We start from the raw sequence: 72,089 nt of genomic DNA on the forward strand, positions 1-72,089 counted from the left end.
AGTGCCATAAAGAGATTGACTTTTTTGTCATTCTCATGGTAGTTATCTTCTGATGCATTTTCTTCATCTGTTGTATCATCCTCAATACTATATAGGTTGTTCTAGTTCGGTAGCCTCTCCTTCCTTTCTGGTAGACATTTCTTTCTCTATCTTTGCCAGCAGATTTGCCGAACTCTCTTGACTCATCTCCACCCGTTTCTTTGTAGGGACATTTTGCAGCAAAGTATCCGACCTTACCACAATTGAAACATTTGATTGGTAGCTTTCCTTTATAGTTGTCGGGTCCTCTTTTGAGATTTCTAACAAAGTTTTCTACCTCTACATCAGAGTCTTCACTGGATTCTTTATGAGTAGCTACTTCTTTGCCCTTTTTGGTGGCGTTGAATGTTGCCTCTTTCCTTAAGGAAGTATCACCAGTTGTTCTTATTTCATAGGCTGTCAGTGAGCCAAATATCTCATCCATTGTGAAGGTCTTCATATCCTTGGCTTCTTCTATGACAGAGATCTTAGTATCATACTTGGGTGTGAGAGATCTAAGTACCTTCTTGACAAGAATCTCATCTACAATTTCTTCTCCAAGTCCTCTGATGGTGTTCACAATTTCATCAAATCTATGAAGGTAGTTTGTAATCTTTTCTTCATCCTTCATCTTAATGCCTTCAAGTTGGCCTTAGTGATTGCATCTTGGCCTCTTTGACTTTTGCATCTCCTTCAAATAACCTCTATAATTTATCCCAAGTTTCCTTGGCTGATGCACAGTGCATGACTTTGACAAACTCATTATCAGACAACCCGCTTAAGATAGCATGTTTTACCTTTTCATTATTATCATACTCCTTCTTGGCATCCAGATCAGTGGGAGGAACACTAGGAGCAACATACCCATCCTTGACAGACATCCACACATAAAAACCAAGGGAGGAAATATAGGTCTCCATTCTTCTGCTCTATAAGGCATAGTTGGATCCATCAAACATAGGGGCTTTTGAGGAAGAAGACTCATTCCTAGCCATTGTGTTCTAAATCCAAAATCTACCCAAGGTTTAGAAATAACTGGGAACCTAGGCTTCTGATACCAATTATTGAACACAAAATACCACTGAGGGAGGGGTAAATCAGCGGTTCCTAAATATTTTGACTCTTAAAGCAACTTCTAAATACCGGTTATTATCTCAAGCACTAAACTATCAAATTGGTTAAGCAAAAAGAGGAAACTAAAGAGAACAATCACACAAATGCAACCCAAAACACCAGATATACGAGGAAAAACCAATATGGGAAAAACCTCGGTGAGAAATGCTACTGGAGTCTACTGCTCCAATCTAGCCTCACAAGTAAAACACTAGATTACAAAGATTTAGGGCACCAACCCAAGGAGTACCAACCTTTGCACCAAGCTCCAACTTGGTGATGTATATATTGAAATACAATTTAGATGCAATAATGGATTCTTGTTGCAAATGAATTTTGAACCTCTTGATCAAAAAGCTTACTGTCAGTTGACAGTCTTTTCTTCTCCACTGGATCTCACACTACCGGTTGTAAGATCTCTCTCTAATTATTGACCTCTCTCTCTCACTCTCTCTCTCACACACACTCACTCTCTCTCTCTCTCTCTCTCTCTCTCTCACACACACACACACACACACACACACACACACACACACACACAGTCTCACAACTTATTGTGTCACACTTGGGTGTTGTCTTGCTCTTTCACACCTCACCGGTTTTCTTGCTTACTCACTATGCAACTTTCTTCGAATAACTCCTGAGGAAAGATGATCCTTCCCTTCACTTAAGCTATCCTTTTTCCCTTTTTCCTCTTCTGCCTCTACTACAAGCATCACCTTGCTCTGTTTTGAGCTCATGTATTTATCTTCATGGTTTCCAGCCAAGAATGCATTCAAACACTCCTATGTTAGGTTTTTCTTTTCAAACTCGATCCGGATTCCCTCTGATATGATCTTCTTTTCAGAGATATGATCTTTATGAGAACGTTCAATCACCAACTGAACTTCACATTCCAATGTGCATTTTCTAAATTTGGAGTTTTGCATCACACTTTTCTTCTTTCCTCTATCACTCACCATTAATGGGTTTGTTGTTTCCTTCATCTAGTAGGTACAAAGATCAAATCTTCTTGCAAGATCAATGCGATTTTTTTTCCAGCTTGCCTTCCTCGAGCCACAATCTTCTAGCATCCTCTGTGACTTGTGGGTTCCTCATAAAGATCGACCTGCCTACAGATTTGTTACCTCGGTGCACACTCCATCGACCTGTGTGGTACCTCCACTTGGCATCCAACTATCATGCTTGTCGACATCCACCTTTACTTGAATTCCTATGTTTGTTTGACATACTTTGTTGACCCGAGTTGATTACCAGTTTGGTTTATGATACCGGTTTGACCATCAACCTCTTCTTTATTATGTTCACCAGTTGTTGTGTCGTCATAATACACAAAAAACCTTCATCCTAGTTTATACCTTATCGGTAAGCCTTCTTTACCGGTACATGACCTAAGGCATGTGTATCAGTAACCTTCATTCTGTCGGCTCACTCTCATGTGTATTTATATTATACAAATCACCACTTCTCACTTACCAGTTGACATCAATGATAACTTAATGCCAAATGCCAACAACATGTAGAATGTAATGATTGGAAAAACTAAAGAAACCATATTTCTTGAACTCAAAATATATAATAAATATTAACATTATTTTACATGATATTATTGATACATAAAAAGAAAATTAACCAATAAAAAACCTAATCGATAATAGCAATCCTATAATATAATGGTATAAGAAAGCATTAATGCACTATTTAAGTTTAATTATAGTCTGAATAAAAAATGAATATGAGTTTGTTGTAGAAAAAATGTTGGCATTCTAATACTATTTTGTATGACCAATAAATAGTATGGTTCTCATTGTTGGCAACATCATCTCCTTAGTTAGAACAGTCCATCGGCAGTGAGTAGACCGACAAGCAATGAGTAGACCGGCAACTAGTGAGTAGATCAGCACAGTCCATCGACAGTGAGTAGACTGGTAAACAGTAAGAAGATCAGGTAGCGGTGAGTAGATTGACACAGAAGAGGTTCACCGGCTAAGAAAAGAACATACCAGTATACAAGAAGAAATCAGCTAGACAGGTTTTGACCGGTACACCGTAAGAGTTGGTAACCGACAGACTAGTAGCGTTCAATTACAACTAGAAAAATTGAGAGTCTTCTCTCAGTCAACCAGTAGACTTATCGACATGTTCGACTATGTTGACAGAGATTCTTGCATGATTTCAAAGGCATAATTTAAGGCCTGAAAACAAAATTTTGAAAGGTATGTTTTGGAGGGAAAGTTAGCGATAGACTAAAAGAATCTATAAATACACATATCTCATTCTTGAGATGGTTGTTGTTAAGGTGATTGAAGATTATGTGAAATAGGACACAGGGGGAGTTTAAGAGATTGCATAGCCGAATGATAGAAGACTAGTAGAGTGGAGTTTTATAGAGGACTGGATGTGTGATATTCAAGGATCAACAAATTGGCATAACGCAGAATTGATAGTGCATTCAAGAGATCAAAGTTGTGTAGAACAGACACAACCGATGCCGATCTAGTGTGATTCTTCAGTGTGTTCTCACCAGACTAATGAGTAGCAGTTTTAGTAGATCATTTATCTATTGCTTTCTAACAACTGCAACATAAATCCCTTAACTAGGTAGACTTTAACAGGTCCCATTGAAAAACAAAATCCCTTAACCGGGTGACATCTTGATTGATGTTCTAATTCCTTTAACCAAGCTACCTTTAACAGGGTAAAGGCACTAACTGGCCTTGTTCAAAATCCCTTAATCGGGTGGCACCTAACAGTGTCTTTGTAATCTCCTAACATGGATGGCTCTTAACTGGCCGTACTCCAAAAGAGTACAAATTTTATGAGTTCCTACTCACACCGTGGTTTTCTCCCTATTGGGTTTCCATGAGATAAATCTATGTGTCTTTGTGTATCTTTTCATGTATGCTTAATCTTCTACAGTAAATGTTTACATTGGTGAATTGTTAATTAGTTCAAACTTAAAGTAAAAGTTTCAATTAGCTAAAACCAGTAATGGACTAATTCACCCCTCCCCTCTTAGTACCGGTTGAGACTAACAAAAAATGCAATATTTAATCTTAAACATAAAATAAAGAGAGTGTCTTTATGAAACTATTTATGAAACTAATAAAATAAAGAGGAAATGAAGTTTTTAAGCCCTAATGGAAGATGTAAAGATTCTATGTCAACAACTAGAATTACTTAGTGTGCATTTCACTCTCGAGTTAGAAAGAATTGAATAGTTATATCTCTTCTAGATCCTAAAACTATGAAGATAATCAAATAATCTATCACAAAATTTCCTTAAAAATCATATTTATTTTACAATAGATTTTCAATGTTTAAATTCTGCTAAGCAACCATTGTTAAATCAAATCATGCAAATTGTTTCACTTTAAATAATTAATTAATAATTTCTCATAAAAATGAATTAACATGATTAATATGATGAAGTTGGAATTAGAGGTACATTATCTATATAAATGATGAGGGAAAAAATATCATCATATTTAATGTCACTCTTTGCATTTATGTTATTCTCTACATGTCTGTTTACATTGGTGTGATCTCTTTTTATGCGTTCTTGCAATTTATTACATATTCTCATTTATATGAGAGATCTTATTTGAACTAAGACAATTAAAATAATATATTACTATACTTCTATGAGCCATCTCAATTATAATCAAAAGTATTTATGCTAAGTTCTCTCCTTCCTTCATATAAGCCCTTACTCATCATGGTTTCATGGCTCTATGATTTTCACTAAGGATTAAATATCTTATTATCTTTTATATGCTTGATAATTTAGATTCCACATAGGGGTGCATATGCTTATTATAGCACTCTACAATAAGCCACTAATGGACACACTACCTAGTTGCGCTAAATAAGTGTTCAACCCAACCCTAACACGAATGGATATGGTGGCCTTGCATTTAAAGGAAATGATTAATTCAAGTCATTGAACTATAAAGATAAATAATTCACATCTACACACTTCAATTATTGCTAGAGAAGGAACTTAGTATTGTATCTAGCCTTCCTACAGATATTTACATGAGCGAAGATTAGTTTTTTTAATATATTTTTTAATTTTAATAGGTTGATCAAATCATAATTCCCTAACAACTACATTATATGACAACCCAAGAATGGTACTAATTAATAGTATCATTTTCCAAAATTTTAGAAAAGGTGGCATACAATATGGAGTGTTAATTAAAGTTGTAACACAAAGTTTCACAAATTATCAAGACAAATTTGAAGAACAAGTTTGCAGCCATGAATTAGTACTAGGAAAGTGAATTTTTCTTTGGATTCAACATAGATATAGTGGATAATTTTAAGTGGTTGCATTGATAGAGAGACATTTTTTTTTAGTTTCATGATAACAAGAGTATAAAATCCTTTCTCTTTTAATACTAAATTATATCTAGATAAATAAATAAAATTTCTATTTGCATTTTCATACATGTCATTGATTTAATATTTTCAACTCTAAACACTCTAAACCCTTAATTAATTAGTATAGGTTAACTACTCTTATGTGCTTGAAATATTAGATTGATTGACTTAAATTTTAAGTTTCTTCTTCCAATTAAAAAATAAAATAAAAAATCCTTTGGTTTATTTGAAGTCAATCTAATAAATTTAAGCACATAAGAATAGTTAATCTAGACTAATTAATTAAGGTTTAAGAGAGTTAAGAATTGGAAATGTTAAACTATTGAAATGTATGAAATAAATAAAAAATAAATATTATTTTATTTGTTTGAGATAAATTTCAGATGATATTTTTTTATTGGAAATATGAATTTATATTCATAAAAAATAAAATACAAAGGACATGTCTTTTAAAATATCTTGAAAGAGCAATGAAATTGACTACAACTAAACATGAAATTTACAACAAGGACCATAACAACTAGAAATCATTAAGTAAAACCATATAAGTGTAGATTTCATATTACAATAATAATGAAATCATTTCTCTCCAAGGTATCAAGTACATGCTCCTTAGAAATGAGATTCGTAGTTGTGAGAAGAGAATTATAGTGATCCTTAGCACAACTTTTATCTAGGACTAAAATTGATAAAATTGAGTCTTGGGCTCAAGGTTCTAGCTGATTTTCTTTTACAAGGATTTAGAAAAAGAGGATCTTGTTGTACAAAAATACAAGTAAATAAACCATGCATAATACCCTGTGCATGAGGGATGGCATTAGAAAAAATAGCTTTGCATCTTAGAAGCTAAATATATAGTAGAATACATTGTAAAAAGATTTGATAACAAATTCTAAGAGTAGTGCAGTCCTAACAAAGCTAATCTCCAATTTAGTTTCCTATTAAATACAGTAGGTAAACAAGTTTGGATTTTTTGCCAAATTTGTTGAGCATCTTTACAAAACTAAAAGGAATGATTAATTGTCTCCAACTTATGGCAAAATAAACATTTGTTGGAGTGGGTAGGGAGAAAGGATAGACATTCTCCCATGAAAACTTTATAATGGATGATTTTCCACACAACAAATTGTGCTTTAGCTTCAAATTTGGATTTTCAAATAGCAAGGCTCAAGCTGAACCACTTAGACTCAAACAATTTCACTCACCATTTCATATTTAATCTTGGTTGTAATTGAATTGGAGGAAGGAGTTTATGGTAGATTATCTTAGGAGGAATTTTTTTTAAGTGATATCCTGGTAGCCACCTCCAATCATTAAAAACTTTGCAATCAATAGGAGTAAAAAAGTTTCAATTGAAGATCTACAAGAAAAATTTCTTGAACTTTGTCAATAGTATTGATCAAAGTATTAGACAATTTTGTTGGCCATTTGGAGGAATTGATTATGTGTTGCATTGATGTTTTGTCATTTATGTCAACACTAGTTGTTTTGGATGCTTTGCTGACACTCTTCTGGTCCTGGTAGGTTGTGTGGTTTCTGGTTGGTTTAGATCTAGCATGATCTGGTATGCTCCAGTATGTTTGGGTTATGAAATTAGCTTACTCATGTTCATATTCAATCAGTTGGTTTTTTTTTTTGGTGATCAGATGCTATCCTGTTTGCTTGGAAGCTTAGTTTATGGTTCCGAAAAGGGTTTCACTGGCATAGCTTTGATGAAGATCTTTGATGATAAGCATAAGTGGTGTTGGTGTAGCTTCTGGTAGATATTTAGGATGCTAATGGTGATCATGTTCCAGACTTGGTAGATTGGGACTGTTGCTTTGGTGTGTGTGGACCTATATTGGGTCTTAGTGTATCTAGGTTATGGATCGGCTTAATGTAACGTGTGGATTGGACCTCTAGATGTGTTTTTGGGATGTCTTATGGGTTGGATATTGTTTATTTGGTCTAAGACCAACATGTTTTGTAATTATGTAATTCATTTATTGTCTCATGGCCGACCTGATTGTTTATGGTTGAGGGCTTGTATATATATGATGTAAGATCTCATTGTCGATGATATCAGGATATAGGAAAGGCATATGGATATATAATGTGGAAATAATGTAATATCATTCAAGCAAAGGATTTGATCGATCATTGGAGATAGAGTTGGGTTTATGTAAGAGGATTTAGCCCTCCGGTATTGAGATTAACCAGAACTGTATTCAGGCATAGGAAATATTATCTTTGCAGTTCATTCATTCTTCTGAATTGTAGTCTGAATTTCTATGTATTCAGTTAGACTCCTATGATGAGTAGTGCGCTCTAGGCTGTTGTCCTTCCTACAAGTGTAAGCCCCTCAATTTTAATTCACATACTTACTGCAGAAGTATTATTTGATTGTGGGTAGGCTTCCCATCGTGGTTTTTCCCTTTACCAGGTTTTCCATGTACAAATCTTGGTGTCATATGGATGCTATTTATTCTCTAATTATTGTTTATGCTTAATTAGTTTATCTATTATTCTGTTATTTGGTTTAAGCATTTTGGTTCCGGTATTAAAGTTTTAAATTTCTTAAGGTTATGGTAATTTGAGACAAGTGATTCACCCCCCAACTCAGTTGTCTTCTGGTTATTTGAATTGTCTAACAATTGGTATCAGAGCTCTAGTCCTCTCTACAGAAAGCTTAACCGCTTGAGGAAGATCCTATGGCGACTAACAGTTCAAGTTCATCTATTTCATCTTGAGCTATCTTTCAGAGAGATATTCCTAGGCTTGGTGGAACAAATTATGTAGTATGGAAGATTCAGATGGAGACTCATCTGAGATGTCTAGGTAAGAAGATTTTGGGAGATCACACATAATGGTGTTACACCTTATAACTCGGCATCTGGCAATCATCGTTCAACAAACTTGCATAAGGATCTTGAGAATGATTGTAGAGAAAGAGAAGCCCTCTTATGTGCACTTTCTAATCAGCAAATAATGGGATTAACTGACAAATCATCTGCAATGGCTATATGCATGGGATAAGTTGGAAACTCTTAATGAAGGTGACCCTACTGTGAATATTGCTAAACTTGATGGTTACCGGGTTAGATATGAAAACCTAAAGATGGAAGAAGATGAAAGGATTATTGCATTCATGGAAAGGGTAAATGAGATTGTTATAGGAATTCAATGTTGTGGTGGAACTCTGAGTGAAGATGAAATTGTTTCTAAAGTTCTGAGAGCCCTACCAGCGGCTTACAAGATGAAGGCTACTACAATTAATGAATTGAGAACAATGGCTAATACTTTTGTCAATAGAGATACCTTGGTTGGGAAATTATCTACTTTTGAGCTTGAATAATTTGGACCTTTTGGAGTTGTGAAGTTTGAACCTACTTTTCATGCATCTGCATCATCAACTAGTAAGCAAGATTGGAAATATTTATATGCAAGGAATTGGATGATATTGTGAGAGTTTGCCAAGATCTAGAGGCATTGGAAAACACAAATAATAGATACAAAATAGATGATAGGAATAAAATGTATTCTATCAAGATGCAAAATATGATCAACTGGATCATTACAAGATGTTCAATGAATTTCCATACAAATAATGTAGGTGAGCCTCCTTATATAGGCAAGGCTTATGGATATGTGAGCACACAAACATGACATGTGGCTCAATAAGAAACAAGGGTAGGTAGTAAATAGGTGTGGGTAGGTGGGAGAAACAATAAAATATTCCACATGAGGTGGATCACCCACCAAAGGTGGGATTATCACTCCACAATAAGTGGATATGATAGAGTAGTAACAAGATAAACACCATAATTATTTACACCAACACCCCCCCTAAGTGCAACTTAGGGGAATGCACTAAAGTCTACAATGCAACTTGTCGAGCTCTGTGAAATTGTACATGTACCTACAAACACAATGCACTCAATATATCATTACAAGCATGGTTAGTGAATTTAAATCAAAGAAAGATAAAACCATAACTAAGCGATCTATTGCCTCCTAGTAAATGCGAGTATGAATTTTTCTCTCAAATCTTGTTATGCAAATTCCAGTGACTTGACTACACTTAGATGGAGGATTTGAATGATGAAGATGCATGATCTAGCAAGAATAACATGATTAAGCTACATGATTCTAGAAAATAGGCTAGAATGAAGATGAGATTAAGCTAAAATTGAGCATGATAACATTGCTAAAATGATAAGCTATAAGCTAGATGCCTATAGTAACAATGCATAAGATGAGATGATATGGGATGATCAAATGATATGAATTGGGACCATTGTTGCTCAAAATGGGGTCTATTTATAGGATTTCCCAAGGTTAGGGGTGAGGTGGCAGGAATCAACGGTCAAGATTGATTTGAAGATATCAATCGTTAAATTGGAAGAGGTTGGCAAAGGGGTTAGACTAAAGGGAACATCTGTCATCTCTATGGTGACAAGTGTCAAGAGGCTTCTAGAAGAGGTTGGATGAAAGGGAACACTTAGTGACAAGTGTCACAAAGGTTCTAGAATAGGTTGGATGAAAGGGAACATGTGGGTAGGTATAATGGATTAGGTTTAGGAATGGTTAGGTTAGGTGGTTAAATGTTAGGAGAATTTGAATTTAGAAATTCAATTAATAGGAAAAGGCTAATTAATTTTAACAACTCATAATTGATTTGTTTTAATTAATTAAATGATTATAAGAAATGATTTTGATGGAAGGAATTAATTAATCAAAGGAGATTAGTGAGATGAACCTATTTAATAAATTCTTAGATTTATTAATAAGTAGATGAAAGTGGAGGATTTAATCAAATTTTTGATGAATTCAATTAAATTGGGGAGGGAGATTAATTAAATAATTTCTTATTCAATTAATTATCTTCAGACCATTTTTAGGTGTATACATTTTTCCCCTCTTTGAAGCGAGGTGTGATGACGCATTGATTCAAAGAATAAATTCCCTTTTTTTTATGATGATATTGATATGTAGGATGCCCCAGCTCTTGATTGCTAAATCTCGGTATGATTATGCCCCCTCGGGAGATCAATTAAGTTTGCGAGATTGATATCCTGATAGATTTGATTTGATTTATTGAACTGTGGTTTGATGAAAATGTGAGTTCTTCTATTAGCTTGATTTCTTAGATTGGTAAGATTGAAAACACGTGATCGATTTGATTGATAAGATCGAGATTCAGTTTGGTTTCAGGAAGGATACATCCTGTATAAGAGAAAGATGATCATAGCGTCTGATTTTAGGATGGATTCATCTTGTATAAGACATGATCAAAACATCTAGTTTCAGGAAGGATACATCATGTATAAGACATGAATTAGAATCAGATTGTCTGGTTTCAGGAAGGATTCATCCTGTATAAGACAGCAATGATCAAAGTGTTTGGTTTTAGGAAGGATTCATCCTGTATAAGACATGATCAAAACGTCTAGTTTCAGGAAGGATACATCTTGTATAAGACATGATTGAATCGATTAGATTTAATTGATTTGATTTGATTTGATAAGGTTGATTAGATAAAGAACTGACAGTTTGTTGATATCAAGTTGCAGAAATTTTTGGATATGTTGATTGTTTATTCTGTTGAGAGAGATAGCATAAGATTTTTGTTGGGTCGACAATATCTGAAGATATGAGTCATTATTCTAAATGCGTATACACTTGTGATGGTACTTTGATGATTCCTATGATAGATTTAATCTTGGATAAAATGAGCTTGTAGGATCCCATGCAAGAATGAAATGCAAGCTAAAATGCAAAGAGATGCAAACTATGACCGGACAAGTCACTGGATTATTTTGTATTTTTTTTTGTCATCATTGAGCTTTTTGAAATGTGGGAAGTAAGTGCAAAAATTGATGGTATAATTAAACCATGATGACCTGAGCATTACTTTCCTAGATTTTGATATAGCAAGTTAGCACAAGCATCGAGGTATAATTGAACCGAGATGACCTGAGTGTTGCTTGCATAAAACAGGCAGTATTTATCATTTCTATATGCAAATTGGTAATGTCTTCAATGATACTCCGATGATCATGTCCCGAGATAAATTTGCACATATTAATGATTAATTTTCAAACAGCAGACAAGAAAAATATATTGTTCCTTCATTGTTCCTCTGGTTAAAGACATCTTGGAGTCACTCAGAAATCATGATAATGAAAAGCAATATAGAAAAATTGAACAATCATGTTAAATTCATTATCCAAAAAGATATTATCCACTGAAAAGTGTGTGATGTGCTTAGACTGACGTGTGATAGCTTCATGGTTAACAATGTGATTTCATGTTTAACGTTGGATGTGTCTCAGTATTTTCGCTTGATAGGTGTTGTCTAACTATTGTTCTACCTGTTTGATTAAGCTCAGAATGATCAGAAAGTTTTGCCCCCATCTAGGTGTAGGATTTTGCCCCAAGCTTAGAAACAAAGTTGCTATGATATATTCAATGATCCAAACCATGTCAAGAAGCCACCTGGGATGTCTGCGTATGTACAAAGGCTTGATCATGATCAACGCTAATGGAAAATGAATGCAAGCAAAAAAAATGCATGAACTAATAGATAGAAGAGCCAGCGGACAGATAGCGCCTATTTGCCAGGTTTTCACTGTCTATTTTTATTGCACTTTTTCTGATATTTGATTTTTTTCTTTCTTTTTTTTTTATTTTTTATTTTATTTTTTTATTTTTCTGATTTTTTAGACATAGAACCTCTTCAGATGCATGTTATTGATGGGTTCCTCGAGCTAATCTTCATCCTATGTTGATAACTGATATGCTCCTGATCCAAATACTATTGTGACCACAAATGGACCTAACCAGTTTGGTTCAAATTTTCATTTCTTTTCTCGATCTGCTTGATTGCGTGGATTTTCTTTGAGTACCAGGTCTCCAATTTGAAATGCTCTTGGTTTGGACCTGTGATTGTAGCTCCTGCTCATTCTTTGTTGATATACCTTTAGATGATCAAAGGCATTTTGTCTTCGTTCATGGATCAGTTCTAACTCTTGATGTCTAGATATTCTTTGTTCTTCATTTGGGATGAGACCTTTTAGTGATACACGTAGAGAGGGTATCTCTACTTCGATTGGCAATATGGCTTCTAATCCATATACAAGAGAGAAAGGTGTGGCACTTGTTGGTGTGCGGATACTAGTGCGGTAGGCCCAGAGAGCAGGGCTTAGTTAAATATGCCAATCTTTCCCAGCATCGTTCACTATCTTTTTAAGGATTTTCAGAATAGTTTTGTTAGATGCTTTTGCCTGCCCATTTCCCTATGGAGAATCTGTGTTGGATTTTGAACTTCTCACATAGTTCTTGTACATCTTGATTCTTGAACAGTCGCCCATTATCAGTGATAATGGTCATTGGTATTCCATAGAGACAGATGATGTAATTCAAGATAAATGCAGCAATTTGTTTTCCTGTGATGTTTGTGAGAGGTACAACCTCAATCCATTTTGTAAAATATTTTGTAGCTACAAGGATGAATTTGTGTCCATTAGATGAGAAAGGATTTATCTTTCCTACTAGATCAAGACCCCATTGAAAAAAAGGCCATGATGTTGCTAAAGCGTGAAGTTCTTGTGCTGGTGCATGAATCAAATTCCCATGGATCTGACATTGTTTGCATGTTTTCGCTATCTGAAAGGAATCTTGTTCCATAGTCGGCCAATAATAGCCCAAGCATATGAGTTTTTTCAAAAGGGTAAGACCACTTGAATGAGTGCCACAAATTCTGTTATGGACTTCATGTAAAGCCTTCTCAGATTCTTCTTGTTTGAGACATCTTAGGAGAGTACCATCTAGACCTTGTTTAAACAGGGTATCCGCGACGAGAGTAAAATGGGAGGATTGGCGAATAAAGTTTCTCTTTTGGTTTTTCGATAAGTCAGGAGGTAAGATATTGTCTTTCAAGTATGTGTAAGTTTGGCTGTAGCAGGAGGAATCATGTTCAATAAGTTGACAAATGATTTGGGAATCAGGACAATTAAAGGCGGGATGAAACAACTCTTCAACTAGGAATTCATAATGTTGTTGATTTTCTTGTGTCTGAAATAGAGAAGCAAGTGTAGCCATGGCGTCTGCTGCTTTATTATCATTTCTTGGAATTTGTTCAAAAGTGATTTTGATAAAGTACTTTTTGATATCCTCAACCATCTTTTTATCAGGCATGAGTTTGTCATGTTTTGTTTGATAGTCATCATTAATTTGATTAATTACGAGTTGAGAGTCTCCAAAGACCTGAAGTTGTGTTATATTCCATTCTATAATCATTTTGATACCTGTTACCAATGCTTCATACTATGTTATATTGTTTGTGCATGGAAAGTTTAATTTGTATGCTTTCAGGATTGTATGACCTTGTGGTGTGATGAATAGAATTCCTGCTCCTGATCTATGCTGTGTATATGAACCATCAAAGTATAATTGCCATGTTTTAGTAGAGACTGCCATAATATCCACATCAAGAAACTCAATTTTTAGTGGATGATCATCTTGAAGTGGTGCATCCGCTAGTTGGTCTACAATAACTTGTCCTTTGATAGATTTTCTGTCAACATACTTGATATCAAACTCACTGAGAATCATGATCCACTTGGCTAGTCTTCCTGTTAATGTTGCTTTGCTGAGTAAGTACTTTAAAGGATCAATTTTAGCTATCAACTGGATAGAATGAGATAGTAGATAGTGTCGTAATTTTTGAGAAGCAAAAACTACTGCCAAGCATGCTTTTTCCATTGATGAATAGTTGATCTCATATCCCACTAGTGTTCTGCTAATGTAGTAGATGGCTCATTCTTTTCCTTCATTATCCTGTTGTGCGAGCAAAACTCCTAATGATGTTTCAGTAGTTGTAACATAGAGTAATAATGGCTTTCCTGGAATTGGTGACATTAGAACATGTGGTTGCATGAGATATGCCTTGATTTTGTTGAATTCTTCTTCACACTGATGGTCCCATTTGAAATTAACATGTTTGTGCAATAGATGTGTAAATGGTTGACATTTATCTGCTAGTTGAGCAACAAATCTACTGATTGATTGTAGTCATCCTTATAGTGATCTTAGTTTAATGATATTCTTGGGAGATGCCATTTCCATGATCGCTTTAACCTTAGCTAGATCTACTTCGATTCCTCTTGCTGAAATAATGTATCCCAATAGCTTTCCTGAAGTTATACCAAAGGCACATTTCTTAGGGTTTAGTCGTAGCTTGTATTGTTCTAACCTGTCAAAGATCTTTTCTAGTATCTCTATATGTTCTTCTCTATTGTATGATTTAGCCAATATGTCATCCACATAGTCTTCCATGAATATATGCATCATGTCATGAAATATAGTTGTCATAGCTCTTTGATATGTAGCACTGACGTTCTTTAGTCCAAAAGGAATGACATTCCAATAGAAAGTACCCCATGGACATGTGAAAGTTGTCTTTTCTTGATCTTCAGGTTGTATTTTGATCTGATTATATCCGAAGAAACCATCCATTAGAGAAAACATGGAGTGTCCAGTAGTTAAATCTACAATGATGTTGATGTTAAGCAAAGGAAAGTCATCCTTTGGATAGGCATTATTAAGATCTCTAAAGTCTGTGCATATTCTAATGCTTTTATCTGGTTTTGAAATAGGAATGATGTTGGATACCCATTGAGGATAAGCTACAGGTCTGATGAATCCTACATCCAGTAATTTCTTTAGTTCTGCCTTGACTAGAAGAGCAATATGAGGATGCATCTTTCTTAATTTCAGTTTGACTGGTTTGGCTCCTGGATTGACATTCAAGTGATGCATAATAAGCTCTAGATCCAACCCTGGCATGTCTACATATGATCAAGAAAAATTAATTTACCGTCTTTTGAAGAATTCCACATATTGTTGCATTTCTACCTCTGATAGAGATGTTGCTGGATGTAAGATCTTTGGTTGCTCTGTTGTGCCAATGTTAACTACCTCTATTGGTTTGATCAAAATGGATGACCTTTCTTGATAGTGCTCAGGCAAAGTGTCAAATCTCCCATCTTCCAGCACCTCAAGGAGGTTTTCACCATTAGATGTGTCCTTTAGTTTTACTTTTTCTTGGTTTAATATTGCCAAGAAATGGTTTTCAGCATTAGACATGATATTGTTTTCTTTATTTTCACTTTTGCGAATAGGAGATTTGGCACCCACTTAACTGAAAGATGCATTTTTGAGATTCCTGGGGGAAGTTGTTATGGGTTCGATTGCATTAAGACATATAGATATGGCATGGTCATTTGGAAAGGTATTAATGGCAGTATGTCCTTAATTTTCCCAATCAATAAGCTCAGGGTGTATTAGAGGAAAGGGATCTTCAGGTTGAGATGTTTCAAAGATATCAAGGGTCGTGATAGATATATTAAAGTTTTTAGTATGTATGTTGATGTCTAGAATGGTACTCTCATTAGAATGAATTCACATAAGAATTTTCTTGATCGTCCTCGGTTAAGTCCATGTTAGCCATATGTGATCCTAATTCAAGTGAACTAGTTCCTAACATTTGTTCTGCATACGTGTGAACTACATCGACTCCTATATCTTCTTCAAAGCAATTTTCTTCAGCTAATTCTTCAGAGTGATAGGAACCCCATTCCTATTCATTAGAATCTGTATCACTAGTAGCCCATAATCTACAGATTTGGTCATATAACCTTTCTTCTTCTTTTCTGGTTATATCTATCCTTCTTTCGTATTCAACTTCTTCAGGACTGAGATTGAGTTCTATCAATCTTGATATGAGTTCCCCTTGATTAGGTTCATGTCTATTTTGATTGAGATTTGATGCTGCTTGAGAGATATCTACAATTTGTTTCTCTTGGTGATTTGAAGATTGCTTCTTTTCCCATTTCATGTTTGCTTGTGTTTGTTGCTTAGCTGATTCTTCTTCTCTTTGAATTGCCAGTTGTTCTTGTCTGTTTGCATATTCCTCTTGTTGTTGACTAAAAGATGTGTCTTCTGGTAGAGTGACATATCCTAGACCTATTTTGTCTATAGTCTGCTGAGTATGAGGTTGAATAGGTTCTGAGATACCTTATTTTCTTTTTCCTATAGGGCATGTTCCAGTGTATCCCATCCTTCGAAGAATGTTGAATCCTTTTCCATATTTTTCTGTAGGTATTCCGACATTGTTGACCTTTTGTTGAACTTCATCTTTGTATAGCCACTGTAGCACATCTTTATCTTTTGTCTCCTCTGATAAGGTTCCAACACTAATGAATGCTCCATCAAATATCAGAAGATGTTTCACAATTGGTTGTTGTTTAGGGTTTGATGGTTTTCCAAAGGATTTAGGAGAAAGTGGTAATTGTGATATTGAGTATTCTAAATTCCCTCGGTCTCTTAGCTGCATTTGTTTTCCCATGCTTGATAAAATAGATGCAAATGATTGTTCCTTGGATTGTGTGTTTGATGTTGTTGCCTCCCTATTATGTGGAACAATTACTTCTTGAGCCATTTTTAGATTGCTGCAGTATTGGAATGGATTTGCATCTGCAGAGATTGTGATTTCTTGTCCCTTGTAGGGAAATTTGACACATTGATGATATGTTGATGGTACAGTTTGTAAGTCATGTATCCATGGTCTCTCTAGGAGTACATTATATGATAAGTCCAAGTCTATAACTTGGCATGCTGTGTCTTTTTGTAGAGGTCCCACTTTGATAGGTAGTATCACAATTCCCTTGGAGGAACGTTCTTCTTCATCATAGGCTTTTATGGTGATCTTTTTTCGGATATCAACTGCATCTTCTGAATATCCTAAGGCACGAACAAGACTCAATGAATAGATATTTAGGCCAGCTTCACCATCTATTAGAACACACTTGACTCGCATTTTGTGAATAAGGACTTCAATATGCAAGGGAGCGTTGTGAGGATGTTGCAAGGAAATGTCATCTTCTTCAGTGAATGATAAGCAATGAGGGGTTGTGAGGTGTCCCACCATGGTTTGGAATTGGTCGATATCAAGATCTTTGGATACTATGGTATCTACTAATGCTTTTTCCCAGATTTCTTTATGTGCGGGTGAAAGTTTTAAAAGTTCCAAGATTGATATTTGGGTAGGTGTTTTCTACAATTGTTCCACTAGATTGTATTGTTTTGTTGTAGTGGATGATGTGTTTGTTGTAGGACTCAGTAAATCGCAATATTGATTATCTGTGAGATGTCCCTTGTTTCGATGGAAATCGCAATATTGATTATCATTCCACCAATGTGGTTTTATTTGAGGTTCGTAGTTCCTTTCTTCTAGTAAAGAAATCAATTTATTTATGATAAGCATTTTTAATGCTGACCCCAGGGGTTCACCAATGTCTGTAAATTGTCTTCGAAAGAAAGTTTTAATAGTTGCTCTTTGGTGATTGTTGTTATGTTGTGCAACTGCTAAGTGAGTAGATAAATTGAAAACTAGTTGCTTTGGTTTTACATTATTGTTATCCACTATTCAATCATTAACTACATTTGAATTCTATTCCAAAACTTTGGCTTGTCATTGTGATTGTTGTTATTGTTGTTGTTAGGAGGATAGACTCCTTTGTATATTTTGAATTCACCTTTCTTTATCATGACTTCTTCCATTCTAATTCTATTATCAACCATTTTTCTGAAACTTTGATTTCCTTGCATTTTTAAGTGATAACTCATTTGATCATTTAAGTTGTCAATGAATATGTCCATTTTTTCATATTCTAGCATAGTACAAGGATACTCGCGAAGCTAGCCGTCTCCATCGTTGTAAAAATGTCATGAAAGGTTCTCCACTCTTTTGTTTGGTGTTACACAGGTCTAGCATGGTTACTTCATGTTGTATATTATAAGAGTATTGTGAAACAAACTTATCTACCAACTTTGAAAATGATCTGATTCTAGGTGGAAGTTTGGAGAATCATTCCATAGCTAGTCCAATTAAGCTTTTCAGGAATAGTCTCATTAAGTAGGTATCCTCATGTGCAAACTCCATACTCATTGTGCAAAATTCTCATATATGATCTTGAGGGTCAATGCTTCCATCATATTTTTTGTATCTAGGAGTTTCAAAGCCTATAGGAAATGGTATCATGTTTAGATTTCTGTCGAATGGATAAGGACATATTTCTTGAAGTGAGTATTGCTTGATATTTCCTCTTTGCATATCTTGAATTTGTGTTTGTATTGTTTGTAGTTGTTGTGTGAGAGTCATGATAGGATTATCAACATGATTTGTTCTTCCATAACCCTAATTTTGTATTCTAGGAGGATCTCGATCTCTTCTTGGTTCATCCTTAGTTCTTCTTGTATCTTGATTGGGTTGAATGTTATTCGAAATTTCTACTTCATCTCTTTTGGGAATGTAAGTCTCTTCATTGGTTCAGGTGTTACGAGGAATTGACGTGTCATTCATTTTGAGACCAAAGATGTCCTCATATTGTTCGTTATTAGGAGGAGGATCACTTTTCTTTTGTGTCAATTTGTTTATATCAAAGTCTTGAGGGAGTGTAGCACCAGATTTGGCTAACATTAGAAAATATTTTTCTGTTTCTTCCTACAACAATTTTTGCATAAATTTATCGAATTGGAGATCTTTCTTGATGTCTCTGATGTTTTGGTCTGTTATTTCTCCTTCAACTTGTATTTCCTCTTCATGTTCCATGATTATATTTGTTTCCAACATTTCAATTTTAGTCTCTACAATTTTTCGTCTCTGAGCTCTAGTTAGAATGGGCCTACACATGTGTTATTTTGCTAGTATTCGATTGTCCAAAAGGTTGTTTTGATAAGTGATCAATAGTCAATTTCAAGGCAATAAAGTGATATGACACTAAAAGAGAATTCAAGTGTGTAAAAGTTTGCAAGTTTTTCGATCTTCGATTTAGGAGTGCAATTGTTATGATTTGATAAGAACCAAGTCTAGTAGGAATGGTATATCCTATGATGTGGGACAAGATTATCCTGACCAAATGTTTCAGTTTTGTGATAAAGGATGATTGATCCCGATGAGAAACTATGTTTGAGTGATCAGTTTATCAAAGAGGGTGATAATGCACTTTGAGATGTTTAGATCTTGAACTTGTTGAGGGTGAGCACTTGAAAATCTTGGGGTGTTTATCTTATAGAGTCTGATTTTGACGGGTGATAACTTGACCAAGCAAACCAAGCAGACAATCTAAGCACAGATTGACAAATAATAGGTGTTTATGTTTGCTGCAAATTGATTAGGTGAAAGTGATAAATCTGAAACAGGCATGTAGGACACAACTCTGGACTAACAAATGCAGAGTTTTGTACAACTAGATATGCAGTTTAAAATGACACAAGATATGAGTCTATACGATAAAGAAAAAAATTTCATGTAATAAGAAGAGGCTCGTACGACACACTTTTCTGAACCATATGACAAAATAGTTGACTCGTACGACATAGAATGTTGTGTAGCACAACACAAAATTTTATGCAAATAGGTTCGTACAACAAAGATCCTAACTTGTACGACAGATAACCAGACAGAGATAAAAAAAATGTTTGTTTAGTTAAATTTTTGATAACTGAAGTTAAATGTTTTGCTTATGTCTTCCATTTTTTGGATGTATAATTTGTCGATTTAGGTATGAATACACAACAAACACATTATGCGATAAATGACTCCAAGCATGCTAAACCCTAAGGAAGTTAGCTGAGAATGAAAACCTTTGCTTGTTGACTTAGGTACACACCCAATAGCTAATTAGAATACAACCACTAAGTCTCACGCAATGGATTCTCAATGTCGTATTATCCAACTCAAAACACTAATGGGGGCACGATATGGCAAGTGTCTTGAGAGAGTTACTATCTCTCTTACAAAAAGATTATCATCCTTTCGTAGGTGAATCGGGTAGCTTCTACTTCAACCGGAACTAGTAAGGGATCTATTTGGCACGTTGAGGTATAAACTCAATTAACAGGTCTCCCAGCCTTGAAAACCAAGGTTTGATATATTCAAAGGTATAGAGGAGAGCTATTCCCGAGCACTGCCACTGTCTTGATTTTCATCAAGAACATATTTATTTTATAGTGGGTTGGATTACTTGGAGTTAGCCGTTCCCACTTAGGTCGTTCCCCTCTCACCGACCTTAATGGCTAAGAGTTATTACTCCTCAGGAGGGCAGGCCTGCTAAAGAAATACACTAATGAAAGAAAAAGATGAGTCTAGCTTTCTGATCACCTAAGAAAGGTGAGATCATACCTCCCTATCATCGAAGACACGAAAGACATAATGGTTCATTTCTTAGCCCAGATTGAAGTGTGCCTAGAAAATTTAAATGAATACACAAAGTTTAGTTAGATTCATAGGCAACCTGCAAAATAGATCCATTAGTAATCATTGATTGGTTTTTTAATTATGTCTTTGACAAGCATATCTTCATCAATCATCCTGCAGAAAAGAGTTAGGTTGCCAAAATCTCACAAACCAGTCAGGGTTAGTGTTAGAAAATCTCGGATTAGAATTAGAAAACCCTAACATGCAGTTTATCAAAAAATCACATATGCAGAAACTCGTACGATATGATTTATCAAATAGTACGACATATATTTAGACCTCTGACACAAGCCAAAAACCAGATCGTACAACACATAATTATGATTAGTACAAGTAAAGAATTTGTAAGAAATAGACTCATAAGACATAGCTTTAGACCTAGTACGAATAAAGAACTTGCAACATAAAACCTCGTATGACACAAATTTATACCTAATACGAGTCAGGATGAGGTGTCGTCCTAGGATAAAAGGAAGTTCATACGAGCTGAAAAGGCAGTTAGTACAAATTTCTAAACCAAAGCCGGACAGAGATGAAGTTTTTTGAAGATTAAGAGGCCAAAAGTGATGATTTTGACCCCACGGTGGATGCCAAAATGTCGTGTTCTATGAAATTTTACATGTACCTATAAACACAATGCACTCAATAGATCATTACAAGCAAGGTTAGTGAATTTAAATCAAAGAAAGATAAAACCATAACTAAGCGATCTATCACCTCCTAGTAAATGCGAGTATGAATTTTTCTCTCAGATCTTGTTATGCAAATTCCAGTGACTTGACTACACTTAGATGGAGGATTTGAATGATGAAGATGAACGATCTAGCAAGAATAGCATGATTAAGCTACATGATTCTAGAAAATAGGCTAGAATGAAGATGAGATTAAGCTAAAATTGAGCATGATAACATTGCTAAAATGATAAGCTATAAGCTAGATGCCTATAGTAACAATGCATAAGATGAGATGATATGCGATGATCAAATGATATGAATTGGGACCATTATTGCTCCAAAATGGGGTCAATTTATAGGATTTCCCAAGGCTAGGGGTGAGGTGGAAGGAATCAACGATGAAGATTGATTTGAAGATATCAATGGTTAAACTGGAGGAGGTTGGCAAAGGGGTTGGACTAAAGGGAACATTTGTCATCTCTATGCTGACAAGTGTCAAGAGGCTTTTAGAATAGGTTGGATGAAAGGGAGCACTTAGTGACAAGTGTCACAAAGGTTCTAGAATAGGTTGGATGAAAGGGAACATGTGGGTAGGTATAATGGGTTAGGTTTAGGAATGGTTAGGTTAGGTGGTTAAATGTTAGGAGAATTTGAATTTAGAAATTCAATTAATAGGAAAAGGCTAATTAATTTCAACAACTCATAATTGATTTATTTTAATTAATTAAATGATTAGAAGAAATGATTTTGATGGAAGGAATTAATCAATTTGAATTAATTAATCAAAGGAGATTAGTGAGATGAACCTATTTAATAAATCCTTAGATTTATTAATAAGTAGATGAAAGTGGAGGATTTAATCAAATTGTTGATGAATTCAATTAAATTGGGGAGGGAGATTAATTAAATAATTGCTTATTCAATTAATTATCTTTAGACCATTTTTAGGTGTATACACAACTAAGCAATGCAAGATGGGTCCTGGCTACATGGCCATGTTAGGTACCCATGTACAAATACAAATGCAATCTCCCATAAATGGAGAAAGAGAGAAAAAACTAATGGGAAAAAACTCTCCCCCAAAAGAGAGATGAAGAAAGCACACATTTCTCTCAATGATGAGAAGAAGAGACCGTGAAGACCCCCTTCAATGTTGAATCTCCTACAAAGATGGTCCAATGATGATGACCAAAATACCTCCCCATAAGGAAGAAAGAGAGGCAATGTTGCACCAATAATGTCAAAGTGTGACAAAACCAGGTACCAAGTCGATGATGATGAATCACTCGATGCAACAAAATAAAGATCAGGTATGGAGACAACCTGCTTTGAGCATCATCTTGATACTCGTAAATGGAAAAAATATTGGTACAATCTAAGTCTCATGGGAGCTATGCACCAAGTCTCACAAGATATTCCTAATCTACGTGTACAAGAGGAATACATCAAATAGTCAACAAAAACAAGATATAAAGAGGCGTGGCACTTTATGTTAGTGCGAGTACAACATTGCTCATGCAAGAGCATACAACATGATAGTGCAAATTTGGAAACATGAAAATGATGCCACCAAGAAGCCCTGTAGAATACTATAGAAAAGATGCCTCTGATTGGGATGTGGCCAAGAGATATAAAGGAGAAAATCAACCCCCCCCCGCCCCCACTCCCCTTGACTATTGGTTGGAAGCACTGGAAGACAGGTATGAAGTGACAAGAAAAAATTGTGTTCCCAATTTGACTTATTCCATGGTATTTGTGTTTCTAAAAGATTTTTAAAATCTAAAAAATAACAACTTATTATGCCCCCCAAAAAAACTTAATTAGAAAATAAAGAAAAAAAATGAAAAAAAGGCATTTTTTTTTTGAAATAAAAAAAAGTTTAATAAAAATTATTAAAGGAAAAAAAAACTTTAAAAACTTTATTTTTTAATTATTATTAAAAAAATTATTTAAAAAAAAAAAAAGAAAGTAACATTTTTTTTATTTATTAAAAAAAATTAAAAAGCGGGGTCCGCGGGGCAACCTATGTCACCCGTAGGTACACCTACAGGCCACAAGTGGCCTGCGGTATCCGTAGGTACACTTGCGGGCCAACGGGCCAATAAGGAACCACACCCCCCCCCAAAAAAAAAAAAACTAATAAAAAATAATTTTGTTTATTTTTTTATTTTCCAAAAAAAAAAAAAAAAAAAATTAAAAAAATTTCAGACGTATACCTGCAAGTTCGTACGGTGGGCCATGAGGGAAAACAATTTCAACTCGGGGTAACGGAGGCCGATTTGACGAATTGACAGTCGATCTTGGGTTTTTTGGGCCTTTTGAGCGCAATGGCGATGATGGATTTGGCCAAAAATAATTCAAAATTGCAAATCGCTGTCGGGATAAGTCACCACCCTCCACCTTCAAATGACTCTAGATTTGGCCTCGGATGTCGGATTTTGATGAAGAAAAAGGTGATTCTTAATTTCTCGAACCTCCTAAATCCAATGGTGACCTCAGATTTGACCCAACAGGACCCAATAATAACCTGTGATAGAAAGCTCCAAAATGCAAAACCTCATATTTCTCTCAATCGCCAAACCAATGACACTCGAATGGCTCTAATACCATGTGAGAATTTGCCAAGATCTAGAGGCAATAGAAAGAAAAAATAAGAGAGACAAAATATATGATAGGAATAAATTGTATTCTATCAAGATGCAAAATATGATCAACTGGATCATTACAAGATGTTCAATGAATTTCTGTACAAACAATGTAGATGAGCCTCCTTATATAGGAAAGGCTTATGGATATGTGATCACACAAACATGACATGTGGCTCAATAAGAAACAAGGGTAGGTAAGAAATAGGCATGGGTAGGTAGAAGAAACAATAAAATATTCCACATGAGGTGGATCGCCCACTGAAGGTGGAATTATCACTCCACAATAAGTGGATATGATAGAGTAGTAACAAGATAAACGCATGGTAAAATGTGAAAATTCTCCTACACCTACTATCCCAATGTGGCACAAACACCCAAGTGTCTCATACCCAAACTACTATTAAATGCATGTACCTAAGTAAACTTGAGTATAGTGTAATAATATCCAAGATGAATAATTATTTACACCAATAGATATGAAGAGAGAAGATGATGAGTTTAAGAAAATTGAAGAACTATTTGCTAGAAGAGTACCTAAAGGACTGGTAGGAAGTAAGTATGAAGGAAAATAACCTTTTAAATGTTTTGCATGTAATAAGATTTGTCATTTTGCATCTAGATGTCCTAAAAGGAATTCAAGATTTGAAGAAAGAGTTAGAAGATCATTTAAGCCTAACCCTGGATATCAAAGAAAGTATAAGTACAAGAAAAACATAAATAAATCATGCTACATAGCGGATGAGGAAGGTGTGCCTGATTTTGATGATGAACCAACAAAAGACTCTACTAGTGATTTCGGCAATGGGAGGGAATGGGTGTTCCTGGCTATCAAGGAAGATGTTCTGACACTGGAAGATAATGTACCTAAACAGAAGGCACTTGCTGCTAAAATTGAAGACAAGGATGAATGGGTAATTGATAGTGGATGTTCACATCATATGATTGGAGATAAAGGGAAGTTTCTATCTTTGCAAGAATGTGATGGTGGTCTAGTTAAATTTGGAGATGACAAAGCATGTATGATCAAAGGAAAAGGAACTATATAATTGGATGGTAAGCAAAATACTGATAATGTTTATTTTGTTGAAGGTTTGAAGCATAATATTTTGAGTGTAGGACAATTAGTGGATAAGGGATTTCAATTATAGTTCAAGGATGGAAAATGCAAAATCATTAATAGATCTTGTTTGGATATTGCAACCGGTACATAGACAAAAGGTAATATATTTCATTTGAATTCTGGTAAGAAGACATGTTTGATTGCACAAATTGATGAGAGTTGGCTATGGCATAAGAGGCTATGTCATGTGAATTTTGATTGCATTGTAAAGATTAGTTCAACTAAGGCAGTTAGAGATATACCTAAGATTGTTAAGCCCTATAATCTGGTACATGTAAAAAATGTCAAATGGGAAAATAGGTGAGAACCTCTTTTAAGAGTATACAAGATAAATCTAATGATGTTCTTGATCTTATTCATACTGATTTGTGTGGCCCTGCTAGAGTTAAAAGTTTTCAAGTTGATAGATATTTCATGCTAATCATTGATGATTATTCTAGAATGATGTGGGTTACTTTTCTAAGGGAGAAATCTGAGGTTTTTGAAAAGTTTAGAATATTTAAGGCTAAAGTGGAAACTGAGAAGAGATTGAAGATAAAATATTTGAGATCAAATCATGATGGAGAATTCACATCCAGTGAGCTTAATAACTTTTGTGAGAAGCATGGTATAAGGAGACAATTTTTTGCTCCCCAGACACCTCAGCAGAATGGAGTTGTAGAAAGGAAGAATAGAACTATCTTTGATGCTGCTAGAATAATGATGATGAAAGCTAGTCTACCTCACATCTACTAGAGAGAAGTAGTAAGAACAACGATCTATACATTCAACAGAGTACATATCAAAGGAGGAACCAGTAAGACACCTTATGAATTATGGTTTGGCAATACACCTTTAGTTATATTTCAGAATCTTTGGTAGTAAATGTTATATCAAGAGAGATGATATCATTGGAAAATTTGATCTTAGATGTGACGAAGGCACATTTCTTGGTTATTCTAATGAAAGCAAAGCATATAGATGTTATAACAAGAGATTGCATATAATTATGGAGAGCGCTAATGTCAAGGTGGATGACCTGAATAGAAGTCAAATCAGAGTTTATGAGCAAGAACTGATGGTGGAAATGATTATATCTAGCACCTTTACCAGAATAGAATGTTGAACCAGTTACTACGAAAGTATCAAAAAAATCAACAACAACTGAAGAACCGAGAAGAGGAACAAAGAGTTAGAAGATTCTTAGGTATGTGAGATTGAATCATTCAGAAGATCAGATCATTGGGGATAATAATATTGGAGTGATGACAAGAAGAAGACTGGCAAGTAATGAGGTATGTTTATTTTCTCAAGTTGAACTGGTATCAGTAATTGAAGCATGTAAAGATGAATGTTTGTTGAAAGCTATTGAAGAAGAATTAGATCAAATTGAGAAGAATAACACATTGACTTTAGTTCCCCGACCTAAAAAATAAGAATGTTATAGAATTGAATGGGTTTTTAGGAATAAATTAATGAGGATGGTCAAGTTGTAAGGAATAAGGCTAGATTGGTTTGTAAAGGATATTCTCAAAAGGAAGGAATTGAATATGGTGAGACTTTTGCATCTGTATCTAGGATTGAAGCTGTAAGATTATTTCTTGCCTATGCTACCCATAAAAACTACAAGGTTTATCATATGGATGTTAAGTGTGCATTTTTGAATGGGGACCTTGATGAGGAACTTTATATTGAGAAACCTGATGGTTTTTCACTTTCAGGTGATACAAACATGGTTTGCAGGCTAAGGAAAGCTTTGTATGGATTGAAACAGGGACCTAGAGCTTGGTATGCAAGGTTGGATAAATATCTTTTGAAGCTTGGTTTTACTAAGGGTAATGCCAACAATAATTTATATTATAAGATCACTGATGATGATATATTGATTATTGAAGTATTTGTTGATGACATCATTTGTGGAGGTGAAGATAAGTTGTGCATAGAATTTTCTAAGAATATGGAGAAAGAATTTGAAATGTCTATGATTGGGGAAATGAAATTTTTCTTAGGTTTGTAGATTACTTGAACTGATAAAGATATTTTAATCTGTCAAATGAAGTATGCTAGGGAATTGTTGAATAAATTTGGTATGGGAGATTCTAAACTGGTAAGTAGTCCTATGGATACAAGTGAGAAATTGGCAAGGAAAGATGTTTTTGCACTTGTAAATCCTAAAAGATACAAATTTGTGATTAGAGGTCTGCTTTATTTGACTGAGACTATGCCTGACATAATGAATGATGTTTGTATTGCATCTAAATTTCAGAGTGATCCTAGAGAAAATCTTGAGAGTGCGGTGAAAAAGATTTTTAGATACTTGCAAGGTAATATGGTTTGTGGTACCCTAAGGATGATGACTTTACATTATGCGCATATACAGATGCTAATTGGGCTGGAGATGTTCATTACCAGAAAAGTACTTCTGGTGGAGCTTTGTTTCTTGGAAAGAAGTTGGTTTCATGGATTAGCAAGAAACAATCATGTACTTATTTGTCTACAGTTGAAGCTAAGTATGTTGTTGTTGGTACTAACTATACATAGGTTCCTATGGATGAAGAAAATGTTGAAGGATGTCAAAGTGAATTACATTGGACCTGTAGTTATTCACTATGATAACTTTGTTGCTATTGACATATCAAAGAATCTAGTATTTCACTCTAAGATAAAGCACATATCTATCAAGTATAACTTTTTGAAGGAGAAGGTGGAAGAAAATGAAGTTAGATTGGTTTATGTGAACACTAAAGAGTAGATTTTAGATATTTTCACTAAACCTTTGTCTAAAGAATCATTTGAGTACCTAAGAGATAGGTTAGGGGTTTCTGCCCCTCCGACGGGGAACTGATTGATGCTTTTTGGCATCAGTCTAGTATGTATTATCAGAGATATTATTCATTCTAGTACTAATGATACTGCTTAGGGGGAGTAGTTATCCTTATGTTTTAGTAAATTTTATTTTTTCTTTGATATTTTTGCCAGATTTTTGGCATTGATGTCAAAGGGGAGAGATATTGATGTGAAAAACTTAAGGATTTGTATACATCACGGGGAGAGATATATGTGTAAAATGAAGATTTACAGAGATATCATTCACATGGGGAGTTTGGTCTTTGTTTCAGAATTTAATTGTTATATCTTTGAGTGGGAGATTGTTGGTTGTCTTCCATTGGGGGAGACTTGTTTGGCATTTCTTGGTACTTAGATGTTTTTCACATCTACTGTTGCCATCAATGCCAAAGGGGGAGATTATTGGCCATTTGAAGGAATTGATTATGTGTTCCATTGATGTTTTGTCATTGATGTCAACACTAGCTGTTTTGGATGCTTTATCGGCACTCTTCTAGCCCCATTAGGTTGTGTGGTTTCTGGTTGGTTTGGATCCAGCATGATCAGGTATGCTCCGGTATGTTTCGGTTATGGAATTGGCTTACTCATGTTCATATTCAAGCAATTGGTTTTGGTTCTAGTGATCAGATGCTATCTTGTTTGCTTGGAAGTTTGGTTTGTGGTTTCAACGAGGGTTTCATCAACAGAGCTTTGATGACGATCTTTGATGATATGCATAAGTGGTATTAGTGTGGCTTCTGGTGGAGATTCGGGATGCTGATGGTGATCATGTTCCAGAATTGGTGGATTGGGATTATTGCTTTGGCATGTATGGGCCTATATTAGGTCCCGGTGTATCTAGGTTACGAACCGACTTAATGTAACATGTGGATTAGACCTCTCGATGTCTTTTTGAGATGTCTTATGGGTTGGATATTATTTGTTTGGTCTAAGGCTAACATGTTTTGTAATTATGTAATTAGTTTATTGTGTGGTGGCCGACATGATTGTTTATGGTCAAGGGTTTGTATATATATGATGTAAGATCTCATTGTAGATGATATCAGTATATAGGAAAGACATATGGATATGTGATGTGTGAATAATGTAATATCATTCAGGTAGAGGATTTAGTCGATAATTGGAGATCGAGTTGGGTTTATGTAAGAGGATTTAGTCCTCTGGTATTGAACTTAACTGGAATTATCTTCAGGTATAGGAGATGCCATCTTTGCAATTCATTCATTCTTCCAGATTGTAGTCTGGATTTCTATGTAGTTAGTGAGACTCCTTTTGTGATGAGCAGTGCACTCTAGGTTGTTGGCCTTCCTGCAAATGCATGCCCCTCAATTGTAATTCACATACTTACTACAAAAGTATTATCTGACTGTGGGTAGGCTTCCCACTATGGTTTTTCCCTTTACCGGGTTTTCCACGTACAAATATTATTGTCACATAGATGGTATTTAGTCTCTAATTATTGTTTATGCTTAATTGGTTTATCTACTATTTCGGTATTTGGTTTAAGCATTCCAGTATTAATGTTTTGGGTTTGGGTTTTAAATTTTTAAATTGCTTAAGGTTCCGGTAATCTGAGACAACTGATTCACCCCCCCTCTCAGTTGTCTTCTGGTTATTTGAACTATCTAACAAGTTTGAACTCTTGTTTAAGTTGCAAGTCTCTTTTCTAAGTAGATGAGGTGAAGTCCCAAATGTCCATAAATTCTAAGACACCTTTTTTGAATAAGCTCTTACTTTGTAATTGGGAACAAAGAGCAAGTTGATCATCAAAGCATATCAATTTATTCCACCAAATAGATGAAGATGATAAGCTCATTTCATGGCTAAGGTCTTATTCATTTCATTCAAGAAGAGGAAACACAAGCTGCTGCACTTTCCATATGCTTAAATTTTTTCTAGAAGATTGAGGTTTAAAGTATCTTGCCATAATGATTTGATCTTTCCACCCAACTTCTTTCCAAGCATTGTTGGCTCCAGTGGTAGCAATTCAGTATCTAATAAGTGACCTCAACGGTGTTGATCCATGAAGACTTCTTCTAATCCATTTGGTAATTAGGAAAACTCCTTGTGTAAAGGGGTCAATCACTCCTAACCCGCTTTTCTTTTTGGTTGAATACAATGTGACCATGAAGCAATAGCATGTCCCATTTTATTATTCCATCTTCCCCACAAGAACCTTCTAATCAATTGTGTTTGTTGAAATATATCTATTTTTCGAAGGGAGCCAACAAGATGAAATGTAGACATGGTTGGCTATGAGAATTTAATTAGCAATTTGAATAGAACCAACCACTGAGAGAAATGTGTTTAACCAATGTTCAATCTTCCTTTTTAATTTGAGCATGAACCATTTCAACATTTCAAACAAGGAGACTCCTATCATAAATGGGATGCCAAGGTTTCTTGAGATCACACCATGATAGTTGAATTTCCATTGGGAGGGAATCTAAGAGGGTGATTGATCACCTAAAGTCATCCAAAATTTAGTTTTATTAGGAGAAATTAGAGAACCAGAAGAAGCATAGTATAAGTCTAAGATTTCAAGAGTTAGTTGAGCTCCTCTTGAGAATTTTGAAAATAATAAGATATCATCAACAAAATGAGAATTTGAAGCCACTTCATCACCTGATAGAGAAATCCCATGGATAATTTTCTTTTATTTAATATGATGTAGAAGATATCCAAGGGAATTAGCAATGAGCACATAAAACAAGGGAGCTAAGGGACAACCTTGTCTTATTGATGTTGAAATGTTGATATTTTTTAGGGATTCCAAATTCAATATTTCAACATGAAAATCATTTGAGCTCAACCACTTGAATAATTTTATTTATTTAGCATGCAATATTTTTATTTATTCATTTTACTTTATTTTTTTAATTCTTTATTTAACATTGTAATGCATAAATATTTATTTTTAATAATTATGGTTCAGTTAAATTATTATTATTTATTTAATGGTTGCTATAATCAAAATATAGTATAAATAGCAAGCACCTTGTAATGAATTGATTCATTAGTAGATGGTACTTGCATACTTACACACATTATAGTGCTTATAGTTTTCTTCAAACATTTAAAAATATTATATGTGATTCTAGCAACTTTTCGTTCAAATATATTATCTCTAGTACTTTTGGAAATATGAGCAAGATCAAATTGAAAGTCATCTTAATATTATGATGCAAGTGTGATATAGATCCATAATGATCTTTATTTATATATCAACAATTACTTCAAAAAAATATTGTATTCACTAGAAATCCATTCAATGATTTAAGTGTTACTACAAAAATATTCTAAACTTTTGTAGACAAATGCATCGAATAGAATGATGTTAATGAGAAATGTGAACCTAGGAATATACAATCTGAACAAGTTAAAAAAAAAAAACTATATATCCCATCTTGTGGAATAAGGAAGAAAAGTATTTCACTTTTACATAAACTAATTTTGTTTTACCAATTTTCATATTACTTACATATTAATGTTTAGAACTAGATTATTGGTTGTACATCAAGCTTTTCACAAACATTTTTTTTTATATTTATGAACAAAGTGATTTTTTTAAAAAAATATTTCCTTTCTTCATGTAAATATACAAGATTTCTATTAGATGTAGGCCATTTCAAAATCATGTGCAATAGATTAAATATTTGCAAACATTAAATTATATAATCTTGATTTATCATAACAATTAAACTAGTACAATAATATGCTAGGTGAAGCCACCAATAATATGCTTTTGTCTTCAAGAAGGAGAATACTCCAAAAAGTCAGCCTTAGCAAAAAACAAAGTCATGTACACATGTTTATAACAATCAAAAGATTTCATTATTAAATTTTAAAGTAGAACAAATAATCCACAAGTAATAGACAAAATAGCCAATGAAAATTTGTCTAAAAAGATAACTACTAATTTCCATTTAAATTTCAACATTGTAATATTTTAAATAAGGATAATTATTTTATAGATGTATCCCTTTATATTGCCAGGGCCTTCATCTATGGAAACACAATTTTTATCTTGATTTAGCATAACAATTAAACTATATATAATAACATGTTGGGTGAAGCCAAAAGTGATTAATGTGTTTTTGTCTTCAATAAAGAGAACACACCAAAAACCTTCTTGTACACAAATTTATAACAATCAAAGGACTTCCTTATTAAATTTAAAAGTAGTACAAATAATTCACTAGTAGAAAAATAACCAATGAGAATTTGTCTAAAAAGCTAACTACTAATTTCTATTTAAATTTCAACATTGTAATATTTTAAATAAGGATAATTACTTATAGAAAAAAAATATAACTCGCCTTTTATAGATGTATCCCTTTATAGTGTTAGGTCCTTCATATATGGAAACACAATTTTTATCTTGATTTAGCATAACAATTAAACTATATACAATAATATGTTGGGTGAAACCACCAATAATGTGTTTTTGTCTTCAATAAGGAGAATGCACCAAAAAGCCTTCCTTAGAAAAAATAAAGTCCTGTACACATATTTATAACAATCAAAAGATTTCATTATTAAATTTAAAAGTAGTACAAATAATCCACAAGTAACAAACAAAATAACCAATGAGAATTTTTCTAAAAAGCTAACTACTAATTTCTATTTAAATTTTAATATTGTAATATTAAATAAGGATAATTACTCCATAAAAAAAAAATTATAACTCACCTTTTATAGTGGCATGTCCTTCATCCATGGAAACATAATTGTTATCCTGACTTAGCATACCAATTAAACTATATACAATAATATGCTGGGTGAAGCCACCAATAATGTGTTTTTGTCTTCAGTAAGGAGAATACACCATAAAGCCTTCCAGGTCCTTCGTCTATGAAAGCACAATTTTTATCTTGATTTAGCATAACAATTAAACTATATACAATAATATGCTGGGTGAAGCCACCAATAATGTGTTTTTTGCCTTCAATAAGGAGAATGCACCAAAAACCGTTCCTTAGCAAAAGTAAATTCATGTACACATATTTATAACAATAAAAGGATTTCATTATTAAATTTAAAAGTGGTACAAATAATCCACATGTAATAGACAAAATAACCAATGAGGATTTGTCTAAAAATCTATGTACTAATTTCTATTTAAATTCGAACTTTGTAATATTTTAAATAAGGATAATTACTTCAAAGAAAAAAATAATAACTTACCTTTTATAGATGTAGCCCTTTATAGTGTCAAGTCCTTCATCCATGGAAACACAATTTTTAGGATTGCATCAACTTTATTGAAATATTTCCTTCTCCAACTCATTTTTATCAAGATCAATGACACTATTCCTCCAAATGCTACTCCATATGACAATCCTAATGCTATTCCATACAAAGGATATTTAGTGCTTTTCTTTTCTTTGTTAATTGAAACTTCAGGAGGACGAGGAATATATTGTGGCCAAGAACAATTTTTGGGTAGGGGACAACCCCATAAATTAGGATTTCCTGAATAAGAGGATTCTGCAAATGTACTCATCTGTGTTCCTTGGGGTATACTTCCTGAGAGGTGGTTGTTTGATAAATTTAGGAAACCTAAAGAGCTAAGAGATGTAAACTCCATAGGGATTTTTCCAAAAAAATTATTTCTTGAAAGGTCTAATGACTCTAGCTGACCCATTTCTCCCAAACTACTTGGAATGGTCCCATTCAAATTGTTCATTGAAAGGTTCAAAAACCTTAACCCCTTTAAATTCCCGAAATCAAAAGGAATTCCTCCCTCCAATTCATTGTTTGATAGATCTATGGCTGTGAGAGTGGAAAGAATATATGTGTAGTGCTCTTCTATACCCTTTGAAGTCATATCCAATCCATCCCGATATGTTTGCTCATCATAAAAAGTGGACAATACAATACCATTTTGGTCTTCTATTGTCATTGCTTGCAATGATACAATTGTGTGTGGAATTAAACCTGAGAAATGATTGGAAGAAAGGAGCAAGATCTGAAGGTGTATTAGTTGGCCTATGGCTGAAGGAATATTCCCTGTAAAATTGTTTTCTTTCATCACCAATACTCTTAGACTGTAAAAATTTCCAATTCTTGGTGGCATTTCACCTCCAAAAAAGTTGTTCCCAATATCAAGAACCTGTAAAAATGAACAATTTGATATTGAAGGTGGAAAAGATCCAATCAGGATATTACCATGAACAACTAATGACTTTAATTGCCATAGTCTACTAAATTCATATGGTAAGCTTCCCTTCAAACTGTTGTTTCCCAAATTTAAGACAGTGAGAGAAGAACAATTGGACAAGCTTGCAGGGATCATTCCACTTATTTTGTTGTTTGCAAGATTTAAAAACAGGAGTTGAAATAATTTTCCCAGGCTATAAGGAATATTGCCACTAAATAAATTGTTTGCAAGATTTAATATTTGGAGTTGAGATAATTTGGCCAGGCTTGAAGGAATCTTGCCATTGAATAAATTGTCATTAAGCAACAATATTGAAATACTGGAAGGCCATATTGATGGGATGCATCCACTCAGTCCATTTCTTGACACATCTAACTCTGAAAGTTGTGTGCATATTGAAAGATTTGAGGATAGGCTTCCTTCTAGATGATTTCCTGAGAGATTTAAATATTGCAACTGAGGGCTGGTTTCCCATAGCCAAGAGGGAATTACACCCACAAGACTAGCATTTGTTAATTCCAACCTTTCAAGTGAGAATTGTGTTGAGATCCAAGGTGGAAATTCACCATCAATTGTACATGACATTAAAGACAACTCATATAATTGAAAGGATGGAATCCAGATTGTGCTAATATTTAGCACACAATCAGATAAATACAAATAACTTAACCTTGTAAGCTTGTGAAAGAAATTTTCTGAAATCAACTGGTGGTGATTTAGTGACAGGCCTAATTCAACTAAAGAAGGTGGAAGTGAGGAAGAAGAGATGGTTTCATTGAAACGATTGCTAACACCATCGAACATCTGGAGTAAAGAAAGATTGCCTAAGGAATCTGGAATGTTCCCCCTCAGTTCATTGTTAGAAAGATATAAGTTTCTCAACAAAGAGAGACTTCCAAGAGAAGCAGGTATGCTTCCACTAAGCTGGTTGCGAGAAAGGTGAAGTTCAGTTAAAGAAGAAAGGCTTCCAAGAGAAGCAGGTATGCTTCCACTAAGCTGGTTGCGAGAAAGGTGAAGTTCAGTTAAAGAAGAAAGGCTTCCAAGAGAAGCAGGTATGCTTCCACTAAGCTGGTTGCGAGAAAGGTGAAGTTCAGTTAAAGAAGAAAGGCTTCCAAGAGAAGCAGGTATGCTTCCACTAAGCTGGTTGTCAGAAAGGTCAAGTTCAGTTAAAGAAGAAAGGCTTCCAAGAGAAGCAGGTATGCTTCCACTAAGCTGGTTGTAAGAAAGGTCAAGTTCAGTTAAAGAAGAAAGGCTTCCAAGAGAAGCAGGTATGCTTCCACTAAGCTGGTTGTAAGAAAGGTGAAGTTCAGTTAAAGAAGAAAGGCTTCCAAGAGAAGCGGGTATGCTTCCACTAAGTTGGTTGTAAGAAAGGTCAAGTTTAGTTAAAGAAGAAAGATTGCCAAGGCAGGAGGGTATGCTTCCATTGAAGTTATCAAATGAGAGATCAAGATATGTAAGACGGGTGAGAGAACAAACGAAAGGGGGAATCATCCCAGTAAAGCTATTTCCAGATAAATCTAAATAGCGAATATAAGAGAGATTTCTCAAACAGGGAGGAATGACAGTACCTGATGTAAGAGAGAATACCTCAAGTATAGTGAGCGATTTGAGAAAACGAAGTTGGCACAGGCTCTCAGATATCACGCCTTCAGCAAAGAGATAGCGTATGTCAAGAGAGACAACGTGGTTGGTGTGATTGTCGCAGGAGATGCCTGTCCAGTTGGTGCAACAGTCTGTTCCATTTACCCACGAAGTCAGGTTGAAGTAGGAAATATTGAGGGCATCTTTGAAGCGAAGGAGAGCCTGGGATTCATGGGAAAGACAGCTGGTCGAGAGTAATGGATGGGAAAAAGAAGAGCGTGGAGAGAGGAAAAGGAAGACAAGCAAAAGAGACATGAAAACTAAAAACAGCTTGTGTGAAGGGATGGCCATTCTATTTGGGATGCAGGAAAACGCAGATTGTGGTTTGTTATTGTTTGGGTGGGAAAGGCTCTTCTTATCCTTCCTGCCGGTCAATGGGTCAATGATTTAGCAATTAACCAAACGTCTTTAATAAGTTTGTGTCATTACCTTGCACTTGCACTTTCTGCAAATTTAAAATAATTTTAAGCGTTTTCTCGAGAAGCAGAAAAGCGGTCATGATTAATTCTAATTCACGTAACCGTTAGTTTTATGCCTACAAATTCACATATGGAAACTTCAAGAATGTGATCTTTAGAGGTGATTAAAATATGGAAACTTCAAGAATGTGATCTTCAGTAACCATATCTTTTATATAAAGAAACTTCTTATATTTCTCATTAAGCTCACTACCTATTAATTAATAATAAGATTTACATATTTTTAATAAACACTCACAAATATACTCAGCCAACCCCTCTTTTCACTTCAATAGCTAACTTAACCAAGTAACTAAACATCCACAACAAACAAAACTCTAAACACTTTTCCTATCTATTTATTTTCACGAAACCATGACAAATTTTTATTTATGATTAATATTTAATTATATATTATACATTATTTTTTTATCAAAATAGTCTACAGAATAGATGCATCTTTATGTAAAAGATGAACTTGTCCTTTAATTTTTTTCTGTTGATAATGGAATGGTGCACCCTTTTTCCTACCTAATGCGAAACACGGAAGTGGTGTACCATATCGTTGCGGACAATATTATGCATATGAGCTGTAGAAGTAACTTAAAAATTGACTACAACGACCAACATTAAAATTGACTGGACGCGTCCTCGCTTTGAATTTAATAGACTCCTGAAAGTAACCTTACTATCTCTTCCAGGCGAGTTTTCATCTTAGAGGGACGAAATCAGGGTGAAATTCTGCTTACTTAAGCAGATTAGGAAGGGAATAAAGCACATATTATTCTATTGTCTCGTCCACCTTGTAGACACAAATGGGCAAGTTCCTAGCTTACTAAAAACAAATAGTTTAATATTAGATGTTAATTTTACTTCATAGAAATATGAAAAACAGATATTTACTTTTGGGTTTGGATGACCTCTAAATTATAATGGATTGTTTGATCATTAAAAAAAATTAGGTCTAATAGAATGTAATATTATACATGATTGTAAAAAGATTAAATTGAGTTGTTTCAAAGAAACACCATCCAAAGACTAGTCAAACCACAAGTGTCAAACCACAAACAATTTCATCTTATCTCATGTAATACATATCGATGTTTTAGGTGTCCATACGTCAATTATCAACCCTCTATCATGGTGTTCATTATAGGGGCTCAAATGAGTAGACAATGTATGGCATATGCTCATTTCAGAGACCTTACTCACTTCAAATATGTAGTACCCCTGCCCTAATCTATTTCTAACCTTGGTTTAATCTTGATTAGGTTATCGTAATATTATGTTATAGTCAGATGTTGGATTTTACGCATAGCTATTGATGTGGTTTTCACACTAGTTGTATGCAAGTTGTTAGTGTACCTATTTCGTGGTATCATTATTGAGCTAACGCTTTCATTAAGTTATTATATATGTATGCATGTATGTTCTTTGGTTGCAGGAGATTTCAGGTACAACGTCGCATGAGTGCGAGGTTCGTCTTCACCTGGATGTACAGGTTTGAGTGTACCTTTTTAATCCTTAGAGTTGGATTAGGTGGTCGTAAGACCCTAGTCGACCTTAGTCGTGCTCAAGTGAGCATCGTCAGTCGTCATCGGTAATCCCTTCTTGTTTGGGTTTGCGAGTCGTCTGTTTGGTTGGCCTTCTCGGTTTGCGTGCCTGGTGTGTTTGGTTATTTAGTCCTTAGTAATTATTTTGATTATTTATGCGTTTGTGCATTGATGATTAATGGATTAAATTGATTGAGAATTCGTTATGGGATTTTCGTTGTTAATGAATTGCCTGTTTTAAATTGGGAGTAAATCCGATTAAATGTCTGTTTTTGAATATTTAATGCATTTTGTTTATGCTGTTGAAAAGGAAGTTTTATTTTTTATCGCCATAGAGTTAATTGTGTTATGTTGGCTTATTTGATTTGAAAGGTTAAATCGTATTAATTGAGAGAAATCGATTTTGAATTAAAAAGCAATTTAAATTATTGTAATAGCTAGAAAAGTATTAAATTTGGAGAATTATTTGTAAATAAAAATTTTTAATTCCAAAAATAGAAATTCTGGGTCAACTCTTCCATATAACCCAAATTTGGGGAAATTTTGAAAGGATGGACTTTTTTGGGGAATTTCTGGTTGGGAATGAAAATTGGAGGATGGACAAATTTGGAAAACCTTTGGTTGGAGAGAATTTTGGAAGGAAATTTGGAGGTTTGGGGAAGGAATGTTTCTAGATCTGACAGGTGGGCTCTCCCTCAGCCATACCAGGATTGCGAATGAAGGTAGGATCTAATTCTCAAGTTTAGTTGTTGTATGAAATGGAAATGGGAGTTTGGATGTCTTCATGTTATTTGGTTTCAGATTCCTTTGGCTGGAAATGTTTTGAGGTGGTATTATTCCTTATTTCCTTTTGGATGTTTGAAACCCCCTCTTTGTTTTGGAATGGATGAATTCCATCAAGAATCTTGATGCCAAACTAATTTCGTTGAAATCGGATTTTGTATTAAACCGAAATTTACAAACAATTTCGTTGTTGTTCAAAAAAAATAAAAATAAAAATAAGAGAATTTCGAGCTGTGTTTTAATGTTTTTTTTTTTAGCAGCCTGTGTTAAACGCTTTTTAACCAAACTGGGCATTGTGTTATTTCAGACTGTGTTTAAGAAAAATTTATTTATGTTCAGGTCGAACTGGGCGTTGTTGTTATTTAAAAACATTGTTTGGGGTTGGAGGGTGGGGAGCGGAGCTCCCCCGCTCCTCCTCCCCTCTCCCCCGCTCGTGCCCCCCTGTTTTTCCCCCCCCCGCTGGTGTTAATGTCTGTGCCCGCGGCACACTGCGGTGGCCGCAGGGCGCCGCGGACCTGTGGGCACCGCAGAGGCGCCGCCCGCGTGCCTTCGCCTTGCTGTGGCTAGGGTTAGGGCACGGCCCTTCCCAGCTTGCCTCCCTCACATTTTTTAAAATGTGTTTTTCTTGTTAAAAGAAAGCATAGTTTTCAATGTGGTTTGTTTTTTTTAAAATGTATTTTTTTTTACCATAAAAAAAATGCTTATAATATGTTAGATATTATTCAATGAGGATTTTCTTTTTTATTAAGTCTTGATAATGAGAAATGGGGCAAGAATGTATTTGTTGATGCATTATTTTGTTTTGTAGTCATTATGCAAGGCATAATTTTAATGGTGTGTAGTTGAGAAGATAAAATATTTTTATGTTGGATAATCTTTTTGGAGGTATAACGTACTTTATTCCTATATTCATATTGTTTGAAGAATTTAAGGATATAAGTCATATGGAAAGGTTAGAAATGAATAATTAACCATTGATCATTAGAAACTAAAACGATATGCTTTTGATAATGATTATCTCCTTTTAGACTCTTTTTTTTATATATTTATATTTCCGTGCTTCGTATGGTACATCTGGGATTGAAAATTATGAATCTGTAGAGATTGATTTTGAGCCAGTATGTCTATGATGTTTTGTCGGAGATTAAATATCTTATTTAATAGATTAATGGTTGTCTGAGTTTTATTATTATAAATTTGGTTTTAAAACTCATTATCGCTTAATTTGCCTGTTCGATGCTTTGAACCTTAGGAGTTAGAAAACCAAGAACAACCTATCCCTTGATGAGGTAGATAACTGTTATCTGATTGGATCTTGTAGAAAACTTGATCGATTTTAATGATTAATCAATTTGAGGAAATATTGTCTTTTTTGATTATTGCCTTGCAAGTTTAAATTCTGTATTCGCCTTTAATTATGAAATGGCATGTTTTGCTTTGTTTAGTAGGACCCTGTCATATGTATGATTTGGTGTTCCTGTTTTAGTCCTCGATTCCGAGTTGATTGTTGTATTATGATGTTGTCATAGTTGGTCATATTCCTTGTGTGGGTGTCAAATGATGATTTGTGGTTGACCGTCGTTGGTCAGGTCTCTGGTTAGAGTACCGTTAGTAAGTGTGCATCTTGGTGTCGTGTTTGACCTGATGGTTGCTTCTCTCTTCTTGAACTCCATTCGTCTGACCATGTGTATTCCTTGGTTTGAGTTCGTCTGAGTTTAGTCTAGTGTCGTATGGGAAAGTGGCTTTCGATTGGGGGCTGCGCCCAAAGTGGCTGCTGGGTAACCCGTCGAAAGTGAGTCTAATAAGTGATAACCCTTAAGTAGATTAGAATGTAATCTCTAAATAAGATAAATGTGCCTCACACATGAGACGAGTGCTATCATAGATTCGACATGCTGTGAGAAGGCCTGAAATGGCAAACTACCATCCTTGTCTTCACGAGAGGATGTGTGGGTCCACATGAGGCTTGGATGGGCCGAAAGCTCGGATTAGGTTGCCAGGGTGACCCAGTGTATGGGGTCGGGACCTATGAAGACTTGCCATGGTATCCATACCAGGTTGTGTGATGACACTTGTCCCTACGTTCGCTAGTGTGTTGTCATTTTGTCTTGTTAGGAGTACCCTTGTGAGTCATCCTTTTGTCTCTGCCCTTGTGAGTGTCGGTTTCATGTTAGACCTTGGGGGTGATGGCTCAGTTTCATGGATGCTCTCTTGGACCTCTTGTATTAGCTTGATTATGTTCAGCTGGATCCTGTTCTTTTCAGGGATCGTTTATGTATTAATTGACCGGTGCAGTCGTTTGTATATTGTTTATGTATCGCCTTGATGGCTAGATTGAAATGGTGTAACCTCTTGTATTCTTAACCTTTATTAATTATCAGAGGGGTCTTGCAGTTGCGCAGACCCGGAGATGTAGCCCTTTAGGGGTGAACTCCGAGATCATTATGGTGTTATGTGATGCATTCTCTTATGTTTCCTTTATTCAGCTTTATCATGTGTGAATAGCTTATGTTAGAATGGTTAAGTGGATAAATGGAATTAACTTTAAACGTTTATATGTGGTTCCTCCTTGAATGCCATGGTGATCGAATGTATAAGTAGTTTAGATGAGATTTATCGTAGATGCTAGAATGCAATCGTATTTTGAAATGCAATAGGTTGGAATATGAAAGAATGTAACTTAGAGTAATGAATTATACTCAGTTGTTGTTAAGAAATTAAGTATGCTTGAAAAGATCTCTTATGTCATGATGAAATCCTAGTGTATTAGAATGTTAGATGTATGGTTGTAATTTTAAATGAAAAGCTTGAATGGAAATTATGAATGGATCTTAATGGATGAATCTTTGCTTGTGGTTTATATTTCCATCTTTTGAAAGAAGTTATCCTGATTAAGAATTATCTCGTGATTAAAATATTCAGTTATTGGATTAATCGTGTGAGTTAAGTGAATTGTGAAATTGAAGTAATCTCGTTGGGAAACTCTTTAGGTGTTAGTTGATGTCTTCCGCTATGTAATCTGAATCTTTGATATCTTGTTGCATCTTATGTGTTGTAACTTTTTTAAAAAATAAAATTTTGCACTCTATTCTTATGTTATGGCTTAATCCCTTCGGGGTTTCCTGGCGGGGCATTACAAAATAACTTATAGTAATGAAAGAGTTGTAGTTCGATTAGTAAGAATAATATTATGTTCATCATACCATCCACCAAGATTCAAATCCCTCAAAAGTGAGATTTAACCAAGCTTGATCCTAGGAGATCTTTAGCCCCTACTTGTGGTAGCTTAGGCAAATGACAACTTTTTCTTTAGACGCATACTTCAATATATAAATGCAGGGGTATTGATATCTAAGCAATCTAGTTGTTGAACCACTAAGAAAAAACTCTTAATAGATTCATTTCATGTTTTTACTTAGTACATTAAGCCAATATTTTGAGATATATCAAACTTGATATAAATTGTAGAAAATGGTAAAGGTAATTTTGCTAATAGCTTATTCTTATATGATAAAGGGGATAGGGTGTTTAGAGAGAGAGGAAGTCATGCAGTTCTACGAGTCTTTCAAAATCAAGAATAACATTTGAAAAAGGGGATCAACTAAGAAGGATTTGTTCAAGGATAAGAAGAGTGAGGTTATGTATTGCTCCTTAGACTATTTTGGTTTCAAACTATCTTGATGCAACTTTACTCCTTTAATTCATTACTTTTTAGCCTTCATTTTCCTTATCTCGACTCCTTTCCTGATTGTTATTTTAATTCAACCATAGATTTATTTGTTCCATACTACTCTTTGATGTTTGTTTGGGATTTTCATTATTTTACCTTTCACATTTCATTAAAAAATGCATAAAACCTTTAAATAGTAATTAATACAGACACAGAGGAAGGTTTTAGAGATAGGACTATCAAACCATGTAGCCTAGATTTACACACGACAAAAATATCTTAACACCATGAAATATCATCGATTCATATAGTAGAATGATTATAGAATTTTTATTTTCTTTCTAAGTATAAATTACAGATTGGCCACAAGCCACCACAAGCTAATTGCAAGCTTACATGAAAATATGGAATTCAGGATAAGACTCTTGTTACTAACTCACTAACTTGCTTAGTGACTACTATCTCTCTAGCTTCCTGACTACTTTCTCTTATATGGAATAGATGTTTAGATATTCATTCTAAGCCTTAGCAATTATTTGTGTCAATTAAAAGGTGCCCCAACACTTGATGCTTCATGAAATGTGTAGGTTGACTTACTCTTGATGATGAAGCTCAAAGAACTAATAAATTAGGCTAGTGTCCCATTTGGAAGTTTCATTGGTCACTATCTATTGTGTGATATGTTAGATTTTATGTTGGAAGGTACAAAAAGGTTTTGCATGTGTCACTTGATAAACTATATGATATTTTATTTGTACTATGATCTTTTTTTAGTGATATATTTCTAAAAATTGACCCAAATGCCTTGATACTTAAATATGTTGTTCAAATGGTGTCATATATGTTTGGTTTTTTGTTCCAAGCCAAATGATTGTAACACAATAGATCACATTAAAGTTTTTTGGGATGCGCCTGCATCAAACACCCAAGGTTATTTGATAAGTGAGTCGTTCACTTTACCAATTGTGGATAAAATCCAAGGCATTCCATCTCTACTTGTGAAACCCATGATGAGTCTTCTACTAGTATTCCTCTCTCCTTCACTAGGTATTCCATGTACCATCAATTTTTGGTATTATGCTCAACTTTGTTGTCCAACATCTATTCTATCTACTCTTGTTGGTATTGTGGTAGTTGATCCTTGAAACAAACTTCTATATTGCCTCTTCTTAAATGTCTCTCATCATACTAATGAATATCTACAATGTTTAATATGGGTGATATGTCAATTACATTTGGTAACTTAACTTCATGCATGTTACTTGAGTCAAAAAATTAAAAAATTCTTCATGGACCAAACTTCTTTATCTTGAGTTTGTTGTATATGCCTAGTAGGAATCTCTCCTTCTTGAGATATATCTTAAATTCATCACCAACTAGGAACTCTTTGTGTCTCCTTCTCTCATGTACTTAACCTTTGCATTTGTTATTCATTGTCTATAAGTGTTTCCCAACTTCAATATGAATTGTAATTTTTCATTTAGTTTCTAAATTCCTCTACTGAACTACACTCCTTTTTCCTTCTATATTGGTAAATTTGAGTTTCGCAACTCTTGTGGGGTGCACCCCAATCAAAATCTCAAATGGTTTTCTCCTTGTACTCATGTTTATTGAGTTATTGTATGCAAAATTTTCTTGTGTTAGGATCATGTCCCAATTTTCTATCTTGTCTCCTACCAGACATCTCAACAAGTTGCTCAAACATTAATATACTACCTTCGTTTGTCCATTAGTTTGTGGGTGAAATCTAGAACTAAACTTTATATATTTCTTCTTCTTTTTCATAATATCTGTAGCGTCCTAAAATTGCGACACTTGCAATTTCGACCGCATTTCGGTCTTCACGATGGCGACGCAACACTGAACCTGAATGGAGACCCCGAAACTTGTCCACGACACCAAAAACTGCATTTTTCCAACACCCTGGCCTGATCCTCCTTGCACCCTGCTGTCCCGAGAGGTGGGACCAGAGCGCCCAGCGCCCTGGTCCCTAGCCCTATTTTGGGCCCGGTCTCCTATGGGACTTTGGGTCTTTTTGTTTGCAAAATGGAAAATAACATTTCCTGGTCGGCCTAAGGTCGGGAAAATCAGTCTATCAGCCCTAATTGACAAGTATATAAACTACATTTTCCTCTCCCATTTGGGTAAGAAGGACATATGTGTACAAGCGTGGAAACGATATTCAAACATTCAAGCATTCAAGCATTCAAACATTCCTTCAAGCAATTGATCATTCTAAGTCTCCATTCAAGGCTAAGTGTTGCATTCAAGACAAGGATTCAACCATTGAAGAGGAGATCACATACTACAACATACAACAAACAACAACATCTATACCTTTGCACATAAGGATACAAACATCCTTACAACAAGGTTGCAGGTACGCGGCTGAAATTGAAGATCTGGAATCCTTGTGCAGAGACGAACAGATCCCCCTTCGTTTCACGGATTTTTCGGAGGACCGTGTGCACGCCGGGCGCCATCATCCCGTCAAATTTTGCTCAAATTTGCAGGACAGCGTCGTATCAACATTTTATAGCTAATTCCAGGTCCACAGCTTCATCCTATATCCCTATCTCAGTTTATAAGCGAATCTTTCTCACTTTTCATGCATTCCTAGCCTAATCATTCTATTTACATTCTTTACAAAAGAGGGTAGCCTTGCTGTCTTAACCCTTGAAACTCATTTAGAATCCAATCTTGCGTTGAGTGGGATTGGATCTTGTGGGTTTCAACCCCTCTTTTGAATGTAAAGTCTCCCCTAAGTGAAAACCGTCGACCCTAGTAACCTCCCTTCTCTCTCCTTGGAGTTGGAAGAGGGGAGAGCAACTAGGGTTCGATCGATTTTCCACTTTACAATATGCTCCATAAATATTTTTAAAATGGTGTTTCAACCTTACAATTATATAGGGTTACTATTTATAGTAAGTTTCCATTTGAGTGCAAATTGATCCTATTGGTAAACAAATTTTTCACTGTGATTGATTCTCCAAAACTGACATTATTTTCCCAAAGAGAAGTGACAATCATTCCAATATTTGGAGAGATTATTATGAAATAGCATGATTCCTCTATTTTTGAGAGGAGCAACTCTCTCGCATGATGGTGTTTTTATGGGTTTTGTGTGCATTTAACTTGAAAGTATTAAAGGAGACAAGACAAAACTAAAGGAAGATGAATAACAAAATCCCTACTGGCAAACCTACAAATATTGAATATGATTTCACAACTGATAATAATTGCAAAGGTATTTTCATGATAAAGTATGTTTTTTTATGCAATGACAATGAAAGAAGCATGAAATATCTCAACATATGAAGAGATGAGTAACTCCAACACATTCAAATTAAGATACCAAATCTTAAATGTACTTAATAAGATCAATTGCATGGATTATAAGAAATTCAATAGATGTGATTTTTTCATGTAGACAAAAGATATCGCCAACTTGACATACAAAAAATTAGTAATAATAACTTGAAAATTAATCTAGAACATTTGAGCTAAAGAAATTCTTTATTGTTTCCATGGAATTATGCAAACTCAAGAACCCTTCTATACAAAGTGTAAACACAAAAGCCGTCAATGTATCTCTCTAAGAATTTTTGCAAAATTTCTCCTCTATAAAAGTCCCCTTTACATTTTAATTAGCATTGTATTTATATGCTAGCTCTTTGATAACTAACTTGTAATCACTTTTTGTAACTACCTAAGTAATCACTTTTCATAACTACCTACGTAATTATTTCTCGCAACTACCTTAGTAATTACTACTCATAACTATCTAAGTAATCGGTTTTTATAACTACTTGTTGGGAACAAGTTAGGATTTACCTAACTTTTCTATACATTGGGTCAAAATTATAACTCTTAATTACAATAAGTGACATTAGTCAGTTTTACAAAATGATAATTTAAAATTTGTAACTAAAGAAGAGCGTATTATTGGTTTTTTTGCGATGAGCATTGTGTCTCTTCCTAATCCATGAGTCATGCATTCAAAATCAAGGTCTATCAATGAACAACCTATCCTTAATGGATCCTCACCTTGACAAAAATTTGAATCTCCATGCTCTGTTAAGTTTGATCACTAAATTTAACTCTTTTATCGCAAATATAGGAAATCTTCTCACTTAGGGTTAGGATTATAGGATCTAGGCAGTGTCCCATTATTTTTCTCACAAATTTAGTTTCTCCTAGTACTCCATCGACACCTCCAATTGCACTTACTATCTCATTCACTCAGTGCAAGTTACCTTCAATGATCTCATCTTCAAACATCCTCATTGTCTAAAATTTATACTTTAGATTATGCATCTGGACTTGCTTGATCTTTAGATCTCCTTCATAAATCTTGCTTAACTTATCCCAAATTTCCTCTATATATTTGTAACCCATGACCTTCAATAACTCTAAGTCACTCAAACTACTAACAATTCCATTTCTTTCCTTGGCATTATTCTCATGCTCATTGATCTCATCCGAAGTAGATGGACTAGTATAACTACTATTAATAATATCCCATATTTTGGGTGATGGAGAATTCAAATAATATTCCATATGTGCTTTCCAAAAGGAATAATTTGTGCCATCAAACTTTGGTACTTTGTAACTATCCTCCTATAAGATTTACTTAGAAGAACCTTGCTCTAATACCAATTGTTTAACACACCACAAGACTAAGAAGGGGGGTGAAATATTCTTATCAAAGTCCTTTTAAATTTATTTAGTAATAAATACTTATCAATTATCATTAACCAACTAAACATCAATGAAAGATGAAACAATAAACAACAAACACTAAACACATGAACACTAAAATTTTACATGGGAAATTCAATGTGGGAAAACCCGTAGTGATAATCACACTCACAATATAAGTGATTGAATACAATGTTTTAGGCACAAGGCCAAGGAAGCTCACTACTCTTGATTTGGACTTGTAGGATAAGGCAAACAACCTTAGGGAAAGATACAGTGGACATACATTATTGAGATTCATGATCCTAAAGCAAGATATAGATCCACCAAGCTACCAAAAGGACTCGATACTTTTTGAAAAACATTGAGAAAAGATGAATTGAATCTAAGTAGGATCTCCTTATCATAAATACATCACAAGTTGATATATTCACACTTTTTCCTTCAACACATGTACTTCTACATCACCCTCAACCAATCCACACCTCAATTCACACACTTGCACATCTATATAGATCAACTTATTCATCGACACACTCAAATGCATCGGTCACAGACAATCATAAATTACACAACGTCAACTACAATGAAGTATTTCACTAAATGTGGTCCACTCTAGGAGATAAAGGGGACCGCAATACATCACAACATGTCTTCCTAAGTTAATTCCAACAAACTACACACACCAACACATCCTTCAAAGTCAACATCAAACGTAACATGTAGATAAACAATAAAGCACACTAGCCAATCATCCCAAAATAATTTTCTAGTGCAAATAACTTAATATGTACCTTCACATGCCCCAATAAAACCCATAACAACACATTAACTCAACCTCCAATCAATATCCAGACCAAAAGAGTATGATCCAAATAAGATAAACCAACTGAGTTGGCTAGAGACCAATACAATAGATAGCACCAAACAATAAAACAACATAACTTTAGTTGCAGAGAAAACCAACACTTGAATTTTTAACTATAGCATTCCATGAGCAATAAGAACATGCCCTCCAAGCCAAAAAACTTGAACTAACACTGCAGAGTGATGCAGAGCACTCTTTGGACTAGTCTTAATAAATAACCTCACTATTAACAAACTACAACAATCAACTTCAACATTCAAAGGACTAAGGACCTAAAAATATAATACTGCAATATCCACAAAAAATAGGCATTAAATCCAAAACTGCAATTCATCATCTTCAAAAGCAGAGGAATGCAAAGAATTCTCCCATTAGGACTTTAAATACTCTTTCTCGTGTATTTCAACTTCCTTTATTGCCACCTTTTAGAAACACCACATACTCACTCAATATTACAACTAGACATCATAACAACATTTGAACTCTCATTTTCAGATCATACAATACCAATTAATAATTAGATCAATGTTAATGACCACAATTGTACTAAGAACACAACTAAGCAACTACAACTTCCTCTTTACCTATGTCATTAATACACACAAGTGTGACATTAATGACAACACCATGCAAATTGTAAATTGTAGACACCTATAATACTCCTTTAATTAAATAAATATTTATTATTTATTTATTTTATATTTTATAATGTCTTGGAGGCCCCTGCTTATCGTCTCTCACAAAGACAAGGTTGCGAGGGGCCCCTTAAGTTGTTGCGCTTTTGAGTTTAAGGAGACTCCAAGTGTGGGACTGATTTTTCTACCATTGGACATTGACCTTATGAATAGCCCATTTTTGGTGTGTCTTCTTTTGTGATAAGATCAATGGAAATTTGGGCTTTGAAGATTCTAGGCCATACTCTTGTTATCACTAATCACACAACAACCATTATGTCTTCTTTTTTGCAATGTTTTCTTGCCACAATGATCATCAAAGAATTAGATTTGGTCACATTCAATACCGAAAAAACAAATTTATACTTGGACAGGCATTAGGCAAAAAAAACTTCCCCAAAAATGTGTCTCTAAGACTTTTTGTTGCATTTGTGGCACTTTCCATCACATCTTTGAGACATCTTGTCGCGTATGTGGCACATCTTGTTGTGTTTTCGATATCTATTGTCATGTCTATTTTTATGCAAAAATACATATTTGGACATTATTATTGTGTGTTTAGATCTTAAAAACACATTTGTGACATATATCATCGCATCCCTAGTATCTTTCTATGTATTTGATTAAAGAGATTGACAGAGTTTCCCAACTAATTCATTAGGATTCCTAGTTAGTCAACCATTAGGTCACCATTTCTACCTTTTCATTTTTAGTGCTTTCAAACCCCCATTCATCCAAAACACCAACCTTGCGAGAAGTTAAAAGTTATATTCTTGTCCTCACTATCTTGCATCAAACTTTGATATCACCAAGTGGTCTCTTCCTTAGATCTATCATCTTCAAGTAGGACACCATTATAGTCTCTTGAGTTAGGATACCTTACCTTGGAATTTGTCATGTTACGAGAAGTCATATCTTTCTTGAGTTATCGATTCATGGATATCTATCATAATCCTAATTCTATCATCATTTGGAATTTCATTTTAGGACCTTTACAAGGAAAACTCCTGACTTTTGGTCATTATCATATATTTTCCCCATCATTACCCCTTGGTCATCTTTCCATTCCCTCAAGTCAAACTTGGATCTTATATGATTGAAACTAGTGCCCAAAGACTCAAAAGAGAATCCTAGGAAGCTTAAAGATCTCAAGACATGGATACTTATGCTTATGATGAATAAGAGTTTTACAACACTAGGAATTTCAAAATCTATAGTAGTGAGCAAGATTCAGATGATGAGTCCAACTCAAAATTCAATAAGTTGCTTGAGACAATCTTACGCAAGGATCCACAATTGTATTTATTAATGATTTCTCAAGATGGTTTCAAGTTACCTTCTGATTTTGATGTGTCTCGACTTTTGGAGGTCAACCAAGATAGTGTCGATGCTAGTTAAAATAGACATAGAGATACCCAAGTGTTTGAATCACCTTCATGCCTTTTGCAAAAAACTAGACATCCATATCCAAATGCGTATTTGATGAACTCATGAGCAATATCATACTAGTGACCTTCATAGTTGAAGAACTACCAATACACGTATTAATGACCAACACTAAGATCGACATCATGATACAAACCAAGGTCAGGTTTGTGTTCGTACTTTCACTAAACAACCTCATGTTTCTTTAAAGGAGAATCAACATGGTCATATCCAAGGTTAATGTCTCGTGGTCATGGTCCCACTAGACAACCTGATGTTTTATTTGATGATCAAAACCAAGGTCATGTTTCTAATACCCATCATAATCACATTCATGATTCTCACACTCATTCAAGGTTCTTTAATCAATACCAAGGTCATATTCTAGGTGGTTAATATAAAAATTGCATTCCTCCTCCATCACCTCCAAAAGACCCATATAGTTACATTCCTCCACCCAGTACCCAATATCCTAGTTATGTACCTCCTCTCGCTAGTCATTACAACACCTTCATTACACCTCCCAATGATATTTGCAACAACAAGTGAAGGAATTACAACAATAAATGGATAGTATGCATACTCTTCTTAAGAACTGCATGCTTCAAAATATTTTTCCTTATCCCTTTGATAGGAATATACCCATACCACCCTTTCCCTCTAATTTTGATGTGCCTAAATTTAACAAGTACAAGGGAAAGGGTGATCCTAAGAAACATATTAGAGAATTATTCAGTGCTTGTATATAGGTTTCTCATGAAGATTCCTACCTAATTCACCTCTTCCCTCATAGTCTAGGGGGACAAGCTATGGAGTGATTTTCACGATTACCTCCTGGGATTAGTTCTTGGGGTGACTTGGCTAAGAATTTCATTCAACACTTCTCCTAAAAAACTATGTATGAGGTCTCAATGACAACTTTATATACCACATACTTCTAGTGCAGGACATACACATATATTGACAACTACAGACTATTTTACTAAATGGGTTGAGGCCATTCCGGTATGAAAGACATCCTCAGAAGGTTGTTTGTAACTTTTTGAAAGAGAACGTCCTGGTTCGATTTGGGGTCCCGCTAAAAATTGTGGCTGACAATGCTACTAATTTCTCTTCTATCGAGATTTCTTTATTTTTCTATGATCATGGAATCTCTCTTGCTCACTCTGATTATTATCCTCGGGGAAATGGTCAAGCTAAATCCAGTAATAAAAACCTCATAAATATCATGAAAAAAATTAGTGAGTGAAAACTTCAAGGATTGGCATAAAAAGTTGTATGAATCCCTTTGGGTTGATCGTACATAGCCAAAGCGGGCTATCGGGATGTCACCATTTGAACTGGTCTATGGTGTAGGCACTCAGGTAGCACTTCCTTTGGAACTGGCAACTACTAAGTTACAAACTGTCATTGAAGACGCTTATTTTCAGAATTCTTTGGAAAAGCGGATTATGCATTTGATGAGAATTGATGAAGAAAGGGATAAATTAGTGGATCGGGTAATAGAGCACCAGATGAGGGTGAAGAGGATATTTGACAAGCGGGCCAAGCCACGAAAATTCATGCTAGGCGATCAAGTACTGCTCTAGGAAAGAAGAAGGGAACCCAAAGGGGCACATGCAAAGTTTGAATCGCTCTGGAAAGGACCATTCTTGATTCATGAGGTAAAAGGACCAAATTCATTTAAACTTGCATATCAAGATGGTACTGCTCTTCCTCTGACATATAATGGTCAGGATTTGAAGTTATATCAATTGTAAACGAGTGTCCCTCATGGTTTTGTATATAGTGTTCTGGTTGTTTGGCAGTTGTGTGTCTTTTCTGTTTTTGTTTCTGTTTGGGTCTTTAAATAAAGTCTACTTGCGAAACCAGAGATTTTGGAGTTCATTTCTAGTTCCTTCACAGTCCTAGTCCCCAGTCAGAGCCAATGTTATCCCCCCTGCAATTTTCCCTTTTGAATGTTCATACTTGCGGGTTGTCTTATTGTGCCTTTATTCTCGTTGGGTCTTTTGTTCTCCTTCGTACTTGAACCATTGAACTCTTTCTTAAAAGTTCAATAGGTTCAAAGTTCAAAGCGCGTTTTAGGAAAAAAAATCATTTGTGGTCTTTTTCTTCGTGAGAGCAAGCACACTTTTGTTTTATGTCTTGATCTTTGAACCCGTGAACCTTAATTGGTTCAAGGTTCAAAATGTCTTTTGTAAGTCGCGGCAATGTATTGTTGTATAACGAGCGATGTCTATATATTTTAAGTTAGGTTTCCGACCTTGAACTTTGAACCAAATCTCAAGTGGTTCAAATGGTTCAAGGCTTCTGCTTAATAATCATTGTTGATGCTCATTCTCGGTATTGTTGTGTGCGGCTCATTCATTGTTGTACTTCCTAAATGAACTTGAACTGCTGAACTTTTTGTCAAATGGTTCAAGGTTCATGAGTTCATTTCAAAACTAACTCTAAGGCTTTTCATGATAATGAAAGTGGAGCAACAAGAAGGAATATTCCCAACATTCAGTAGTTTTAAAATTCTAAATATGGAAAGTAATCATGAGTGCACCAACTACTTGTGCGGAGGTGATAGATAATTAATAAGGTGTCATATTTTAGTCATTTCACTATTACTTCGCACGCATGAGTAAATCATTATGAAGCATGTGTGGCTTTATAGATATTTTCTCATCTGATCAAAAGGAATGTATGAATTTATTTCCATAGTTTGTAAGGGTTGCGACTGTCATACTTGAGCAAATTGGAGGCGCCGAAGGTAAAACCGGCTCTGATTTCCTGAGGAAGTTTCCAGTTTTCATGGTGGTAATGGGTAAGTTCAGATGACTCTTCCTAAGCTGTGTTTCTTTAAGTTCTAAAGATTTATCAGTATAGGAATAAAATCTCTAAATTGTTGGAGTAGAATTTTGCCTTGTTTTAGAATTTCTTGGTTAGAAGTATAGATAGGCAGTATGAGGCCAATATTGTTGAAGCTTGGTCGGACCTCGTGTCTAGTGAGCATATTATTAGAGCTAAAAGATACTTCCTTGGTTCATGTTGATTTAGGGGATTTCTTTGAAAGAGGCAAGAACCCTCAAACCGGTTCAATGATGGAGAAAATAGTGAAAAGCGGTCTTGTTGAAGTCGCTGCATTTCCGCTTGTCGCACCATGTCCAGATTTGGTGATGGCTTGCATGAATAGGTATGACACAAAGAATAGATGCATCAGAACTAGTCATGGTGAGCTTCTAGTCAGTATCAACAAAGAAACAATAATGGCGGCAATGGGAATTGCGCACAAGGACGAATACGAAGACTTGACAATTGGGAACTCGTATGCCTATTTCTCGAAAAAGAAGAGTAAGTACATGAGTGTAATTGCTAGGAATTGGCTCCTAAAAGTTCAGAAAGGAGGGTCATGGCTGCCAAAGCCCTTGACTAGAGAGAATTTCATCATAGAAGTGCGGGATATTGTGATACTTCTGAACAGGGTGAAGGGAAACTCACATTCTTTCTACTGGGAGGATTGGATGTACTTTTTCATCCAGGTGGTGTTATCTGGTGACAGGTATCTCGATTGGTCTCAGGTAATTGTAGAAAGACTTCATGAAGGATTGAGTAACTTTGTGGGAATGTCAGGTTTTTATATGTCTTCTTATCTTTTCTACATACTAGCTTGTACAAGGGATTGACCAAGTTTTCCTAATGAACCTTGGGTAGATGGGATGAGGGTGTATAATTATTATCCCTTATTACAGCAGCAGAGACATGTCGAGCAAATTGACAGATGGAATGGGGTCTTCGTGGGAAAACTTGCTTTTGAGCTCCAGGGGGATGTGAATAGGAGAATGTCTATTGAAGCAATGGAGTTCATAAGCATATACGGTAGTTTCTTTATTCAATTTCCTAGGTTTACTTACCTACGGGTAGGTGGTTTTGAAGGTCAACCATTCAAGCTGTCTAGGTATGCCTTCAAGAACTATGTACTTATAAAGGTGAGCAAGCAGCTAGCTTACATTGATAAAAGATTGGGAACAAAGGGTGAGTCTGGAATTGTATTCCTTGTTGAACTCGGATACTATAGTTGTAAATCTATATCTAACGCCCTGAACCTGGAATTAGAATTCAAGAGGATGAACATGTAGCCATATGTGGCAAGACAAAAGTTTGACAGTAGAGGTTATGCCAATGAAAACCTAAATGTAGATAACCATTTTTTCCATGAGCCTCAGTTGGAGGATTACTAGGAGAATTGCAATGATGAATATGAGGTAAGGAAAAGATTGTGGTCAAGGTTCACTTTGCAACAAAAAATTACCATGAAGCTTTCGATTAATATATCTGGATTATCAGAAGATACAGGGGAAGATGTCCTAGATCCTGAGTTGGACACAGAGGTTCAAGGAAAACCAATTCCAGAAATTGATTGGAATAAAAAGGAGGATGGCAGTATTCAAGCTAGAACTTTCAATGTTGTGAGAAGAACAGAAAGATGGTTGAGAAACCAAAAGTTTAAGGAGGGATTTCACCTGTCCTCGTGTGAACTAAGAATTGATTCACACATTGTGACTCAATCTCCCATTTCTTCCACTAATGAAATTGTTAATGTTGCAGGTGTTTCAAGACCTATTGTTGAGAAAATCCAACCTAGGAGATCAAAGAAGTCACCATGAGGTCTCACAATTGCTCGGGTAACTCAGTCTAAGAGTAAGAAGAAGAGAAGGGAGCCCATTTTGAAATAGGTTGTTGTTGACCTAGACCCTAGTGAAGAGATAGAGGAAACAATGGATCCACAAGACCTGGATGAACGTGAGATTTGGAAATGGACACGAGCAAGGAAGAGGAAATCTGACAAAACCCCATGAACACCTTGATTATTGTCACTTCACCCGATATACAAACAACTCCACCACCTAAAGAGCCTGCAAATGCACCACGATGGTTGGAAGTTGTTGTTGGAAAGAAACGGAGTGTAGTGCCGATTACAATCCCTATGGAGGACATGGTCAGTAGATGTTTGGGAAAGGCGTCAAAGCCGAAGAAACTCAAGATGCGGACAATGCTTGAAGTAGATGAAGCAACAGGTCATTGGACGGCCGAGATAGCCCAACCAATTCCAGGGAAAGATGTAGATAAATCTACTGAGGAGGATTTTACAATTGAAAAGATAGATTTGGGAGTTGCTTCACATGTTGTGGATGTTAAGCATTTGGAATCATCCACAAAAAGGATAATTTCAAGAACGTGGAAGGATGAAAAAGACAAAAGGGAATTGAAGCAAGTTGTTACTCAGACGAATGAGTATATCAATGCCATCCATAATCCAAACCCCCAACCTTTGTAATAGATACCAGTATCATTTGATCCCAAATCTCCGGCTAACCAAAAGATGTTGGACCAGGTTCAAAGGAACAAAGTAGTTACAGAAATGTTCAATAAATGGTTGGATCTTATAATGCAATAGGGATCAGAGTATATCGTTAATCTGGTGAAAGTCTATAAAGATGCCAAAACTGTGAGCAAAGAATTAGAGCTAGAGACGGTGGCTTGGGAGAAAGAAAGGATCAAATGGGTGGCGGTCCCTGCGTGAATGAATGATATACAAAAATATGGGGTGATGAAGTTTCTGGCCAAAAAACCAGTAGAAAATTTGGATGATAATGTATTGTATGTATCAAGGAAGAATGTGGAATGGTGCAACTCAATCATCAAACAAGGTCACAAAGAGTACACCAAATTGCTCAGAGGATTGACAAAATTGATTGATACAATCCAGAAGGATCTCAAGTGCATTGACATCCAGCTTATGAAAGACGATGCCAAGATAATTGAGGTACTTGTGGATATGACTAAGATTTTTCAGGAAAGAATTCAATTCATTCAAACAACAAAATCTTTGACCATGGATGACTTCTCAAAGGTGGCCAGAATCGAATCGATGCTCATAGTCTTCTCAGATCATTTGGAGGTACACAAGGAAAAAGTGGCACAAGTGAACATGGATAAGGAGGTGTGGAAGCAAAGAATTTAGCACATTGGTCTTCCTTATTTTCAGGTCATCTTGAACTTCTCGGTGGCACACTTGGAATGGCGTGGCTCTGCGGCAAAGGAGGACATATCCATAACCTCTTCTGCCATAGTGGAAGCATAGTTAATCTAAAAATGAGGTGTCAGTCTCACAGTGGCTGTTGATTTAGTTTTCTTTTCTATTATAGTAAACGATTTCTTTAACTTTGGTTAAAGTAAAGTGTAATTTTTTAATGTAAAAACTATGAGCCTGGAGGCTACTTAAGCTGAAAAGCTTGTCTTTGTAATGGTTCCAAAAAACTGTGACTTTTCGTGCATTAGATAATATTTTGGTTTTTCTATGAATTGTCTGAAAACAGAATGGCTGATTATCAATAAAGTGTTATGTTATGCAGTCTTTGAATTTGTGTGTTTGAAGATTAGTAATCTTTCTTGAGAAAATTGCTATAAGCATGATATCATTCTAAGATCAGTGATCTCTGTGTTTTTCTCAATTCATGGTTATCATTAGTTATTAGAAGACTCATACATATTGATTTGTTTGATCCTTCTTGCCTTGTGAGGCACAAGAGAGTATCGATTAGCCTTCAGTATTGTTGAGCTTCTGCTATAATTTGAATTTATACAGTGAGCATGTTTATGAATCAGAGTCTATGAGCTCTCATTAAATTCTTTAAAAGAAATTCTTTGCTCTTAGTTTGGAGGCATTTATTTGTGTTGATGGATGAATGTTGAAGCCTTTCAATGCTTTCTGGTAAAAAGTATTAGCATTTCATTTATATAATAAATTCATTGCAAATCATACAAGGAGTTGCCCTCTAATGCAGAGGTTGAATTTTAATCAATTCATCCAACTACAATGGTAGTTTGTTTCCTTTATAAAGGGTGAAACAAAGTTATATTTTTGCTTAAGGAAGATAATTATTAAGATTTTAGGAAAGGGACAAATCTGTTTACCAACAATATGAATGCTTAGGATCATAGGTTCATTTGTCTTTCATTTCTAATTGTCACTAACATTGCTAACATTTGAACTTGTGTCTTGTGCATCCTTTCTAGCATGCATCAATAACAACCTGTTAGGGTAAGGTCACTCTATGAGGTACCGTGCCAAAACTTGCTTCATCCTCTAATCAGTATAATTCTATTGAGAAAATTGGAAAGGTACCAACCCATATATCCATTCTTGATCTTTTATGTATATCCCCTTCAGATAAGGCTATCCTAGATAAAACATTACAAGAAACTTTTGTACCTACCAACCTAAATGTGGATCAGTTTCAAGCCATGGTGGGACACTTATCTTCACCCCATCACCTTACCTTTATCGAACAAGATGATTCATATCCTCAACAACTTCACAATTCACCCCTCCATATTGAAACTTTTTTTCGTAAGCATCAAATGAAGAGAGTCCTTATAGATGGAGGAGTAGATCTAAAAATTTGTACCTTGAAAGTAATTCTAGCATTAGGATTCTCTAAAGAGGCTATAGATTCAAAGAAAAAGATAATCAAATCTTGTGATGATGAAAAGTGCAAGCTCATGTCCAAAGGAACAGTTACCTTAACAATCACAATTGGTCCAATGGTAAAAGATGTGGTTTGCCAAGTTTTAGACCTTGATCGAGCACCTATAGCATACTCTTGGATCATCCTTGGATCCATGAGCTATGTGAGTAATTCCTTCTATGTACCATCAATGTATCAAATTCCCGCACAACGACATAGAAGTTATCATTCTTGTTGATGCAAATCCATATCTCTATTGCAAAAACATTCATCCTAAGCCCAAAGTTACAATGCCTATAAATCAAGAAGCCAATTCATCTTCATCTTATATCAATCCTACATCATTAAAAGCTTCTACTTCCAAGAAACCTGATATCAAGGCTAAGGTTGAACATACAAAGGAATGGTAGAATATAGCTTACAACAATCCATGTATCTTAGACAAATTATGGAATCCCCTAAGACTTATGGAAGACCACAATCATCAAAATCTATGACAATTGTTACTTTTAAATGGGATCCCACAATTTTTACCAGACATGGAGAAATGGAAGATGAAAAACTTTTTAAAATTCTATTTAAGGACCCAAAGGAACAACCAAATCGAGAGAATATTAAGATACCTCTTGAAAATTATGGAAATGACTTCAAATTCCTACAAAAAATGGGATATGATGGTAAAGGTCTTATTGGCTTGAGAAATCAAGGAATTGTGGAAACTATCCAACCTTAATAAGTACCCAAGAAACAAGGGGACAAAGGACTAGGATAGAACCTAAGTTGAGATTGTGTGCTCCCTCTATTTGGACACTAATTTGATACTATACTTGAAACATATTGTCCATCAAAAGTTTCCAATGAATGGGAATGGGGCTCAGATATGTCATCTAGTGACTATGATCTTGAGAAAACTTTCAAAGAGTCGAGAGATCCTACTTTTGAAGAAAATTTTTGAGTTGGACAAGCATCAGTCATGCCAAGAACAAATCAAAATTATTCAACACCCCAAGATGAGGACCTCAAACCCTCTAGGTCTCGAGGCTAAAGGTCTAAACCACGAAAGGTGATAACTCCCAATACGATATCCTTCTAGTAGTGTTGTTTAAACTATCTCCACAATTGAAACTAATGAGGAGAGTACCAGAGATGATCTTGATGACACCATTGGCATATATGAAGACTCATGCATCTTTACCCTTACCGCTTTCAACTTTGATCAAATTGACGGCCTTCCGCTTGTTCTCCCTCAACTTATTGAATAGTACCAACAAGAAACTCCACAACTCAATACATTCCAAAATGACGAGGCTATCATCAATTACCTTGGACTTTGATATGAGCTTCCTATTGGGGACCATAGATAAGGATTCATTTGAACCCAACAATATGACTTACTTTGGAGAGGGTGTCAAGCCTTTTAGTTGCAAAAATATAAAAAATAAATAATAAAAGGTCTTCTAGTGAAACCGCATTGTGGTGCCCTTAGACCATGAAAAGGTAAAAAAAAAAGGATGCACCTAATGGTGAAAACCTCTCTGAGGGACCAGAGGATGGAAGGATTGACACTCTTTCCTTAGCATCATACCACAAGAGATCACTTGTGTTTATAGAGGATAAAATGCAAACTAATATTAGGACTGAAGAGGATATACATAATACCTATCTTGCAACATCATTGATAGAACAAGAGCATCCCAGTTTTGTCAAATTTTTCAAGGTTCAACATTAATTCAACTTTGCATGGTCATATGTCGCTATGATTGGTTTAGATCTTGATCTTGTCATGCATCATCTAATGGCAGCACCAAGTGCATAACTAGTAAAATAAAATTTAAGAAAAATGCACCCATAAGTGGCACATTAGTCAAAGTTGCACTTGAGAAATTGATGGATGTTGGTTTCATTAGACCTATAGAATACATAGAATGGATTTCAAACCTTGTGCCTATATCAAAACTAGATGGCTGCATCAAGATATGTATAGATATCAGAGATATCAACAAAGCTTGTCCTAATGATGATTTTCTATAACCCAACATAGACTTTATTGTTGATCTTACAACTAGACATGCAATGTTATCACTCAAGGATGGATTCTCTGATTGTAATTAAATTAAGATTGCACCTGAGCACCAACATAAGACTGCTTTCACATGTCCTTGGGGAACCTTTTGTTGGAATGGCATGCCTTTTGGCCTAAAGAACGTTGGTGCTACCTATCAAAGAGCTATGACCATAATATTTCATGTCATGATGCACACTTTAATGGAAGATTATGTAGATGACCTCTTGGGAAAATCACTTACAAGAGAAAGCCATCTGGACGTTCTACACAAAATCTTCACTCAACTAGAAAAATACAAAGTTCATTTGAATCCCAAGAAATGTGTCTTTGAGATAACCTTTGAGAATATCCTAGGATATATTGTGTCACGATGAGGTATTGAAGTTGATCTAGCAAAGGTCAAAGCTATCTTATAGATTCCTCCACCAAAGAATATCGGACAACTCGGATAATTAGAAGGGAAGCTACAATCAATCAGAAGATTCATTGTTCAACTTGCAGACAAGTGTCACTCATTTACACATTTGCTACACAAGAACATTACATTCAAATGGGATGAATAGTGCTAACAAGCTTTTTCGATGCTCAAAGACCATCTCATGAATCCTCTTGTTCTCATGCCACCAATTGAAAGAAAGCCTTTACTTCTTTACATATCAGCAACAACAACAACAACAACAACAATAGGGGCACTTTTAGCACAATAAGATTATGAAGGAAAAGAAAGAGACATATATTACATCAATTGCACATTAGTAGGATACGAGCTAAATTACTCTAGAAAAGATCTTAAGCGTTGGAGTTTTGTTGGTTAATTCCTTAATTTTTGTAAGTTTCTAGACTTTTATAATTTCATAGTTGTCCAACCTAATATGTCATCCCAATCATCTCCATTTCCTTTTGTCTATCAAGCTATCAAACCTCGTGCTTTCAATATACCTTTCCACCCGATCCCAACAATCTAGTCTTAAACTTTGTAAAATTTGCCTATATAGAATTTATCAACCTATCATACCTACAAAGGTTATTATGCCACTCATACCAACTCCAAAATTTATGTATGTTCCTTAAATAAATTTTCATCGACAAGGTGCCAAAGTTGTCCCTCCATTAGTACCATTTTCATGGCATCCTCAAACCTCAATACCTAAAAAGTCCTTGTTGAACATGTCTTTTACTCCCATTTTTTTATTTTTTGTATTAACTTCATCATCCTTCTATGGATTTTGCTCATTCTAACATTTATCTATTAAAATTCCCCTTTACAAAAAAAGAAGAAGAAAAAAAAAAATTTCCCCTTCCCTAAGTACTCTTGACATATCATCCCTCAATCCCAACTCTCCTTCAATATTTTTTTAATAAATCGATTAGAATTAAAGTTGCAACCATCCTTTTATATGAATACTAATTTATTTCCATCCATAACATCCTAATTCCCTACCCTTCAAATGTTTCTTAAGTCCAATTTTCAAAGTTGATTACCTACTTCATCTCATCCCCAAGCTTAAGTGCATTTTTTTTTTTTTAGTTTTCAAACTTACCCCCCATTTGATACCAGTTCCTTAGTATTCTCAATATTTGATCACCAATACCTTAAGAGGGATGAGTTATCCCCGTCACATCAATCAATGTTATGAGGCATGGATTTTCTTGGAAGTGTCTATTCTGGCTCCAAAACGGCAGTACAGAATGACTAGTCACGCGTTTTACACCATTGATTTTGCAGTAAACGGTTGCGATTGACTAACACGTCGCTATCACACTGTACGAAAGGTCTGTTTTGGAGCCAGAATAGCTTCGACCGATTTTCTCCACCCTTAATTTGTCCTTCCATTTTTTAGGGTTGATGATGGAATGGTGTCTACCTAATGTGAAAACGAAAGTGGTGTATTCGTCAAATAGCGTTAATCACGCAAAGCAAAAGCTGTAGAAATAACTCCAAATTCACGGTTGTCCATGTCAAAATTCCAAGCGGCAGAGGACTTACAATGTTCTCCACCGTGCAAGACTTAAATATGTTAGACGACCGACATTAGGATTGAGTGTGACTTTAGAATTTAGAGGCCACATTTCTCTTTCCTGCGATTTTCCACCTTTGTATTTTTCTTGTATTTATTTCTCTGTTTGCTTTGCCGTGCAATTGTGTTCATGACGTCCGAGATCAGAGTTAAGGTCTAGAGAGAAAATATGTCGGCCACTTTGTCTAATAAAACTTAACCAGGTTTCTTCGGGTCCAAAAAAATACAGAACAGATTCACATTTCATCACTTCCCGAATTTATTTTATAATATGTCCTCTTGCATATTATGACATAAATGGTAATCCATGGTAATTTTATTGTTTCTTAAAATAATATTTAATTTAATATAAAAAATTAATTTAGTTAATTTGTTAATTTTTTAATTTGTACTCAAACTTAAATTATTTCTTTTAAATTGAAATATGAAAGTTGCTTCTTTTAAGATTTTCGTTTTGAAAGGCTTCTTTTTAAACTTTCTTTTTATTATTAATATATATGTGTTTCTAAGAAAAAATTAGTCATTAAAATAGGATAAATGTTTATCACTTTTAATGTAAAATTTTCAATCCACCAATTTTCAAAAATTTCAAGAAGAGAGTTTGAAATTTTTCCAAAAAGCAAAAATAAAAATAAAACTATGTTCCTTTTCCTTCTAGCCATTTTCCAATTTTCAATTTATTTCTAATTTAATTTCCTTTTTCTCAAAAAAAATATTTCATTAAAAATAAAATGCTCAATTTATTATTTTTGCTATTTAAAAATAAAACTAATTAAATCAATTCAAATACTTTCGTAGTCTAATGAAATAATTTCAATTTAAATATGAATTGCATTCGATTAAATAATAATTTTCTCAAACAATTAACTCGATGATATTTCTCTTTTCTATAACTATCAATCAAAATACACTAACTAATTTCAATAATACGTGTTTATGGAAAAATAAGAAAAATAAACCATCAAATTAAAACATGCAAATAGAGGTAGTCCACTTTTCAAATGGATTTTATAATTACCTTGATTCAAATCCAAATTTACACAGGGTCACATAGTACATACCTCATACTCAATTCAAGTATAATTAAGGATAACATATAGACAAGGCCCAATGTAATAACTTTGATATAACTACCATTGGGGGAATAACTCAAACCTACCAATTTAGGTGAAGAAATATACTATACCTACATCCTCAAAATAAACACCAAGCATACCTATTCTATATATAATGGGTGAAGCAATGGAAAGCAAAGCTACACACCCAATGGGTTACAATATTACAATGATCACATAAAGATGGAAATATAATCATTTGATATCTCAAAATACATGAAATATGATGCTAAATATAAATATCTCTTGGAAAGGGGTAGGTAGGCATTACAGGCAATGAAAAATTTAGGTGTTGGTGCTTTAGGTGCTACCAATTGCAATACACCCCCTTAGGCAAATTGCAAAAAAAAATATTCCCTACCACCACAACCAATGCCTAAAAGACTCATTTCCCCATTAAATTCCTTACAAACAAGCTAGCCACTAGTCACTAATAGGGTCAATCAGAGTTTACTTTAGTGGCAAATATTCGCCAATGGCGAATTTTTCACATCAGCAACCTGGGAAATGGCAAATATTTTGTACTGACTACGGGTGGCCACGTCGCCAAATTATTATCAATTTCCATCAAATTCATGACCCGATCGCCATATGTTTCATGTAATTAAATGTTTCTATGCAAGGATTTCGCCAATACAATATACGGTGGACACAGGGTAAATTTAATTTTTTTGCCTACACTCTCTGAGGTTTCCTTAATAGATGACCATAATTCACCTATAGGCATGTGAAGATTTGTTAGCTAGGAGAACCCAATTCACCCAACATTTTGTTAATGCGTGTCTCCATTCACCCCAACTTTCGCCAACTATATTGCATTTGCCAATTATTTGGATGACCCATAATCACCTCGAAAATTACATAAGTCGTGTTGTAGTTACGCGGGATTCGCCAAATATTTGTATACCATATAAAATTCCCGCAGAATTCACCATATAAGGATTGGTATAAATACATGCAAATATCAGATCTATCTCAACACAATCTGGTGGGTTCTAGGCTCTGAATTCTGATCAATAGCGAAGTTTCAGACTAAGGAAAATCATTGTTGTTGACTGCATTAGCGACTGCTAGTAACCTAAAGGGGAGTGATCATAGTTTTGAAGTGTTGTAATATTATTCTAAATTTATCTATATTTGTTTGCACTATTAATTTCATTTTTATTCAGTGGCGACCCGTCAGTGCCAAGTGGTTAGCCGGGTCATTCAGACCTCAGACATCTAGATTCCATTAACTCCTGGGAAAGCTCTTGTTCTCCTTTCCAGAAGACTGGTGTCTAAACACCACATAATTCCATCAAGTAAGATTTCTCTAGTTTTCCTTTATGGCTATTTCTAGAATGTATTATGACTACTTTATTACTTAGATTTTTATTAAACATGGAAATAATGTATAGAGAATAATAGAGCCTGTATTCTGTTATAGAGGGCAAAGATAACAACCTTGACCAATTAGATATTAGCTCAACTATGGTTATGCGCTGTGTGTTCAACCTCAGTATTCTTTAAGAGGAGCAGATTCATTCTATTGAATTAACCATTAAGAAAACAATATGAAAAAGTGATGGCACAAGTAAAATCATCTAAAAAGAATGGACTTTACTTAAAAGATTGTTACTTCTAATTTTTCATGTTTCTTTGTTTCTTGTACTAGATGAAGGTCCACCTGTGCCAGCTACTCCAACTTTGCCAGGACCTTATGCCTTAGTTACTGGTGGAATTTCCTGCCGATGGAGGAATACTTTGTTCTACTGGTGGAGTTATCGGTATAGATCCATCTCCACTTGGTTCTTCAGATTTTCTAACCCATCTCTTGGTGTGATCTTGTTGTATTTCATCTACCTTCTGCTTTCCTTTATCATTATTAACCGGTTGAGTCTTGCTTCTGCAATACTTAGCAATATGACCTATTTTATTGCATGCATAACATGTAACATTGTTCTTCTAAATTGCTTTGACATATCTGGAATCATTTCTTGACCTACAATGATTAGCAAAATGTCCAAACTTTCCACATGCATGACATTTAATATTTATTCTACAATCTTCTGATCTATGACCATATTTCTTGCAATTTGTGCATTGACCGGGAACAAAATTGTAGTTTTGATTTGCCTTATTTCTACATTGTTTAGCCATATCCCTAATTTTATTGCAAACAAAACGTCTACCATTGAATTTATAAGCATTAGATTGCCTTACCAGTTTCCTCTGTTTTGATGAGTTCTGCATGTCGGTTGTCTGATCATCATTTGCAGTACCGGAGCTTTCACCTTGTACAAATCCAAGTCCTCTAGAATCATCAATCTGTCTTTGTCTTTTCAATAAGTCATCCAGTTGTGCAACACCGATCCTAAACTTCTCTTTATACTCACTTGTAGTAGTTAGATCATCTCTCAGAGTGGTTACTTGTCTTTCAACTTCTTGTTCATTATTCAGAGAGTGTGCCAAATCAGTTCTTAACAAATTATTCTCATGAGTCAATCTGTCGCATTCATCAAATTTGTTCTTCAGAGATATAACCAGATTATCTTCCTTCTTCTTTTTATCCTCAATATCTTTTGATAACCTCATAGTTAGATCTTGCATTTCATTCTACATGAGCATGTTTACTTGACTTAGTTTTTGACATTGTTCCTTAAGAGCATTCTTCTCCTCATCATCCGGTTGTTGCAAAAGTTCTTTTCTCTTGGCTTGAGCAGATGATAACCTTTCTTGAAGGATAAGAATGAATTCATTTGCAAAATTCAATTCTTCTTGCAATTTCAAGTTCTTCATCCTTTCAGCATCATAATCCTCAAGGGCCATCTCAAGTTGCTTCTCCATATCCATGTTCAAAGATTCCAATTTCAAGATCTTCCTAAAGCTGTTAAACTTCTTCTAAGGTACCAAGATTTGATACCAATTGTTGGGATCCAAGAACACTGAGAGGGGGGTAAATCAGTGTTTTGCCGGAATGAATAGTTTTTAACTTTCTAGACCATGCATATATATACCGGTAAACAAATAAAGATATAACAAGAAGCAAATAAACCATCCACATAAATGAACACCATAACACACAAAATTTATATGTGAAAAACCTCAATGAGGAAAAACCACGGTGGGATTTGTGACCCACAATATCAGTTCACTGGCCATATGAAGAGATATTACATATAATAGGGGCCTGCACTTGTAGAAAGGCACACTGCCTAGAGCATACTGCTCATCACTAAAGAGTCTCACTAACTGCCAAAGTAAATTACTAAAAATGAACTCAAGAATGCATCTGCTATGCCAAATAGAGTTCCGGTTCTGGCTCTGCTCTGTACCGGTTCATAAACTCTGAACTACTACCAGTATCTCTTCTCCTCCAAGAATGCTTTCCAAGCTATCTACAAATCATTGCATGATATAGCATCCGCATACAAAATGATCTCCATACATATATTTTGCATCATACAGTTCTGCTATATTCTCCTATATCCACACATATCATATATCTTTTTTTTTTTTTCAAAAATAACCTAGCAAACTGACCTATATACCTATTACAAATGATATGCCTTATGTTGGCTTACAATACATTTACAAAAATGTCAGCCTTAACAATAATAATTACAAAATGATTTAAGTAAATCCTCCTTGATGTCAGCTTCCAAAGAAGTGTTGATGCCGGTGTCGGTGCTAGTGTAGCCCTGAATGCTCCAAAGCCGGTATCTACTAGTATATGCTTCCTAGTGTCGGTTTATTACTTCCATCATATCTTGCTGCCATCAATGACACCAAAATGAATCCAATGAGTGTCAATTGCCAACAGGTTCTTCTCAGTGATAACATGATCAATTTTAATAAGAATGATGATAAGTTTACTCTTCATTCATGTGACAAGTAGTCAAGTGTGAGTTGTAATTCAAATACAAACATTCATAAATAATCCTAGATATAAGTGTACAAACTTAAATTGAAGATTCCATCATTTAAAGAATAATAATATTTATTAAGAAGGTATATTACATGTATGATCTATAATTAATAGATATATAAATGTAATGTGTATGTGTAGACGTGCTTAAATATAGTAATGTATGAATATGATATATTAAATATACATAAAAAAATAAAAAAGGTAAGATAATTAAGGTCCTTGATTAAGATCTAAGGAATGATGCCCTAAAATATTATAAAAACATATATTGACTATGACCATACTATTTAAAACAATTTACAACTAGATAACATTCAACATGCTAGAGGTTTATAAAGGTCAGTTACCCATAATAATGAGTAAAATAATCATCCACTATGTAAGATTAAAAAAGGTTCAAGGTTGTCCACATTTACTAGATAGTAAATATTTAGAAGCAATGTCCAAGTGATGCTATGACATCGCTTAAATTTCAATATTAATTATAACAAGCTCTCACTATTCTAGAAAATTTTACAATATAAACTTCATTTTCCAATGCAACATTTAGATAACAAAACTTCATTACACTATTAATACATACATTAAGATAACAAAACTTCCATAGGCTTTGAAATGATTCAGTGTGCGTAAAGATTGCTATATTATTGATATGCTTATTACTTTCTTCTGAAGAAGTTGAGAAAATACAACTTCAGAGATCCCAAGAACACCTGCATGCAAATACCTGTCACAAGAGAAGAATGGAGGCACATAAAGCAAAAAAGCATAAATGCTCTAAAGAAGAAAATGATCATTCAGAAAGGGAATCAATTTTTAATGAAAAAGTACAATACAATCCTTATAAAAGGATAATAGCAACCCTAAAGGTGTGCAACCCTAAATAAACCCTAAATAAACCCTAAATAAACCCTAAAGGGATAAAGAGTATTTAATAATTAGAATAATTATTAAATACCTACAATATTATTAAATGCCTAAGTTTATCTTAAGCGTAGAGTATAATAGACTAATAATTAAATAAATAATTATTAGCTAATACAAGATAACTCTAACACCCCCCCTTAAGATGAACTTAGGGAGTAGCTAAAAAACTAAATGCATGAAGCAAAAAATGCAACTACATGATGAAGGCAAATTTGGGTCCTGACAACAAGGCTTGATGAGCTACCAAATCACAACCAAATCTCTATGAACTGGATAAATAGAGAAAATCACGTGGCAAAAAAACTCTACTCCAAAAAGAGATGGAAAATCAAGAAAAACACCACTGAAACAGGAAATAGCTGCAAACACTATCAAAGAGTAACTGCTGATATGAAGAAACTTCACTGAAATAGAACATGACCAGGTAGAGAAGACTATAATCTGCATGAGTGCCCTCAAATGACACTACTTGAATCGGATGGCAAACAAAGACAAACAACTGAACTCAAAGATACAGATGGCATGAGAAACCAAAGCCTGAAGAGTTGATCAATCAAACCAAGGAAGCATTAGAACCAACAAGACAAACCTCCCCATAATGCTAAAAAGGGAGAGGGACAAGTACACTGAAAAGAACGGCCAACAAGAACTGCATGACGAAGAACCAGGAACATCGAAGGCACAGAGAAAGTACACATTATCGTGGAAGGAACACTCACTTGACACACAACATGAGGTGAATGCCGTGGAAGGAACAATCACTTGACAAAGGAAGATGGCAAACAAAAGACAAACATCAACCCCCCCATGGCACTTTATAAGTAGTGCATGTACAATAAGACACAAGATGTGCATGATCCCAAGTAAACAATGCATGGTGGCACTTTTTATCAATGCATTTGCATAAAAGAAGCTACAATGATAAAAAGACTAGAAATAGAAAGGAGAACCAAAATAGAGACATCCTACTCAGAGAAGAGATCCCAGGACCTGAAACAACCAAGATATCCAAAAAGTGCTGAAAAAGCAAAAAACTGAAGAAAATATTCTTAGAGTAGAATCTGGAAATAAAACCCATATGGATGGAAAGTACACAACACATGCTTTCCAAAAATATAAAGTTTTCAAAAAATGGAATTCGGATGCTCAAGTTATGTCTCCTGAAGTGCAAAAAGGAACTTCTGGCTTTGACAGAAAAAAGAAAACCATCAAAAAAGAAAAATTAGAAGATCAAACCTCTAGATCTAAAGAGAGATCGAAAAGAGCTTTCCGATGATATAAAGTTTTTGAAAAATCGCCTCCGTATGACCAAGTTATGGCTAAAAGAAAAAAAAAAACCCTTTTGAGGCATAAAAAGGGTAAAAAAATTAATTTTTATTTTTTTTTGACGAAAAATCTTCTAACGCATTTGCAGGTACAGTCATACGAATTTTTGTGTCTTGTAAAGTGTGCCAATGAAAAAATCATGGCCTAGATGCCCTTGTCACCGAAATAGGTCAAACTATATATCAAACTGACTAGAAACGCCCTTTGGGAGCTAATGGTGAGATCTCTTTTGGCCCAAACTGCTCTAAAAAAATTTAATGTTTTTTTTTTGACAAATTTGAGAAAATACAACTTCAGAGATCCCAAGAACACCTGCATGCAAATACCTGTCACAAGAGAAGAATGGAGGCACATAAAGCAAAACCCGAAAGAAACCCTAAAGGGATTATGTGTATTTAATAATTAGAATAATTATTAAATACCTACAATATTTATTAAATGTCTAAGTTTAGCTTAAGCATAGAGTTTAATAGACTAATAATTAAATAAATAATTATTAGCTAATACAAGATAACTCTAACATCTTCAGTATATCATAGGTGCAAAAAATATTAACTTAATCTAAAACTTAACTTTTATATGGGAGTTTTGCAATAAGTAATATTGTATGCAACACTTTTAGTAAGTAAAAAGTTTTATTTAAAGAGAAATATTATTTAAATTCCACTTACCTTATTCAACCTCCATGCTCCTCCCAATCATCATCTCTGAGGTGTTGGAGAATAAGCTACCTTTTTTAAAAATAATTTACTATCTTCCTTAAAATAGGATGGATGGGGTAATGAGTACCCTTAATGTAACCTCCCTTCTCCATTCTTATTGTAACTTACATTGGCTATATTTTGTCTTCCCTCCCAATTATAATATCATCTTGTCTTCGTTCAAAGTTTTTCCCAATTATTAGTTGTAACAATAAACTCTAAGATTCTCATTTTTTTAATATGTTTGAATTCAAACAAATAATAAATTGAGAAATATACTTACAATGAATGCTCATAATCAAGTTATTTTAGTGTTAACATGTAGTCCACATTACCAATATTATCTTAATTTGATACTCATAAATAATTTAATTAATTAAGGGAATTAATTATCATCACATTGTTACATATATGCTATTGTGAATATTTTCTCTCAGATATTTTAGAAAAATTTATAGTGGTTACTTTGAAAAATGTTATCTTGAATACCTATAATTTAATTCAATGAAACATCCTAGTAAAATAAGGAGATACTTTAATATGGGGAGGATCTTGCATGAATACCATTGAACTCCATAGTTTCAACCAATCAATACAAAAATCTAGAACTAGATATATAATGTTTGATATATTAGAATTTATAGAACTAGAAGAAACTTCTATATATTTTTTTCCTAAGGCCCAAATATATGGTCAAAGGAACTATCATTATAATAGAACCACATATTTATATTTGATCAACATACTTTAGATCTTTTACATGAATGAAATTTGTTACAAAATCAATAAACTTAATATATGGAAACAACATCTTTGTTCATTCATTAATTTTCATAGTAGAAAAGCACAATATGATTTTATTTTCAAGGATTCATTAAATTAAAACTAATACATGAATTAGGAAGAATTCACTTTAATTAACATGCAACTCTTGAGATTAGTAGGCCCCTTATATTATTTTCTAGATTTTATTAATGCCTTCATAATTATCCATTCCTTAAGTATTCAACTTCAATTTGAATTCCTACACATGGAATGAGATATTTTAATATCCATTGAAACAAATATATTTTAATTCCTAAACCCCATACCAATAGCCTCAACCCTAAACCCTCTACCCTAAATTGTATATCCTACACCCTAGTCCCTAAAACCTATACCCTAAATAGTTAATACACCCTAAACCCTATAGCATATAAAGTGGAGGGAGAGGTCATGATCTAGAGAGGGGAGGGAGGGAGAAGAGGAGAAGCAAATGGACAAAGACAAAGAGGAGTGAGAAGGGATGGAGGAAGAGGTATACATGGAGGGAGTGAGGGAAGGAGGAGAGAGAGATGGGAGTGGAGAGAGAGAAAATAAGGAGAGAGTTCATAAAGGGAGAGGTGTTAGAGGCGATGGAGAGAAGGTAGAGAGGGAGGGAGGGAAGTAGAGAAGGGATAGATAGAGAGGCAAGATACCAAGATGGGGGAGAGAGGTGAGAGGCATAGATGAAGATCTAGAGAGGAGTGAGATAGATAGAGAGTGATAGAGAGAAGTGGGTAATGAGAAATTGATGGAGAGGTATAGAAATGGAAAGTGAGGGAGAGAAACATTTAAAGAAGGGAGAGAGGGAAAGAGAAAGAGGTTCAAGAGACAAAAGAGAGAGAGGGAGAGGGAGAAATAGAGGTAATTATCACCCTGAGCAATAGCCTCAACCCCCTATGTACTCTAAATGGTGTACCATCAATCTTGTACACTAAACCCTCTACCAATACCCTCAACCCTAAATGCTATATCCTTAATCCTACACACTAGACCCTATATGCTACACCAAATTACCTAAATCATATACAAGGAAGGGAGAGGTTAAAACCAAGAGAGCGAAGGGAGAGAGAAAATGAGAGAGAAGAGAAAGGAGATAAAGAGAGATAAGGAGGGAGGGAGGGAGAGGTAGACAGTGAGTGACTAAGAGGCCTACAGAGGTGAGAGGGAGAGAGGTGAGGGAGTGAGGTGGAGAGGGATGGAAACAACTAGAGAGGGGAGAGATAGAGGGGGGGAGAGAGATGGGTAATGCGATAAGGATGGAGAGGTGGAGAGGTACAGATGGAGGGATGAAGACATTTAGGGATGGGGGGAGAGAGAGAGGGTGAGAGAGGGAGTTAATGGTCAAGAGAATGAAAAGATAGGGTAGATAAACAATAAGAGCACGATCGAGAGTAGAAGAGAGAGAGGGAGGGAGGCAATGATAGAGATGGGGGTAATGAGAGAAGGTGAGGTAGAGAGGGAGAGAGAGAGAGAGAGAAAGACCAAGATAAATAGAGGTAGGGAGGGAGTGAGGTGAGGTGTATAAAGAGAGAGAGAGAGAGAGAGAGAGAGAGAGAGAGAGAGAGAGAGAGAGAGAGAGAGAGAGAGAGAGAGAGAGAGAGAGAGAGAGAGAGAGAGAGAGAGGAGATATATAGTAGAGAGAACGAATGGTAATAGAGAGAGAGGTAGACTAGATCTTGGGGGA

At 34.8% G+C, this 72,089-nt stretch overlaps 1 protein-coding gene across 1 annotated transcript; it reads right to left on the reverse strand.

Moving 5' to 3' along the window:
• Window positions 1-33,279: 33,279 nt before the first annotated feature.
• Window positions 33,280-36,208, reverse strand: LOC131855871 (receptor-like protein 12). The gene has a single exon (XM_059214488.1). It carries the CDS (start codon window positions 36,179-36,181, stop codon window positions 33,293-33,295), a length of 2,889 nt encoding a protein of 962 aa, XP_059070471.1. The 5' UTR covers window positions 36,182-36,208; the 3' UTR covers window positions 33,280-33,292.
• Window positions 36,209-72,089: the final 35,881 nt, after the last annotated feature.

The sequence above is a fragment of the Cryptomeria japonica genome, chromosome 11, assembly GCF_030272615.1.
Source record: "Cryptomeria japonica chromosome 11, Sugi_1.0, whole genome shotgun sequence".
In the NCBI taxonomy this organism is placed as follows: Eukaryota; Viridiplantae; Streptophyta; class Pinopsida; order Cupressales; family Cupressaceae; genus Cryptomeria; species Cryptomeria japonica.

What these genes read in the sequence shown, in the direction of transcription:
- LOC131855871 (XM_059214488.1), bottom strand. Translation starts at nt 36,181, where the DNA reads ATGGCCATCCCTTCACACAAGCTGTTTTTAGTTTTCATGTCTCTTTTG.